This window comes from Lichenostomus cassidix, chromosome W, assembly GCF_008360975.1.
Source record: "Lichenostomus cassidix isolate B80296 chromosome W, HeHo_3.0, whole genome shotgun sequence".
NCBI lineage: Eukaryota > Metazoa > Chordata > Aves > Passeriformes > Meliphagidae > Lichenostomus > Lichenostomus cassidix.
In genome coordinates, this window is record NC_139510.1 from 14690901 (window position 1) to 14754864 (window position 63964).

Genomic DNA, 63964 nt, shown 5'->3' on the forward strand with positions numbered 1-63964 from the left:
GTTTGAAAGACAGGTGCCTGCTAAGAGATGTGGAACCCTCCCTTAGAGTAGAAAATGTGACCAGCCTTCCCTCCGAATTATTTTAATTTGAAATCAAGGGCTTTCAGGCAAAGGTATGGGAAAAGGAATAACAGTTCTTTACTAGTATCTATAGCAGAGTAAACAAGCAATAACAAGAATAACAACAACAAACAGAACCAGAAAACCAGTGGCAGATGTCTTTTTGGGCTGCTGAGCACTTTCCCGTGTGGTGTAATCACGGTCGCAAGCTGCAGGGGCGCTGTTGAGCTCCTGGCTGGGCAGGGCAGGTGCAGTGACTCCCGAGCAGCTGCAGGTGGTGCTGTGGCACAGGGTCAGGTCAGCCTCATGCAGCTGGTAATGGCAGAAAAGGCTGGGGAGCAGGGAGTGCGCAGCAGGCAGCTCGGAGCGGCAAAACGGGGTGGCAGAGGCTGGGGCTGGTTCTCCCGGGCTAGCCAGCAAGGTGGCAGGGACTCTGCAGTCACGGCAGACGCCACGGTGTGTTCCGGCGAAAAACAGGGTGGGCTGCAGTGACAGCCGGGCTCCCCCCGCAGCTGTTGCAAAAGCACAGCCGGGGAAAAAAAAGCATGCGCTCCCGGTGGGGAAAAGGGTTGAATCAAAGCTCACCCAGCCAAGAGGAGAAAAAACAGAGCACAGCTGGATCTCCCACGGTCGCAGCCAGAAGCCAAAAGCAGTCGCTTTCCTCCGAGTGTCCCACGGACAAGTGCCGGTCCCAACAGCCAGCATGCCTCTTCCCCTTGCCCCACCCAGCCACAGACTTTGTCTCTTACAAAAGAATTGATGGTTCTGAGCACCTAGATATTTGTTGGTTAGTAACAGGGATGGAGAAAAAATTCCAACGCCCCCAACCTCCAACATGGGGCCTCGGGGAAAACCAAAAATGCCTACTTTTTGAGACTTTTAGAATTTACATTAGGCAAAAAGATGGGAATACACCAATTTTTATATCTCCCAGATTCGCCAAAACCCCTATTAGGCAGAGATCTACTAACCTGGTTAGAAGCAAAAATAAAATTCACAGAACAAGGAATGAGACTACAGGTCCCTGAGGAAAAATTAATTATGGCTTTAAGTTTAGCAAATATCCCCGAAAAAGAAGAAATACCCATAGATAGTGAAATAACAGATCAAGTGATCCCCTTAGTATGGGATGTTAAGATTCCAGGAAGATCAAAACAGGCTTCCCCAGTGGTTATTGAACTGCTGGAAGGAGTGCAGCCAGTATCAGTAAAACAATATCCACTAAGGCATGAAGCACGGGTAAGAATAGAACCAATAATTGCTAAATTTATTGATCAAGGGTTGTTGAGAGAATGTAGGTCTGCCTACAATACCCCAATTCTACCAGTGCAAAAGCCAAACAAAAGTTACAGATTAGTTCAGAACCTGAGGGCAATAAATGCAATAACAAAAACACTACATCCTGTAGTGTCTAACCTTTATACCTGGCTTACAAAGTTACAAAGTGACTGGGTGTGGTTTTCAGTTTTAGATTTAAAAGATGCTTTCTTTTGTCTGCCATTAGCTGAAAGCAGTCAGGAAATTTTTGCCTTTGAATGGGGAAACCCCAAAACAGGGAGAAAAAGCCAACTGACATGGACTGTATTGCCATAAGGATTCAAAAATAGCCCCACGATATTTGGAGATCAATTAGCTAAAGAACTGGAAGGCTGGATGCTGCCCCTTGGGGAAGGTACCATTCTGCATTATGTTGATGACCTACTAATAGCAACAAGGACTCGTGAAGACTGCAAGAATTGGACTGTAAGTCTTTTAAATTTTCTGTGACTAAGTGGATATAGGGTCTCTCCCGAGAAGGCTCAGTTGGTCCTCCAGAAAGTTACATATCTGGGATGTGAATTGGCAGGAGAGAGAGCCTTGGGAAACAACAGGAAGGAGGCAATCTGTCAAATGCCCCAGCCAACTACAATTAAAGAACTGAAAACTTTTCTGGGAATGACAAGATGGTGTAGGTTGCGGATTCCCTGTTATGGGTTGATTGTGAAACCCCTGTACCTGCTCCTAAAGGAAACCAAGGGGACCTACCTATGCTGGACACCAGAGACTAATAATGCATTTGTAACTCTGAAACGTGAGCTAATGCAAGCCCCGGCATTGGGTATACCAGATATAACTAAACCTTTTCTGTTGTTCTCACATGAGAGGCAAGGACTGGCGTTGGGAGTTTTAGCACAGAAGCTGGGACCCTACAAAAGGCCAGTGGCTTATTTCTTCAAGCAATTGGATGTGGTCAGCCAAGGATGGCCCGCCTGCCTGTGTGCAGTGGCAGCTGTGATCCTGAACATAGAAGAAGCCCGCAAGTTCACAATGGGCCAGAAGATAACTGGTTTTGTCTCTCATACAGTGTCAGCAGTGCTCATGCAGAAAGGAAATCACTGGTTAACCCCATCTCGCTTTCTCAAATATCAAGCTGTCCTAGCAGAATCAGAGGATGTGAGTATCCAGGTAACCAACATCTTAAATCCAGCAGCTTACCTCCAGGGCAGAGCTACCGAAGAACCTGTACAACATGACTGCATTGAAACCATGGAGGCAGTTTACTCCAGATGCCCAGACCTGAAGGATTCTCCGCTAGAAAATGCAGAAAACTGGTTCACTGATGGAAGCAGTTATGTCAGAGATGGTAAGCGCCTTGCTGGGTATGCAATTACAACCACGGATGCCATCATTGAGGCAGAACCGTTACCTGTGGGGACATCTGCTCAAAAGGCTGAGATAATAGCTCTAACTCGAGCCTTGGCATTAGCTGAAGGAAAACCTGTCAACATTTGGACTGATTCAAGGTATGCTTTTGAGGTGGTACACTCTCATGGGGCTATTTGGAAGGAGAGGGGTTTATTAACCTCACAGAAGAAAGAAGTCAAGCATGCTACAGAAATCTTACAGTTGCTGGAAGCAGTGCTGAAACCTTCAAAAGTGGCTGTAATTCAATGTAAAGGGCACTCCCGAGGGAACACCATCCCTGAACTGGGAAATGCTATGGCAGAGAAAACAGTAAAGGCAGTGGCTGGTGCAGTTCAAATACAAGCCCTAGCTCTAATCCCTTCTAGCATCCTTATGAGTGAGAAACCCCCACCATATGACACTGATGATTTGAACTGGATACAAAAAGAGAAGGAACTAATAGGAATAGATGGGTGGGCTAGAATAAAGGACCTCATAGTCATACCCAGAAAACTGTTAAAATTATTTATCCAAAGCAAACGTTCCAAAACACATTGGGGAGTTGATGCTTTCCATAACCATTTAAATGGCAAAGTGATAGCATCAAAATTAAAGGAGACAATCGAGGACATAACTTCCACTTGTGAAATCTGTCTTAAAAACAACCCTCATACCACTGTTAGGCAAAACACTGGAACAATCCTTAAAGGAACCTTACCAGGGGATGCGTGGCAAATTGAGTTTTCAGAATTACCCAGGAAGGGGGGATACAAGTATCTTTTAGTCCTCACAGACACTTTCTCAGGTTGGCCAGAAGCCTTCTCTTGTAGAACAAATAAAGCTAGAGAAGTTGTTAAAGCTTTAGTACAAGAAATAATTCCACGATTTGGGGTACCCAGGGAAATTAATTCTGATAGGGGATCACACTTTGTAGCCCAGGTGGTGCAGGGAGTGACTAATCTACTGAGCATACGCTGGCAACTACATACAGCATACAGGCCACAGGCAAATGGACAAGTAGAAAAGATGAATCACTTAATAAAGCAACAATTAGCCAAAATTTGTCAAGAAACCAACTTATATTGGTATCAGGCTCTGCCCATGGCTTTGCTAAGAATTAGGGTAAAACCACGGCTCAAGGAAAAACTGAGTCCCTTTGAAATTCTGTATGGAAGGCCCTATGGAACAAATGTGATTCACAATGACAGTGTGGCTCTGGTAGGGCAAAGCTATTTAATAGATTATGTAAAGCATTTAGGTCAGAAATTGCACTCAATACGCACTACCGTTGTTAATTGTCTACCCCCACCACCTGATAAACCCTTTCATAATGTGAATCCTGGGGATTGGGTTTATGTTGTCTCTTTCAGGGAATCCACTCCAGGAAAAATGGGAAGGACCTTATCAAACATGTGACTCATACAGCAATTAAAGTAAAAGGAAAATCGACTTGGATCCATTATACAAGGACCAAACCTGCGCCAAAACCAGAGTGGGAGGCAAGAAGAACAGCACCTCTGCGTCTTCGAATACAGAAAATCAATACAACATGATTTGGACCATACTAGTAACACTGGTAATTGGGGCAGGTGCGTGGGACTAAATACATACCTTCGATTGCTCAAAGGTGTTGTTGAGAATTTTAATCTAACTGATTGCTGGATATGCTCTCAGCTGCCTGAAAATTCTGCTAGAGGCTTTCCTTTGGTTGGGGCAACATTCCCTAATATGACAGAAATCCATACTGCCCTTAGTGCCACAAACCTTTCACATTATGTCAACATATCCCCAGATCAACTTCAATGGAAATCAGAGTTTGAAGAGCCAATAAGTGAGTCCTCACCAGTACTCTGCAAACAGCTGTGCTGTGAAGAATCTATACCTAAAAACTCAGGAGGAAATAAAACAGATTCCAAATGTGGAAATCTAACATTTATAGCGAATTATCCTAACTGCTCACAATTCTGGACCTATGGGGGGGCGGGGGGGGAGCTAATATGTGGAATAAGAATCAAACTAGGCAGGGACCAAAGTCCAAGGGTTGGCTAGTGCCCCCAGGGCGGGGTTGGTATTGGATATGTGGACACAGTACCTATAAAGTTTTACCCTTGGGATGGCAAGGTCACTGTGCAATAGGACCAGTATTTCCCCACATTAGTGTTGCTCCTCAACTACAAGGCTTACTCCAAACTTTTATATGAAGGACCAAAAGGACATCAAACCCCTTAACAGACAGGCCCACCGGATTTCACAGCTTTGCCAGGTGGTTTATACCCTGGCTCAGTAAGTGAACTAGAGAAATCTATAGTGAATCTTCCTGCCACTATAGAGACTGTAATGAATGCCACTGCAGATGCCATAAGAGCACAGCAAATCAAGATTAAGAGCATCTCACAATTAGCCATACAAAATAGACTTACATTAGATTTGTTGTATGCCAAAGAAGGAGGAGTATGTACAGTTATAAATACAAGCTGTTGCAGTTATGTTGATTTAAATAAACATATAGAAACAGATTTACAGACTATTTTGGACAAAATGCGAACATTGCATCAGATCACTGTAGATTACACTTCTTGGGGGTTTAAAGAGGTATGAGACAAACTAACAGCATGGTTACCCAACTTAACCTGGCTTAAACAATTGTTTGTAATAGTTATTTGTATTATTGCATTGTTACTTTCTGTCTGTATTAGTATTGTTGAATGATATTACGTACTTGGAATTGCAATGCTTACACTCAATGGCAAAAGTACAAACTTAGATATAAGATAAAGGTACTTACTTTCACAATCTACAAGATTTGTAAAGAATTACAATATGACCAAAGAAAAAAAAGGGGGAATTGAGAAAGGAGTGGTCAATAGGTAACTCAAGTTAACTATCGGGAGACAGAATATGTGAATTCTAAAACCTAGAAAAACAGGATTCCCTTAATCTTATCAAGATAAGAGGGACAAAAGAATCCATCTGAAGCCAGCACCAGAAATCGCTGACTCATCCCATGAAGGACCACGCATGCTCCAGAGAGAAAGGTGAAAAGTACATTGTGATGAAGACTTTTGTCCCCCTATTCTAATTATCCCCCCCAAGTGAGAGTATAGCCTAGTTTACAAAAGCATGTTCCAGAGAGAAGGCTCCGTCCAAGGTTGGAGCCTCCAGTTTTGACATAGTTATGAATGTTTCATCTTCCCCCCTGGAGAACCCCCAAACTAAGCTAAATATCAGACTGCAAGAATTATAAACATGTAGGGCTAAGGTACAAGGAGTGTTTGTGAAGGGTATAAGGAAAGGGAAAGGGTATAAAAATTTATAAAAAGGGTATAAAAAGAAAGGGCAAAAAAATCATCAGGCATCAGTCTGACTCCCTCTTTTCTCCAGGAAAGCCTCTGGATCCCTCTGGACACTTCTGCCTGTCTCTGTCCTGACCCCATCTCCCTCTTTCTCCAGGAAATGACCCTCGAGGGGCTCTGTCCTGATCCCAGCTCCCTCTTTTCCCCAGAAAACCTCTGGATCCCTCTGGACATTTCTGCCTAGCCCTGTTCTGATCCCAGATGCCTCTTTTCCCATGAAATGACCCTCGAGTTGCCCTGTCTGGACCCCACCTCCCCCCTTTTCCCAGGAAAGCCTCCGGAGCCCCTCTGTTTCTCATTCCTGGCAGATCCAGGCGTGCGACTGCGCCCTGCACTCCTGTGTGGAGCAGCTGGCCCGGCCTGGGGGACTGCTAGACCATGGGGCCCTGCTGCTTGCCCTGGCCCAGGAGGCCACCCTGGGCTACCTGAGCCTGGTCCCTCAGCCCCCACCCCTCTACCTGGAGAAGATCCTGTTCCACGTGCTCCAGAACACTGGGGAATGGGCCGGGAGCTGCATCTGGAGCGTGGCTGAGCTGCTCCAGACGTGGCTCCTGTGCTGCCGCTCCGACCGGGATTGGGCCATGGTCACTTCCAGCACCTTCAGCGTCCTCTGGAAATCTGCAGCCACCCTGGCCCGGGCCTGAGGGGCCTTGGGAGGAGGGAAGAGCCATGCTGACCACTCAGATCTGCTCCCTGTGCTTCCTGCTGCTGCTGGAATCGCGGGAATCCCTGCCGCCCCCACAGCTGCCCTTCTTCACCTCCCGGATCGCCCAGAAGGCTGCTGCTGCCCTCTACGAGGCTGAGTGAGCTCTGTGCCCCCTTTTCCTGGCCGGGCAGCTGTGGGAATTCCTGCTGGACATGCTTTGGGATGAGGCTCCAGACCCTCCAGGGCTCCAGAATTCCCTCTGCTTCTTGGAGCTCACCCTGGAGCACTGCCGCTGCCTCTGCTGGGCCCAGTGGCTTCATGACACTCTGGAGGCCCTGCAGGATGCCAGGGCTTTTTTGGGATCTGGGAGTTCTCTGGAAGCCCCCCCGGAGCTGCTGGAAGCTGGGATCCAGCTCAGCAAAGTCGCTGCGGACCCGTCATTTTGCCGGGCAGGAGCAACGCTGGCAGGGGAATTTTCAGGAAGGATGCTCCGGGTGCTGGCGGAAGGTGCCCAGTTCATGGTGTCCCAGCTCGGGGAGCTGCTCCAGAGGAGCTGGGAGTGGTTCCTCGGCCTCCAGGAGCTTCCTGGGATTTGTGACTTCTGCCAGGGCCACGGGCAGCTCCTGCAGCGGCTGCTGGCTGAGGTGAGCAGGAGGAGGAGGGAAATGGGAGCCGCTCCGGCCTCAGGGATCCCTGGAATCCCTCAGGGATGCTCTGTGCTGGTCCCGGCCCTGGCAGCAGCTCCTGGAGTAGGTGGAGTCCCAAATCCCACTTTTCCCCATTCCCAGCTCCATCCCCAGCAGTTCCTGCAGCTCTTGATCCCCGTTCCCATGTCCAGGTCCATTCCCAGAAGCTCCTGAATCCCTTTCCCATTCCCAGCTCTGTTCCCAGTAGCTCCTGATCCCGTTTCCATTCCAGGTCCCTCCCAACTCCGTCAGGAAGCAGGTGATGCTGAAGCAGCTGCTCTTCCACAACTTCCAGCTCTTCTCCAATGCAATCCACAAGGCCTTCCAGGGCTCCCAGGTACCCCAGGAATGGATCCCGATCCCCTCGTGGGTCTGGGAGCCTTTCCCATGGGATGTGGTGTTGGGGAAGATGAAATAGGAAAGCCTTATAGAGATGATTACCTTGCAAAAGATGCTGAATATATGGAAAGTATAAGCAAGATTAAGATGAAGACAAGTTTTCAGTTGATGAGTAACTAGGAAACAATGGTATAGCCACTGAAGGTAATCCCCCTTCTTGATAGAACAATGCCCTCTGCCTAGGCAGGTCCAAAGGTCAGAGCAGACCCTGCCTGCCTGGTAGAGATTCCAAAAAGCAGTTTCTTAAGGTTTAAAATATAACCCCTTATGGTAATGTGATGATTCTTATAGGTTGTATGTAAATGCTGTAGGGTTTGTAGCTTGTCTCAGATTGGTTCAAGAGAATTAGAATATTCAACACAGAAGATGATTTATTGTATTGTAAACAGCAAATCGCGCTCTTTATGCTCTCTCTTTTTGCCTCTCTCTCTTCCTCTCTCTCTTGCCTCTCTGGCCTGCTTTGAGCTGCGTCTTGCAGCCTAGCAGGCCTCTCACACCCCATGCTCTTTCACAATAAACTCCCATGCTCTAAAACCCAGCTTTAGAGATCTCGTTTCTATTCTATCTTCATAACCAAATCCCACAGAGTTAAATCCTACAATGTGGGGCTGGGATTTGGGGATGGAGCCACTCTGGGAGCCTTTTCCATGGGATATGGGGTTGGAATTTGGGGATTGAGGTGCCCTGAAGGGTTCTGGAGGCGCTGGGAGCTTTTTCCATAGGATGTGGGCTTGGAATCTGAGGATGGAGCCACTCTGAGAGCCTTTTCCATGGGATGTGGGGTCAGAATTTGGGAATGGAGCCACTCTGGGAGCTTTTCCCATGGGATGTGGGGTTGGAATTTGGGGATTGAGGTGCCCTGAAGGGTTCTGGAGGTGTTGGGACCTTTTCCCATGGAATATTGGGTTGGAATTTGGGGATGGAGGTGCCCTGTATGGTTCTGGAAGATTCTCTGTGGCTCTGGGGTCCTTGGCTGACCCCCCTGTCCCTCCAGCCCTCGGGGTGGCCAGGGCTGGCGCAGGTGACCCGAAGCTGTGTTCGGAGCATGGCTGCTATGCCCAAGGCTGAGAGGGCCAAGTTCCTTGATGTCACTGGTCAGTGCCACCAGGGGGTCCTTGTCCCCTTGTCCCCATCTCCAGGGGTCAGTGCTGTGATAGATAAGGATTGATTCTCTAAATCGCAACAGGAAAACAGGGCCCCCACGAGCCAAAGACCTCCTGCTGGCATAAGCAGAACTTAAGCATCCTGTTTACACAAGGCTTATACAAAACTTGCAAGGTTTAGGAAGAAAGGCAAGCTGCGAACGTGACTACGACCTTTCGGAAGGCAGCGGCGGACCCTCTAGCAACAGCAACAGACTACGCAGACACAGCCTTATCTCCAGCAAATGACACGTAACCCGGAAAAAGGGACTGCATAAAACCTCGGCACACACAAACCTCTGCGCGGTGTGTCTTAGGCAGAGCGAAGGAGCATGCCTAGCCCGCCCAGCGCTGCTTTGACCAGTATCCACTTGCTTGAATAAATTACAAATTACTGAATTGGAATTGTCTCTGATTGACTTATTGAGACCCAATTTATAACAACATGGTGCTGTGACTCGGATAGGGTCCCTCGCTGGAGACCCCTCACTGGGAGGCGCCCCGTTGTTTCAACGGCCCTGTGGGGGTACTTCTCCGACACCCTAACCGACGAACCTAAATTCGGATACTGGTCAAAGGAAAACCCCATAATCTTTGTGCACGAAGCTCCGGACAAAGACGCAGGACGCGTGAGTATGTGTTCAGATTAAGAGAACACAGGGTATCCGTTCGGTTGGGGTGGTTATCCCAGAGTGTGGTGTGTGAGACGCCAAAGGCTTGGCGAAGTGAATGTGGACTCCCTTGTAGTGCGGTTCCCACATCCCGCGAGGGACTGGGCCACGACCGGGAGGACGCGAGTGTGTGTGTGACTGAAGACACTCTGGAAGATGGGTCAGAGGAAAAGCAAGCCCTCTGAATCCATGGGGGGGGGGGGGGGAGACCCAGACAAAACTCCCGGATATCCCGCCTGATAGTCCCTTAGGGGTTTTGATTAAATATTGGGCGGATGACCCCCGTACAAGGGGTAAGAGTAAAAGTAAAATGATAAATTATTGCATAGTAGTTTGGGGAGGAAAACAGATACGGACTGATCCTTTGTACTGACCAGTATTTGGGCCGTTTGAGAATTTTATGTGTCAAGCTTTAAATTCGTATGTAAATTCCAAACAACCTTTTAATCAGGAAGAAAGTGATTATGCTGCCCTTTGGATTACCCCGATATGAGGGGCAGGACTTTTTGTGTTAAAACAAAAGATCCTAAGAAAAGGAATTCAGAGGAAATGCCCCCTCTATATGTACCTCCAGCACCAACTCCGGCGCCACCTCCGAATGCACCAACAGCCCCGTTATTACCTCAAGATGACACTAATCAGTCATCTGAGGATGAGGAGCCTGCTCAGCCTAGTAGATGCATCACACGCAGCAGGGCACGTAATGGTCTATATCCACTCAGAGAGGTTGGTATGGAGATGGTAAACCCACCAGGGGGAGGTCAGGCACCTGGTATAGGGTACATAGCAGTTCCCTTAAATTCAGGGGACGTAAGAGAATTTACAAAGGAAATGGGTCACCTTCTAGAAGATCCATTGGGAGTTGCTGAGAGAGTAGATCAATTCCTAGGTCCTAACATTTATACCTGGGATGAACTCCCTTTACGGCAGAAGAAAGAAGGATGATTAGAACAGCCGGTATGAGAATTTGGGAAAATAACCATCCTCAGGGCCCGACTGGGGATGTGAAGTGGCCATTACAGCGGCCCAGTTGGGATAATCAAGACCCAAATGATCAGGCACACATGCAGGACTTGCAGACGATCATAGTCCAAGGCATTAAAAAAAAAAAAAAAAAAATCAGTCCCTAGGGGACAAAATATGACTAAGGCCTTTAATGAACAGCAAAACAAAATGACAAATTTGACAATTACTGGGATTATTTGGCCATTGTAGACAATGGATTGAGAATTACAGCCAAAAAGTCAAATTCCTATATGAAAAATTGGCCCATGATGGACTCCTTAAAAGGTCTCCAGCAGATGAGGAAAGATTTCAGGCTCTAAAAAAAAAAAAAAAAAAAAGAATTGGTCAATGCACCCGTGTTAAGCTTGCCTGATATCCACAAGCCGTCCCATTTATTTGTGAATACCGAAGAGGGGACTGCATTTGGTATTTTAGCTCAGGACTGGGCCAGTAGTAAAAAGCCTGTGGCCTATTTATCTAAATTGTTAGACTCCCATTAGTAAGGGATGGCCTACTTGTCTCCAAGTAGTAGCTGCAGCATCACTAATGGTAGAAGAAGCCCTCAAAATAACCTTTGGAAGAGAACTGCGAGTTGTCTCCCCTCATGATATCTGGAGTATTTTATCCCAAAAGGCAGAAAAATGGATCACAGACGCCAGATTGCTTAAATACGAAGGAATTCTGGTTGCGTCTCCTAAATTAACTTTAGAAACCACCTCAGTACAAAATCCGGCCCAATTTTTGTATGGGGTACCCGACGGCAATGTGCTATTACATGATTGCCTCCAAACCATAGAAGAACAAACAAAGGTTAGGCCTGACCTAGAAGATGAAGAATTAGAAGACGGCATTAAATTATTTGTGGACGGATCCTCACGGGTAGTAGAGAGTAAACGTAAGTCCAGCTATGCCATCATTGATGGACAAACCATGGAAGTACTCCAACCAGGTCCCTTAAACCCAAGTTGGTCAGCTCAGGCATGTGAACTTTATGCTGTATTATGAGCCTTACAAATAATTGGAAAAGACATAAGAACCATCTACACGGACTCCAAATATGCATTTGGAGTGGTACATACATTTGGAAAAATTTAGGAAGAAAGGGTCCTAATAACCTCCCAGAGTAAGGGACTAGTGCATGAGAGGCTCATTAAAGAAATCTTAACGGCACTCTGACAACCAACTAAATTGGCTGTAGTACATGTTAAAGGGCACCAAAAAGGGTTAAGTTTAACTACAAGAGGCAATAACCTAGCAGATGAGGAAGCAAAACGAGCTGCTTTGCTTTCTCTCCACGAGAAACACCCACGCGAGCTTTGTGCAACATGTAAAGATGATTTAGAGAAATTCCCCTGCTTTGCTTGCTGGAAAGATTTTAGGTGCGATAGTCTGGTTTGCACATGCGATAATCCCCATAAGGAATGGTGTTATGTACATGAAAAAGAGGGTCAAACCTAGAGACCTCAGTTGTTATGCTTTTCTACGCTAGAGGAGCAAAAGCTTAGACAAACAGGGGTGACACAGAATTCAGAAAAAAAGTGAGTCCTTGCAGATGGGAGGGAAGTACTACCAAAAGCTATAGCTCTGCGGGTTTTGCGGAGATTACATGAAAAGACTCATTGGGGAATACAAGCCTTAGTAGATCACTTTGCTAATAAATATATGTGCATAAAGATATATAATCTGGCCAAACAAGTAACCATGGGATGTGTAACCTGCCAGAAAGTAAATAAACAGCAACTAAGAGAACGATTGCCTGGGAGTTGGGAATTAGCACATAGACCGTTCTCACATGTTCAAATAGACTTCACAGAATTACCTGCAGTAGGAAGACACAAATATCTACTAGTAATGGTAGACCACTTAACCCATTTTGTGAAAGCCGTTTAAACAACACGAGCTACTGCACAAACAGTTGCCAAGGTATTGTTAGAACAAATTATTCCACGATACGGTCTCATTGAAACTATGGACTCAGACCAAGGACCCCATTTCGTGTCCAAGGTAGCAAAAGCTGTGGCAGACGCTCTAGGTATCAATTGAAAATATCACACCCCTTGGCATCCACAAAGTTCGGGAAAAGTAGAACGTATAAATGGGGAAATTAAGAAACAATTGACTAAATTAAAGCTTGAAACAAAAATGAGTTGGGTTAAATGTTTACCGTTAGCTCTATTAAATATTAGGACACAACCCCGTACAGATATAAGACTTTCTCCCTGTGAAATGTTATATGGAATGCCCTTTGATTTAGAAATTCCTGGAGATCATCCCGCTGTATCAGACACTCACTTACAAACTTACATTACACACCTGGCAGGGAGATGGGACAAGCTGAGACAAAAGGGGTTAGCTGCCCAAAGACCACCTCTCTAAATGCCGATACATGCATATCAGCCTGGAGATAAAGTTTTAATAAAATCCTGGAAAGAGGCATCTTTAACCCCTCAATGGGAAGGTCCCTATGTTGTGTTACTTACCACAGAATCCGCAGTCCGGACCACCGAAAAGGGTTGGACTCACGCCAGCCAAGTAAAGAAGTTCAACAGAAACCCCTTGTAGAAAGTCGTGGAACGCCCCGAGGAATTGAAGATAAGACTTAAGAAACTGTAATTTCTAGTGCATGAACCCTGTTACTGTACACCTGAAATACCCCATTAGAGTTTTCCCTAAGTATGATTTACCCTATGATTGCTATGCTTGAAACCATGTGGTCAAATGTAATACCCCTAATTGTAATTGCTATCCCTTTGTATGTTTTGTATGCAAAGTATGTAGAGAAAAGTGGTAGACCCATTGCACCAGGGGAAGGCCTCCTATGGGGGTCTGCCCAACCTGCTCTAAGGCAGAACATAAGCAAACCAAACATTTGTTACGATTAGCTGTTAAATTGGGGAAATTACGACAGGGGATGCCCGAATGGTGGGATATTTACCTCCATGGGATTTGCCCTGAATTTTATTGTTACCACTCCAATGAATCTAGGCCGATGGTGGCAGAAATCATTGGAGGAGACTGTAAAAAAAAAAAAAAAATGTGGCTCACTTACCCTGCCATGGTCCAGTGGTTAAACATAAAAACTAAGACAGTTATAAAAACAGATCATTTACCCCGGAGCCCCCCCGAGGAATATCCTTGCTGCTGAGAAGATGGTGACCCCCGTGGCTCGCGGCAACCGAGTCGACAGGCGAAGCAGAAGGATCGAACCTAGGAGAGTAAAGACAGTCCATAGGACTATGAAAAGATCTAGACTGAGCTGCCCCAAGTCTTGAAAGGACTTTAAAAGGGTTCAAGAGCCCAAGCAGCAAAGTGGGTATCAAATACAAGTAAGAAGTACACGTTCAGCCATGGGACCATCACTTACATAATGTATATATATGTGTAGCTTAATTTTGTTAAAATGTATCATGAGTAGTGCTAGCCATCATCCTCATGAACCATTTAAATAGTCTCTGATCCGATGAGAAGATCAACACATCATACAAACACAAACTACTGTGGAAAACCCATCTTTTCAGATCCCAGTCGGGTCATTAGGACCATACTAGTATCCGAATCGTACTACAGATTACTATATGTGCCCAAGTTCAAATCCTGGTCTTAGGTACTGTAATCAACCAACAGCTTATTATTGTGCACATTGAGAGTGTGTAACTGTAGCAAGAAGTTAGACTCCTAGGAACAGTGACAAACATATTTCCACAGGATGGTATCCTTAAGGGTGTACATCACCTACTAAGTACAATTATATTGACACTGAGAACTCAAACCATAGCAACATTGCTAGCTTTAAGAGCTACTAGAGCCAGTACAAGTATAGCATCTCTTGTAAACAAAAAATTTACTGCTCTGCGGGTAGTATGCTGACCACACAAGAGTAGTGAGAGATGCTATGTCTGAACTCCGTAAAGGATTAAAAAAAAAAAACGCAAAAGAGAAAGAGAAAACACCTGGAATTGGTATGAAAGCTGGTTCAATACATGCCCGTGGCTTACAACCATGTTATCTACCCTAGCGGGACCTCTGGTTGTACTAATATTGACACTTACATTTAGACCATGTATATTCAATCAACTTTTAAGTATAGTTAAAGGAAGATTGGAAGCAGCACACCTAATGCTAGCTAAGGCTAAACTAGAGATAATACCCGATCAGCAAGAATATGATATGGCCGAAGGACTGATCCTTAGCACAGAGGCCTTAAAGCAATTTAGCGAACAAAATGGTATTAAAGAAAGGGGAGATTGTGATAGATAAGGATTGATTCTCTAAATCGCAACAGGAAAACAGGGCCCCCACGAGCCAAAGACCTCCTGCTGGCATAAGCAGAACTTAAGCGTCCTGTTTACACAAGGCTTATACAAAACTTGCAAGGTTTAGGAAGAAAGGCAAGCTGCGAACGTGACTACGACCTCTCGGAAGGCAGCGGCGGACCCTCTAGCAACAGCAACAGACTACGCAGACACAGCCTTATCTCCAGCAAATGACACATAACCCGGAAAAAGGAACTGCATAAAACCTCGGCACACACAAACCTCTGCGCGGTGTGTCTTAGGCAGAGCGAAGGAGCATGCCTAGCCCGCCCAGCGCTGCTTTGACCAGTATCCACTTGCTTGAATAAATTACAAATTACTGAATTGGAATTGTCTCTGATTGACTTATTGAGACCCAATTTATAACAAGTGCCGCCAGGGGGTCCTTGTCCCCTTGTCCCCATCTCCAGGGGTCAGTGCCACCAGGGGGTCCTTGTCCCCATTCTGGCTGTCCATGGAGGGGTCATTCTATGTCCGAGGTTCAGGATAGCTCTGGGAGCAGAGGTGACTCCGGGGTCCCCTCCCCACCCCGTTGGTGACCCCTCCCCACCCCACCCCATTGCTGACCCCGACCCCTCCCCATCCTGCAGCTGCTGCCATGTTCCATCTGGGTCATGTCTTCCAGAGCCGGAACCTTCCAGAAGCGGCCAGAGCCGTGTGCAAGCCCTTCTGCCAGGCAATGGTGACCATGGATGGCTACGGCTGCACCGGCGTCCCCCCGGAGGGGGTACTAGGATATACTGGCAATACTGGGATCCCTTCTGCCAGGCAATGGCAGCCATGGGCAGCTATGGCATTCCCCTGGAGCAGGTACAGGATACTGGGGATACTGGGATCAACTGGGAGGGCTGGGGGTACTGGGGATAATGGGATCCCTTCTGCTGGGGAATGGCGGCCACGGGCAGCTCCGGCATCCCTGCAGAGTGGGTACTGGGGATACTGGGATCAGCTGGGGATAGTGGGAATACTGGGATCCACTGGGGTTACTGGGATCCACTGGAGATAGTGGGGATACTGAGATCTGCTGGGGATACTGGGATCAGATGGGACCAATCAGGATCCTCTGGAAATACTGGGATCAACTGGGAGGGCTGGGGTCTGCTGGGAATACTGGGATTAACTGGGACCAACCAGCATCCAATGGGATTACTGGGATCCAGTGGGGATACTTGGATCAGCTGGGAGAGCTGGAGTCAAGGAGGGAGAGATGGGAAGGGTGGGATTGGGGTTGGTCCCAATTTTCAGCTCCAGGAATTTCCCCAGGTGGGAAAAGGGACAAGGATGGTCCCAGGGAGGGAGGAATGGAGTGTTTGGGATTGGGGGAAATCCTGGAAAAGCCCCAATTCCCTTTGTCCAGGTGGGAAAGGGGACGGGGATGGTCCCAGGGAGTGAGGAATGGGGAGTTTGGGATTGGGATTGGTTCTGGATCAACTCCAATTCCCAACTTTGAACAATTCCTTTATAACACCTTGGGAAAGGGGATGTGGGATGGTCCCAGGAGGGGAGGAATGGTGTCTCGGATTAGAGACAAGTCTAGGAGGAAAGTGCTCTGAATAAATGCCTCCCCCAAAGCAAAGGGCTTCCGGCACCCCCTCCCCCACCACAACAGAATTTCTTGGATGAAAGTGAAAAAAACCCCCTGTTTATTTAACAAAACACACAGAGTGTCCTGCAAGGCACGGGAAAAGGGGAAGAGAAATTATTAAACCTGAGTAATCAACTGATGAACTTTAGTGTCCTTTTTCCTCGGGCATAGCTTCCCCTCTCCAGGGGGTCCCAGGGAGCTGGGCGGAGTTGCTCCGGTGGCTCCCTGGAGGATTCTCATCTACCGTCCCCCCGGGGCTCCTCTGATTCTCGGGCAAGAAAGCAAGTCGAAAAAGTCCAAAAAGGAGACGATGAAGAAGCAGTCCCAGGAAAAAAAACTAGCAGCAGCCAGATGAAAGGAATGTCCCTTCCCCCATCTCCCACACTCCCAGGCTGAGAAGCCTGGGGGAGAGTTTCAAAACAAACCGTGCCGACGGAGCTTCCTTCCGGGTGCTGAACGCAGTTAAAGCTACAGGACCACATTTCTGGGCATAAAAGCAGACAATAGGGAATACAGGATTATCATAACATCACCCCAAGACATTCCACGCCTTATTCCATATCGTTGGCTTAATGCCCAAACTAATATATTTCAACTCTAAACACACACATTTATACATATATACATATAGCTATATACAAATAGTGACAGTGACATTCAGCAAGCAGTGGTAAATAGGCATCCCAACATTACACGTGGTTCTCACCCCAAAATCAAATCTCCCTGAGGCACACATCGTGTTTCTCCATATTCCTGCATTACCCACCAGGTGCACCCTGGTTCCTCAGCAAAGACAACCCCATGGATGGGTTTGTCTTTACCTGAGGAAGAATTAATCCAAACAGTCTTTCCCAATAAGCCTTTGATGTACCACTTGGACCTTGTCTCCGTCTACTGGATGCAGGGGCTCAGATTGGGCAGGGCCTGCTCAGTTGGTGGAGCCTCGGGTTTTAACTAACCAGGTGGCCTTTGCTAAATGTCGCTCCCAATTTTTGAAAGTCCCCCCACGCAATGCCTTCAAAGTGGTTTTTAACAATCCATTGTACCGTTCCACTTTGCCAGCGTCTGGTGCATGATAAGGGATATGGTATACCCACTCAATGCCATGGTCTCTAGTCCAGGTGTTTATAAGTCTATTCTTGAAATGAGTTCCATTGTCAGACTCAATTCTCTCGGGGGTACCATGCCTCCAGAGGACTTGCTTTTGAAGCCCCAGGACAGTGTTACGGGCCATAGTGTGGGGCACAGGGTAGGTCTCCAGCCATCCAGTGGTGGTTTCTACCATTGTGGACATGTAGCACTTGCCTCGATGGGTCTGGGGCGTTGTGATGTAGTCAACCTGCCAGGCCTCACCATACTTTTGCTAGGACCACCTTCCCCCATACCACAGGGGCTTCACCTGCTTGGCTTGCTTGATCTCAGCACACGTCTCACAGTTATGGATAACCTGGGAGATACAGTCCATGGTTAAATCCACCCCTCGGTCTCGTGCCCACTTATAGGTGGAATCTCTGCCTTGATGGCCTGAGGCATCATGGGCCTATGGAGCTAGGAACAAGTCTCCCTTATGCTGCCAACCCAAGTCTACCTGGAACACCTTTATCTTTACAGCCTGATCTACAGCACGTTGTTTCAGTGCTCCTCATTAGCTCGGCTCTTGGGGACATAGACGTCTACATGGCGGACCTTCACATGTAGCTTCTCTGCCTTGGCAGCGATGTCTTTCCACTCTTGAGCAGCCCAGATTGGTTTTCCTCTATGCTGCCAATCAGCCTCTTTCCACTTTTCCAGCCAACCCCACAGAGCATTGGCTACCATCCATGAATCAGTGTAGAGGTAGAGGTTTGGCCACTTCTTTCTTTCAGCAATGTCCAGGGCCAGCTGGACAGCTTTGAGCTCAGTGAGTTGACTCGATCCACCTTCTCCTTCAGTAGTTTCTGCAACCCATCATGTGGGGCTCCATACAGCTGCTTTCCATTTTCGCTTTGTCCTTACAAGATGACAGGAACCGTCAGTGAAAAGAGCATAGCGTGTTTCTTCTGCTGGCAGTTGGTTGTATGGTAGACCTTCCTCAGCTCATGTCACCTGTTCCTGCTCCTCTTCATCAGTGAGACCAAAGTTTTCACCTTCAGGCCAATTTGTAATTATTTCCAAGATTCCAGGGTGATTCGGGTTTCCCATACAGGTGCGCTGTGTGATGAGGGCAATCCATTTACTCCATGTGGCATTGGTGGTATGGTGAGTAGAAGGAACCTCTGCTTTGAAAGTCCACCCCAGCACTGGCAGTAGGGGTGCCAGGAGGAGTTGTGCTTCTGTGCCGATTACCTCTGAGGTGGCTTGGACTCCTTCATAGGCTGCCAAGATTTCTTTCTCTGTTGGGGTGTAGTTGGCTTCGGACCCTCTGTAACTTCGGCTCCAGAATTCCAGTGGTCGCCCTCAAGTCTCACCAGGCACCTTCTGCCAAAAGCTTCAGGACAGACCATTGCTCACGGCAGCAGAGTAGAGCACATTCTTTACTTCTGGTCCTGTCCTGACTGGGCCAAGGGCTACTGCATGAGTGATCTCCTGCTTGATCTGGGCAAGGGCTTGTTGCTGTTTGGGGCCCCAGTGGAAATCATTCTTTTTTTGGGTAACTAGGTAGAGAAGGCTCACAATCTGGCTATACTCAGAAATGTGCATTCTCCAAAAGCCTATGGCACCTAGGAAAGCTTGTGTCTCCTTCTTGTTGGTTGGTGGAGACATTGCGGTGATCTTATTGATGAGCTTGGTGGGAATCTGACATTGTTCACCTTACCACTTCACTTCCAGAAACTGGATCTCTTTGGCTGGTCCCTTGACTTTGCTCTTTTTAATGGCGAAGCCAGCCTCCAGGAGAATCTGGATGATTTTCTCACTCTTCTCAAATACTTCTTCTGCTGTGCTCCTCCACACAATGATGTCATCGATGTACTGCAGATGTTCCAGAGCCTCACCCTTTTCCAGTGCATCCTGGATCAGTCCATGGCAGATAGTGGGACTGTGGTTCCACCCCTGGAGCAGTCGGTTCCATGTGTACTGCACACCCCTCCGGGTGAAAGCAAACTGAGGTCTGCACTCTGCTGCCAGAGGAATGGAGAAAAATGCATTTGCAATGTCAATAGGGGCATACCACTTTGCTGCCTTGGACTCCAGCTCATACTGGAGCTCCAACATGTCTGGCACAGCAGTGCTCAATGGTGGGGTCACTTCATTCAAGAAATGATACTCCACAGTCAATCCTCCATTCTCCTTCAGATTTACGCACAGGCCAAATGGGGCTGATGAAGGATAAGTGGGTCCTGCTGACCACCCCTTGGCTCTCCAGCTCACAGATCAGCTTGTGAATGGGAATCACAGCATCTCGTTTTTTCCAGTACTGCCGGCGGTGCACTGTCAAGGTGGCAAAAATCCCCTTTGTTGAAGGGTAGGATTTGTTCCTTTTGTTTTCTTTCTCTTCGGGAATTTTTGTCCTATCTGTTACTATGACACCTTAACTCTCGGTACTTAAGAGAGACAAAATAAGTTTCCAAGCTCAGGAAAGGAGGGCACCTGACTGCACTCCTCCTGTCCCAGGCTTTCTCTGGGGGGAAGAGAAATATCATGAGGAACTGGGCTAAAAAAAGAGAGTTGGGGGCAGCCCCTGCCTCTCTTGCTTCTGGGGCACCGGAGGAGACAGCAGAGTTTCCGTAGCTAGGAGAGAGTTCACTGTGACCGCCAGAGCCCAGCATCTGCATTTCTTCCTTACTGGGCAAGCTTTCGTGTGTAAGAGCAGCCATTTGAACTGGGACCTTTTTATTAACACCAAATTTGACTAGGGAGGACCTTTACCATCCACCCAGGTTCCTCAGGGGAAACCCAGGGGCCATTCCCCCAATGGAGGAGTCTGGCTGCGGCTCCCTAGCCCTGCAACTTTCCTGCCGCTGACTCGGGTTGCTTTTCTTCTACACTGTGGCCCCACATCCCCCGCCTGCCTGGACACACCACAGCTTCTGCCACAGCTGCAGAGTATCTGCCACCTCTTGCTTGCGGTCCTGGATGAGCCAGACCTGCTGTTCCAGCCTGATGCTCTGAGGTTTCCTACTGCAGCTTGCCATCCAGCTGGCCCGCCATTACTGCCTGAGGGAAGCTCACCTGACCTTGCGCCACAACGCCCCTTGCAGCTGCCCATGAGTCATTGCACCTGCCCTGCCTGGCTGGGAGCTCAACAGCGCCTCTGCCGGTTGTGACCATGTGGCAGGACAAACACCCCCCCCTTCTCTCTCTCCCTGACTGCTGGCCGAGATCGATGGCTCAGATTAAGTCAATGGCTTAATCCGGACTATCAATGCTGGCATCTGGAACTCAGAGCGAGACACTGAGAGAATGTGAATAATTTTCAAGTGACCGCAAATACACACTCTTTTCCCTATAAAACACCACGAAAATCTCAGCAAAAGTAGAAGCTTTCTACATGGACATTGGAGCGTGAAAAGCCTCTCCCCTGAGTTTGGACGCAAGCTCTGTGGTTACTTCCCCGAGGGATTGAGAGAGGATCTGGTGCATCCCCAGCTCCAAAATTGGATTTGGTAAGAAGCATTCAGTTTCCTAAATTGTATTCTTCTTTGCTAGCTACAATAATATTAATAGGTACCTTTTTCATTTTTAGCGCTGTATTGTTTTTAATCTCCCCATTTTGGGCACATATATATATATGTTTGTTTTAGCTATGAATAGCTTTTCATGTTTTGTGTAGTAAAATTTGTCTAGTTCTTTGTTCTGTTCTCACCTGTGTCTAATAAACCATAATCTATTTTACATTAGACATAAATCGGCTGTCTTTATAAGGACTTATGAGTGAAACTGGGTTTTAGGGTGCTGGTCACTCTGAGTAGGTTTGGTCATCAGTTGTCATAGGCCTAGGCAACTGGTAAAATCTATATACCCTCTGTTTCCACTCGTGACATTTATTTGGCATAGTCGGCAGGATAGATGGCTAACGATTTGAGAACTGAGAGTAAGGAACTTACACAATATTTACGGAGGCACAATATTCACATTGATACCGATGATCCCTGGCCCACAAGTAACTGGTTTCAGTGGGAAAACATAAAGGAAAAATTAGATGAAAAACGGGGATCATTAAAAGATACCAAAGGAAAGGGCATTATTTGTCATGTATTCGCCCTATGTTTAAACTCTGCTTGGAGATGGAGAGAACAAATAATAAAAGAAAATGAAAAATTGATGAATGAAATACAAAGATTAAAATTGGCACAATTATCCCTGCAAAGCCAATATAACCAGGCAAAACAGGGGCTGAAAGAATCCAAAAAACATGCAAAAATGGTGGAGGAAAAATTGGAATTAACATTATTGCATATTCCCAAATCTATGGATGTCAGAAAAATTAAAAAATTAATAACATCTCCTGAAAATTGGGATGGTGACATCTGGGAAAGCTCTGATGAAAATTATAATGACATCTTTGAGTTAGATTCAGATGAAAACACGGAACTTCCACCGTCTGAGGGGGAAGAAATTCCAGAATTTAAAATGAAACCCATAATAAAAACTGAAATATCTCAGGGCCCGCAAAGGCGAGGCCAGCAAACTACCACCAAAACAACCCCGTATGATGCCTTACAAATGGCAAACATTAAAGAAAAATATTCAAGAAAGGCGGGGGAAAGTGAAACAGAATATTTATGGAGAGTTTGCCTCACAGGAGGAGATAATGTATTATTAGATGGCTCAGAGAGCTATGGCTTCTGGGGTCCAGGAGTATTTTTACACCTTGGACCACAACCCCCTGACGAGCCACACTCCATCACTAGCAGAGTGGCTTACTGGGCAGGAGGAACAAACCAGATGGTGAGACTCTGAGCTTTTTGCCCCCTTCCACCAGCACAGGCGCCTGTCTGTGGCCGCCAGGGCTGAAGGCTGAACTCTTAATTCAAATTCAAATTGTAGGTAACAGCTCTGGCCTGATGGCTTATCAGCTAAGCATGCATTTGAAACCAGCACAGAAACCGCTGAATCATCCCATGAAGGACTGTCACCTTGGAGGAGGCTTTGGGGGTCTCCAAAGACCACCAGGACATACGGAGCATGCGTTGTGCACATGCTAATGATATTAATGACTTCCGAGAAATGATTTGTATAACCACTCCTATCCTGAAGAATGTAATTAATATTCATGATTTTACCTATAACTCTGTGTCTTTGGGGTACTGAGGTGTGTGTGTTTGGTGGAAACAATCCCCACACATCCGGTGCACCGAATAAAGCAAATACCCACTTCTCTGACTTGGTCTCTGAAGTGTCACTGAGCTCGATTGGGGCGAATCAATGGACAGAGGGGAACCAACTGTACTCCCTATTCATACTGCAGACGAGGTTACAGTTGCAATAGCGAAAGCTGCTTGTATTCAAGCGATGCATGAAAGAGGGGGCAGAAACATCCCAATCTCTGCGGAGGTAGATCCTGAAAGGATGCACCCCTTAATACGGGGAGCCCCATCAGACATAAAAAATCACTTGGTACATGTGGTGGTTTTGATTGGCCCAAAACATCAGCGAAGTATTTTTAACATCTAGGAGAAATTTGGGCCCCTCAGAAGCTGTTCTAGTAGGCCTAGGGAGGTGTCTGAGGGGTGGGGTGTGGCACAAAGATGGCTCCTGTGTGTCCTGAGTGCAAGTTCTGGAAGTTTTTACATCAAGTCCAGCAGAGCCAATCTCTGATGGCTCTGAAGGTGATGGACATGCTGCCGGCCAAGTTTGGGCCAATTGGAGGTGCTGGTTACGCCTCTGTGAAAACATATTTAAGAAAAAGTCAAAACAAAGCAGGCGCGCACTTCTTTCACTTTGTAGTTGGAGGAGGAGGAGGTGCAGGTGAAAATATGTGAGGGAGAACAGCATGGAGAGTGCCAAGGTCAGTGAAGAAGGGGGGAGAAAGAGGTGCTCCAGTGCTTCCGGCACCAGAGCTGAAACTTTCTGCTAGCCGTGGTGGAAGCTATGGGGGAGCCAGAAATTCCTCCTGCAGCCCATGGAGTCCATAAGGATGCAGAAATACACCCACAGCCTCTCTCCAGAGGAGGAGGTGGATGCCTGGAAAAGACTGTGAACCAGTGGGAGTCTCATCTAAGAGTTAAAACTGCAAAAGGCCTTGACTGAGAGAGATAGGCCTTGCTCCTGGCATGGAAGCAGCCTGGCCTCAGCTCGGGAGAGTCTGCACAGCACCTTATGGACAAAAGACTCATGTTGCAGCAAAAATTCGGGCGGGATGTTGCTCATGAGATTGGACCCACGCCAAAGAAGTTCCTAGAGGACTGTCTCTCGTGGGAAGGACCCCTGGCTAAGTAGAGAACCTCTTTTCCTGATTGGACTGACCAGAAGACCCCTCAACCTGCCCCCTGTCTGTGTTGCTAGTTTGCAAAGAGGGAAAAGGGGGGGGGTGAGTGCAGAGACTGCTTCTTAAGAGGGTGGGGGTGAGAGCAGAAAACTGTCTGAAGAGAGAGAGAAACAAGTAGAGATAAAGAGTATTTGTGGTAGAAGAATTGTGGTGATGAGTAAATTTGAGAATCTGCTCTGTGGACTGAAAAGAGACCCCACACCCTGCCCCCCCCCACCTGGCTTGTGGATTGTAGAGGAGGAAAGGGGGTGAATACTATAGGTTCGTAAGAGGGAGGGGGGGAGTGAAAAAAATAATGTATGAAAAGTATATTTTTGCCTTGCATTTATCCTCCAATTCTGTTAGGTAATTAAACACTTTTTGCAACTTTAAGCTTGAAGCCTGTTTGCCCTTTTTCGTGCGTCCTCCTGGCAAGGGTCCTGTCTCAAACCCACGACAGTACAAAAACGAGATGAAATCAAAAACAATATAACATTCAACAGACAAAACCCACACGCACCACAGAGACCTATCCCTACATGGGCAGATCTCTCACACCATGTAACCTCCCATGCAAAAGAAATTGGGTGGAATTTAGAGTCAGTAATCGAACCCAAAAGAATTCCTGAACGGCGGGTGAAAGTAGTAAAACATAACACCTCCGAGAAAAGGAATTATTATCAATCAGACTCTAATAAAGAAAAAAGAAACGAGTTATAGAGAAAAGCCCTCTCCCTGGGTATTCCAAAAGATTTAATAAGAGGGAGGCCAAATAGTTCCATTGCAAGCTTGATCCAATTCACAGAACAGATGAAATCACCACCACTCAGCAATCCAAACACCACACAAGAGGCAGAAACTGCACCTACACCCAACCCATTTGCAACTCAAAAAAAAACTGACAAGCGCTGGAACGCCAGGGCAGCCGAGCCAGCGCTCAGACACACCCAAAAAACCTAGCCCACATGTGTATTTGCCCGTAGGGCCAAAGAGACAGCCTCTGAAATTCCTTATTGATACTAGAGCCCAAATCTCTTTAATCTCTCTAGCAGACGCTGCAAAATTAAACTTAAGTTTTAAAACGAGGAAAAAGATACTTTTAACTGGTTTTAATGGAGACAGTACCACAGCTTACTTAGCAAAAATCCGGTTGTGGTTACCTGGAAAAAAAAGAATGACAGCTCATATTTTTGCTATTGCTGATCATGAAGAGAGCATTTTAAGATATGATATCCTTCAAGGAAAAAAGTGGCAATTACAAGACGGTACTATCTGGTCTTTTGGTTCTGCAGAAACCTCACGCAGTAACCTTTTTGGAAAAAATAGAAAAATAAAACTTCTAAAAATGGCTCAAATATTACCTGTGTCTGCTGTAACTAATGTCAAACAATATCCCATACCTCTAGCAGCCAAAAAGGGAATTGATGCGGTAATCACAAACTTAGAACAAAGAAATATCATATATAGAACACAGTCTCCTTTTAATTCCCCTGTCTGGCCAGTAAAAAAGCCAGATGGGAACTGGAGATTAACTGTTGATTATCGAAGATTAAATTCTAACACGGGACCCCTAGCAGCGGCTGTTCCCAACATTGCAAACTTAACTTCCACACTGCAGGCTTCTGCTCACGAGTGGATGGCTGTGCTAGATATAAAAGACATGTTTTTCATGGTACCAATTCGTGAGGAAGATAAACCTAAGTTTGCGTTCACTTGGGACGGAGTACAATACATGTTCAATCGACTGCCTCAAGGTTATAAACACTCCCCCACTATAGCACACAATGCTTTAGCTGAGTTACTCCAACAAGTACAAATACCAGAAAGAGTGCAAATGTATCAATACATCGATGATGTATTGGTGGGTGGTAAAGAAGAAACAGCAGTAAGGGTTGCTGCAGAAAACATATGGAATAAATTGAGCGAAGAGGGAATAGAAGTACCTATAACCAAATGTCAGGGACCTTCTAAAGAAGTAAAGTTTTTAGGAGTCTGGTGGGTTTCAGGCAGAGCTGTAATTCCGGAGGAAACTGTTACAAAATTAGACACCATACCTACCCCCACAACTAAAAAGGAACTGCAGCAGATAATGGGTACCTTGGGGTACTGGAGAAAGCATGTTCCTGGGTTTTCCATAATAGCAAGACCCTTATACACACTAATGAGAAAAAATCAAGCATGGGAATGGGATGATGTTCACCAACAAGCTCTGCAAACATTAATAGAAGAATTAAAAACCTACCAATCCCTTGGTCCAGTTCATCCCAGTGATCCCATAGTAGTTGAGTGGGGTTTTGCTGAACATGGAACTTACTGTAATTTATTTCAAAAAGGACCTGAAGGACCCAAACGTCCACTGGGATTCAACTCCACATCATTTAAAGACACTGAAAAAAGATATTCCAACTGGGAAAAAGGACTTTTATCACTTACTAGAGCTCTCAAGCAAGTAGAGAGATTTCAGCAGCTGCAGCCTGTTAAAATTCAAGGACCTTTCAGCTTGCTTAGTAGTGTAACAAAAGGCTCTGCTCCGCCTGAGGGAATTGCACAAAGACCCACAGTACACAAATGGTTTGCATACCTCACAGGTATCACAGACCAAATGGTTATCACTGAAGGGCCGATAAAACCTACTAAATTACAAATGGACATTCCCCCAGACACTCTGGCTCTGCAACAGCCGTTCAAAAGCAGCCCAATAACCGACGCCCCTGCGTTTTCCCCAGGTTCTGAAGTAGAAGGTGTATGGTTTACTGACGCCTCAGCTAAGCGAATTGATGGAATATGGAAGTACAGAGCAGTAGCTCTGAATGTTGAAACGGGAGAGGAAGTGATAGAAGAAGGTTTAGGAAGTGCACAAGTAGGAGAATTGAAAGCAGTGTTACTGGCAGTAAAGAGAAAGGCAGAGAAAGTATATGTGGATTCTTACGCCGTCTGGGCTGGAGCCACACAATGGTTGCGTCAGTGGGAAGCGTTGAATTGGCAGGTAAATGGGAAGACAGTTTGGCAAAAAGAGGATTGGCAGTGGTTGTTAACAGAAGCTCAGAATCGAAAAATCCAAATAGGCTGGGTTAAAGCACATTCAAATGACCACACATTGCAATCGTTTTGGAACAACAAAGTAGATAATCTAACAAAAATAAAAAAGATAAAAAGTGATGAATTAGAAGACTCACAACACTGGTACAGATTAGCAGAATTTTTACATTGTAAATTAGAACACATGGGTGAAAGTGCTCTCTTTTTTGCAGCACAAAGTAGAGGATGGCCCATAACCAGACAAATGTGCAAAAATATTCTCACACAGTGTCCACAATGTCAGCTGAGACTCAAACAAAATCATCCAGATCAAGCACCACCCTTACACATCAAAGATAATAAAGCACTGAGGTCAACCTGGCAAATAGATTATATTGGACCTTTAAAACCATCTAATGGTTATAAATACATATTAACAGGAGTTGAAGTTGTATCTGGACTAATAAAGGCCACAAAAACCAGACAAGCTAACACAGAAGCCACTATCTCAGGACTTAGTGAGTGGTTTTCTAGCCTTCCTATTCCAGACTCCATACAGAGTGACAATGGATCACATTTTACCAGTACAGCAGTACAAGATTGGGCCAGGAAGGAAGGTATCAAGTGGATTTTTCACACACCTTATTATCCACAGGCAAACGGAATGGTGGAACGGGCCAATGGTTTACTGAAACCCTACCTTAAACCACAGAATTCTAACTGGGACAAACGGTTATCTTATGCTCTTTATCAGTTAAATAATAGATATGGAGTGATGTGTAGTCCAATCTCACGAGCTTTCTTAAGCCCTGTGTCTTTTCAGACAACTCCACATAAGAAGATTGAAACTTTTCAAAATAATCTAACAGTGGGCCAACAAGTTATGGTAAAATTACCCCAAATTGGAATTGTACCAATGATGCTGACAAGTGCTCGAGGGCCCATGGCTTGGGTAGCTACTGATTCTAATGGGCACCAGCATAGAATCAGCTCTCGATGGGTATATCCCACATTTTAAACGGTAACAAAGCTGGTTTCGCTTAGGGCAAGACCCTCTGGCCACTGAAAACTCATAAAACCGTCCCTACACTGCCCCCATGTGACAGCAGTGAAAATAGCGACCTGTTTCCAACTACAGGCCAATAGAGGGAATGACAACTCTCAAAGAAAATGTTAATCACTATTTAAATTCTGTTGTCTTGGTTTGAAAACAAACCAGTGGGAGATCACAAGTCAAGATTGAAATTAAAAATAAGTGAAATAATACAAGGAAAAGCACTGACAAAGTCAGATACAACCTAACACCCTGTTAGGGTGGTAGTAGCAGTCCAACTGAAGTAGTCCAGCTGAAGCGGTGATCCTGTGAAGGTCTAGTCTCCAGCTGAAGATCCAGTGGTAGCTCTGGTCCTCTCAGGGAACCCAGTAGACAGGGCTAGCTCAGGCATTTCCAAGGCCAGGTTATATCCAGGTGGGAACACCTGGCTCCTCCCTCCTCGGCAGAGCATCTCACAATGGGATGAGATAAGTCCATGAGTCACACGGTGGGTCCCTGATGGCCCATTGCCTGTCATGCGGGGTGGGTCATTAGCAAGTGATAATAGCTAACGGATGGCCCATTGCCTGTCATCCGGAGTGGGTGATATCAGCTAATGGCCCACAGCTGGTGGTAATAGAATACTTAACTACATCAATATTGCAACCTAGGACATTATCCACCCCTTATTCTATTACCATCTACACAGTTCTCACTTAAGATAAGGTCTCCTTGTGGGACACAACGGGTTTCTCCATCTGCCTGCATCACCCACCAAGTATAACCAGGTCCTTGGGCAAAAACCACTCCACGGATGGGTTTGCCTTTCCCTGAGGTGGGACTAATCCAAACAGTCTTTCCTAAAAAACCTCTTACGTGTACCACAGGGACTTTATCTCCATCCACTGTGTGCAAAGGTTCGGACTCGGCAGGACCGGCTCGATTGATAGAACCCCTTGTGTTAACCATCCAGGTGGCCTTTGCTAAGTTCAGTTCCCAGTTTTTGAAGGTTCCCCCGCCAAGTGCCTTCAAAGTTGTTTTAAGTAGTCCGTTGCACCGTTCAACTTTCCCGGCAGCTGGTGCATGATAGGGGATATGGTATATCCATTCAATTCCGTGTTCTCTAGCCCAGGTGCTTATGAGGCCATTCTTGAAATGGGTTCCATTGTCAGACTCGATTCTCTTAGGGGTACCATGTCTCCACAGGACTTGCTTTTCCAGACCCAAGATGGTGTTCCGGGCAGTAGCATGAGGCACAGGGTAGGTCTCTAACCATCCCGTGGTTGCTTCCACCATGGTCAACACGTAGCGCTTTCCTTGGCGGGTTTGGGGAAGTGTGATGTAGTCAACTTGCCATACTTCCCCATACCTGTATTTTGACCATCGTCCACCATACCACAGAGGCTTCACCCGCTTGGCCTGTTTGATTGCAGCGCAAGTCTCACAGCTGTGGATGACCTGTGAGATGTTGTCCATGGTCAAGTCCACCCCTCGGTCACGAGCCCACCTGTATGTCGCATCCCTCCCTTGATGACCAGAGGCATCATGGGCCCAACGAGCTAGAAATAATTCTCCTTTGTGCTGCCAGTCCAGATCCACCTGTGACACTTCCACCTTGGCAGCTCGGTCCACCTGCTCGTTGTTACGATGCTCTTCATTAGCCCGACTCTTAGGTATATGTGCATCCACATGTCGAACTTTCACAGTCAGCTTTTCTCCCCGGGCGGCGATGTCCTGCCAAATCTCAGCGGCCCAGATGGGTTTTCCTCTGCGCTGCCAGTTAGCCTTTCTCCAGCGATCTAACCATCCCCATAGCGCGTTGGCTACCATCCAGGAGTCGGTGTAGAGATAGAGCCTTGGCCATTTCTCTCGTTCGGCAATATCCAAAGCCAGTTGGATGGCTTTGAGCTCTGCGACCTGACTCGATCCACCTTGTCCCTCGGTAGCCTGTACAGCTTGTCGTGTGGGGCTCCATACTGCAGCTTTCCATTTCCGATCTGCGCCTACAATTCGGCAGGACCCATCGGTGAAGAGGGCATAGTGTCTTTCACTCTCCGGCAGCTCGTTATATGGGGGTGCTTCCTTGGCACGTGCTACTTTCTCCTCTGCTTCTTCTGAAGATAATTTAAAAGTCTCACCTTCAGGCCAGTTTGTTATAATTTCCAGAATCCCAGGGCGATTCGGGTTTCCAATACGGGCGCGCTGTGTGATGAGGGCAATCCATTTGCTCCACGTGGCATCAGTGGCATGGTGGGTAGAGGGAACTCTTCCCTTGAACATCCACCCCAGCACTGGCAGTCGGGGTGCAAGGAGAAGTTGTGTTTCTGTGCCGATCACCTCTGAGGCAGCTTGGACTCCTTCGTAAGCTGCCAAGATTTCTTTCTCGGTGGGAGTGTAGTTGACTTCAGACCCTCTGTAACTTCGACTCCAGAATCCCAGTGGTCGACCTCGGGTCTCACCAGGCACTTTCTGCCAAAGGCTCCAGGACAGACCATGGCTCCCGGCTGCAGAGTAAAGCACATTCTTTACCTCTGGTCCTGTCCTGACTGGGCCAAGGGCTACCGCATGAGCAATCTCCTGTTTGATCTGGGTGAAAGCTTGCTGCTGTTCAGGGCCCCAGTGGAAATCGTTCTTCTTGCGGGTTATGAGGTAGAGAGGACTCACGATCTGGCTGTACTCAGGGATGTGCATTCTCCAAAAGCCTATGGCGCCTAGGAAAGCTTGCGTCTCCTTCTTGTTGGTTGCTGGAGACATCGCGATGATCTTATTGATGACCTCAGAAGGAATCTGACGCCGTCCGTCTTGCCACTTTACTCCCAGGAACTGGATCTCTCGGGCAGGTCCCTTGACTTTACTTTTCTTGATGGCAAAACCGGCTTCCAGGAGAATTCTGATGATTTTCTCTCCTTTCCCAAATACTTCCGTTGCTGTGTCCCCCCACACAATGATGTCATCAATATACTGCAGATGTTCTGGAGCCTCACCCTTCTCCAGTGCAGCCTGGATCAGTCCATGGCAGATGGTGGGACTGTGCTTCCACCCCTGGGGCAGTCGGTTCAACGTGTACTGCACACCTCTCCAGGTGAAAGCAAACTGAGGCCTGCACTCTGCTGCCAGAGGAATGGAGAAAAAGGCATTGGCAATATCAATGGTCGCATCCCACTTTGCTGCCTTGGATTCCAGCTCATACTGAAGTTCCAACATGTCCGGTACAGCAGCACTCAGTGGTGGTGTGACTTCATTCAGGCCACGGTAATCCACCGTCAGTCTCCATTCTTCACTGGACTTACGCACCGGCCATATAGGGCTGTTAAAGGGTGAGTGAGCCTTGCTGACCACCCCTTGGCTCTCCAGATCCCGAATCATCTTATGGATGGGGGCCACAGAGTCTCTGTCAGTGCGGTATTGCCGGCGATGCACTGTTGCTGTAGCAATTGGTACCCGCTGTTCTTCAATTCTCAGTAGTCCTACAGCAGACGGGTTATCTGAGAGACCAGGCAGGCTATTCAGTTGTCTTATGTCTTCTGTCTCTACGGCTGCTATCCCAAAAGCCCAGCGATGTCCCTTCGGGTCCTTGAAATATCCACTCCTGAGATAATCTATGCCGAGGATGCATGGGGCGTCTGGACCAGTCACGATGGGGTGTTTCTGCCACTCATTCCCAGTTAAACTCACTTCAGCTTCCAGTACAGTCAGCTGCTGGGATCCTCCTGTCACCCCAGAAATAGAAATGGATTCGGTCCCCACATACCTGGATGGCATCAGGGTGCACTGAGCGCCGGTATCAACCAAAGCCGTGTATCTTTGTGGGTCAGACGTGCCAGGCCATCGGATCCACACAGTCCAATAGATCCGATTATCCCTTTCCTCTACCTGGCTAGAGGCAGGGCTCCTCTAATCCTGTTTTTGGTGCACGATGTTCTTCTGTAAATGTGTTCCTGAGGTCCCTTCAAGAGGATCAGTCATATTATCACTTCCATTCTGTCTGGAGTTCTGGCCACAAGAGACTGGGGCAGTGTTGTACCTAGGTGAGCCTCCTGAAGTGGATGTTTCTTTTTTCAATTCACGTACCCGGGCTGCTAAGGTGGAGGTGGGTTTCCTATCCCACTTCCTCATGTCTTCCCCATGCTCCTGAAGGAAAAACCAGAGGTCACGTCGTGGAGTTTGTTTTCTTTCCCTGACTGGAGTACGTCTGCTCCTGATGGCAGAGACTCTGGTTGGTTTCGGTGTGGCATGAAAAAATCCTTCTTTGAGCTCTTTCTTTAGTTTCTGGTGGCTCTCTTTAATTAAGCTCCGGACTTGCTCGGCCAGGTTTGTTTCCTCCGATGAGACCTGGGTCCGTAGTGGAGCGGTGACAGTGTCCTCGTAAATTCTCAGTTTGTTTGTTAACACACCTACCTGGTCTTCGCCTTCCCTCCACTGCAATGTTGCCAGGTAACGAGAGTATATCTCTGGTCCGAGCCGCGCGAATCTTAGCCACATTTGTGAAGTGCACCGGACATTATCTGGGCTCTTGGGGAATCTCTCGTTGTCCGAGAAAATGATCTCTAGCACGGCCAATTCCCTCAGGCATCGGATACCTTGTTCTATTGTGTTCCATTTTCTTTGGTGCATCTGGAGGTCTTCTTTGCAGAGATATCTGTCCCGTACACTTGCCAGCAATCGCCGCCAGAGGCTGAGAGTTTCCTGGATTTTCCCAATCCCCTGGTCAATGACCACATCCTGGGACAGGGATCCCAGTTGCCTGGCCTCACTTCCATCTAGAATGGTGTTGTTAGCTGCGGCGTCCCAGATGCGGAGCAGCCAGGTCAAGATGGACTCATTCGTCTGCCGGGTGAATTCCCTCCGTAGGTCACGCAGCTCCCCCAGGGATAGAGAGCGAGTGATTATCTCTGGCTCTGTCTCTTCTGCTTGGTGAGATGGTCCTGCCGCATCCTCATCAGTCACTGTGCGGACTGACTTGCTCTTGGATTTCTTTTTCTGGACGGGGGCAACCGCTACTGGCTTTGGCTGCTCTGATTCAGCAATGGTCTGTGTTGAGACATTGACTGCTTGTTTAGTTCCTTTCCTCTTGGTAGCAGCTTGCGTGGACATGGTGCCTGCTGACTTGTTTCTTTTCTCCTCCTCTTCGAGAAGACGCTGTACAACACCAAGTATTGTTCTGTTTCTCAGCATGAGGTACACAGTGCTGGTCAAAGAGAATAGAACTGACAAAAACATTATGCCATCCCTAGCATCCAGAGAGAACTCAATGTTGTCAAAGATGGCTGTGCCTGGCCTGAAATGCTGGAAGAAACCACTCTCTCCTCCTAGCCCCAGAGGGTGGGTGCGATTGCTGAGGAGGTCCCAGACGAAGCAGCTCAGGTTAGGCCAGGCAGACAAAGTCGAGTATATATTCCGAATGGTATTCATTGCCTCACAGGTTACCATGCAATAGGCATAATAAACCAATACAGCAATTTTCATGCCATGCCCTGATCGTAACAAGAGCAATACGACGGGCAGATAGTTTCCCATTTGAGGAAAGATATAGAGAGCGAGATAAAGCACCCATACAGATAAGCTGAGCATCATGGTGATAGGATTTCTGAGTTTCCCCAGGTTGAGCCCCACGTTGGGCGCCAAAATATGTCTTGGTTTGAAAACAAACCAGTGGGAGATCACAAGTCAAGATTGAAATTAAAAAATAAGTGAAATAATACAAGGAAAAGCACTGACAAAGTCAGATACAACCTAACACCCTGTTAGGGTGGTGGTAGCAGTCCAACTGAAGTAGTCCAGTTGAAGCAGTGATCCTGTGAAGGTCTAGTCTCCAGCTGAAGATCCAGTGGTAGCTCTGGTCCTCTGGGAACCCAGTAGACAGGGCTAGCTCAGGCATTTCCAAGGCCAGGTTATATCCAGGTGGGAACACCTGGCTCCTCCCTCCTCGGCAGAGCATCTCACAATGGGATGAGATAAGTCCATGAGTCACACGGTGGGTCCCTGATGGCCCATTGCCTGTCATGCGGGGTGGGTCATTAGCAAGTGATAATAGCTAACGGATGGCCCATTGCCTGTCATCCGGAGTGGGTGATATCAGCTAATGGCCCACAGCTGGTGGTAATAGAATACTTAACTACATCAATATTGCAACCTAGGACATCTGTTGTTTTAGTTTCTCTAATAACCTTAAATATTTAAGAATATCCCCACCAGATCAAAGGCTAAGCGTGTGTTCCGGATGTGAGACAAGAAACGTGAGAAGCAAAATCAGAAAGAACTGCTTGCTACACGGCTGTGAAAACTTCAAAAAGTCCTGGACTCTTAAAGACAAACAACATCCATTCCACATAAACGGAAAACCGCATGGAACTGCACACCAACCAGTAAATGTGTTGTAATCAAAATGTTAATGATAATGTTACTTGTGTTTTTATGCCTGCAAGTGACTGTTTTTAGCAATGCTAAATGGCACACCAGCCACCCTGACAAAACTTTGCAATTAGTCATTGTGAAAGGGAAACCAGAGAAAAATGTTAATACTTCCATGGCTCACTCTAACCTAACACAAATAGAGCAAATGCTATCTGACCCATGGAAAAGAAACACCCATCTCAAATTAGTACAAGCTGTAACTCTGATAGCCAATCGAAGTGATTGTTGGATCTGTTCTCAATTTCCTACTCACTCAGATGAAGGTACTCGAATGATGGGAATTCCCACACCAGGTATATTTTTCAATAGTATCCCTCCTGCCAAAATAATGTTCTTTCTGGGGGGAACAACAAGTCACACCATTATAGACCAACAAATCCTAACAATAGACATTGTAACTGTGGGAACTTCCTGTATTCACAGATATCTAGAGGGACCAGGAGTAACTTCACACCAAAAAATGAAATTACCTGAATGTAACCATGGTGTCAAAGTAGGAATTTATCCCGAGTGCCATTCATATCTGGACGTAACTAAAAAAGGCATTTTAACCACGCAATGGTAGCCTATTCCAGACAGCATGGGATACTATTGGCTTTGTGGAAACCAAGCTAGAAAAGCTCTACCCCCTATGTGGGAAGGAATATGCACCATCGGTACAGTTGTCCCAGAAATAGACATTATTGACAAATCAGAATTTCCCCGAGGACACCTAAGATCTTTTATAACAAGACACAAACGAAATTTAAACCCCTTGGTTGAGAGGCCTACTGGATTTCATAAATTTGTAAGAGGGTTCTTACCATGGATAGGAATACCTGAATTAGAAAAGGCAATAGTAAATATATCTGGAGTTATTGAACAAATAGAAAACCGAACAAATGATGCAATCAGTGCCTTACAACAAGAAGTCACCAGCCTCTCAAAGGTAGTTAAGCAGAACCGAATGGCTTTAGACTTGATATTAGCCTCTAAAGGTGGAGTATGCACAGTCATCAACACTAGCTGCTGTGTATATGTAGATCAAACCCTCAGAATACAAACTGATCTAGAGGAAATTAGGAAAAACACTAAAATTTTACACGAAATCCAGAAAGATCAAGGAACATATTTATTTGACTGGATAACTTCGTGGATCCCAAATTTAAGTGCAATCATGAGAAAACTAATTGGTGCAATAATTGTAGTTGTAACATTAATGATTGGAATCTGGATCATACTTCAAATTTGCAAAATTGGAATCAACAAAATAAGTAAATCCAATAATAATCGACATCTCTAAAAAGGAAGAAATCCCAAATTTAGCTTTGTTCACTCAGTACTATTGAAGTACTAAATGATTTGACAGATCTAAGTGATGTTTATGTATATACTTTATAATTTTTCCACATGTATGACTTTATGTCTTTACCTTGATTGTCACAGTAGGAAAAGGAGATTGTATCCTAAATATAACCTAATCAATTTAAATTACATAGCTACCTTTTTAAGTAAAATTAATTGTATCCCCTAGGATAATCAAACTTATATATATATATTTCTGTATCTACCTCTCTATGTGTATTTGTTTACATTATTATAGAATTGTCTAACATTTTATATACTAACACTAAACTCCACTGAGAAAAGAAGACTGAACTGGAGAGCACAAAAAGAGTGAAAGACTCACCAACCATTCATGGGACTAATTCAGCTGCTACAACCAAGAAGCTATCTTCACAGACTCTTTGTTCCTGATTTTCCCAAAATCTCAAGACTCAAGGGGTGGAAAACAACCTACCCTACATGGGCTAATACTTGTTAAATTGCCTCCAAATACTATGGACATTCTGAAGTTAATGTCATATTTACTAATCCCTTAGTTGTTACTACTAATGTTCCTTTTATATATATTTTGCTACATAATCTACTACATGAGCCCATAAACTGAAGCAACAGCAAATGCTTCCTATTAACATAGTTAAAGTTCCATTAGAGAATAATACAATTTTGGAAACACAATGTATACCAAAAATTTAACAATAGTACCTAAATTAAAAAACGTGAGTGCATTTTATAGCGTGAAGGCAAGAGACACCTGCACCGTCACTTCATGACGTAAGAGTTGTGTCTTTGGGTCACAGGGGTGGATTGTGGCAGGACAAATACCCCCCCCTTCTCTCTCTCCCTGATTGCTGGCCGAGATCGATGGCTCAGATTAAGTCAATGGCTTAATCCGGACTATCAATGCTGGCATCTGGAACTCAGAGCGAGACACTGAGAGAATGTGAATAATTTTCAAGTGACCACAAATACACACTCTTTTCCCTATAAAACACCACGAAAAACTCAGCAAAAGTAGAAGCTTTCTACATGGACATTGGAGTGTGAAAAGCCTCTCCCCTGAGTTTGGACGCAAGCTCTGTGGTTACTTCCCCGAGGGATTGAGAGAGGATCTGGTGCATCCCCAGCTCCAAAATTGGATTTGGTAAGAAGCATTCAGTTTCCTAAATTGTATTCTTCTTTGCTAGCTACAATAATATTAATAGGTACCTTTTTCATTTTTAGCGCTGTATTGTTTTTAATCTCCCCATTTTGGGCAACATATATATATGCTTGCTTTAGCTATGAATAGCTTTTCATGTTTTGTGTAGTAAAATTTGTCTAGTTCTTTGTTCCGTTCTCACCTGTGTCTAATAAACCATAATCTATTTTACATTAGACATAAATCGGCTGTCTTTATAAGGACTTATGAGTGAAACTGGGTTTTAGGGTGCTGGTCACTCTGAGTAGGTTTGGTCATTAGTTGTCATAGGCCTAGGCAACTGGTAAAATCTATATACCCTCTGTTTCCACTCGTGACAGACTGTAACTGCACAAAAGGGGAGGGTGCCTGGCAGCTTAGAGCAGGCTGCCACCAGGTTTCTGGTTTTGTTTGTTGTTGCTACTGTTGTTGTTGCTTGTTTGCCCTGTTATAGATACTAGTAAAGAACTGATATTCCTTTTCCCATATCTTTGCCTGAAAGCCCTTGATTTCAAAGTTATAATAATTCGGAGGGAAGGGGGGGTCACATACTCTATTCTAAGGGAGGTTCCCACCTGCCTTAACAGACACTTGTCTTTCAAACCAAGACACCCTTTCAGGAGTCCTACTGCAGATGGGTTCTCTGATAGTCCAGGCAAGGTGTTCAATTGCTTAATGCCCTCTGTCTCTACAGCAGCTATTCCAAATGCCCACTTGAGTCCCTTTGGGTCTTTGAAATACCCATTTCGGAGCAAGTCTCTGCCTAGAATGCATGGGACCTCTGGACCAGTCACAATGGGATATTTCTTCCACTCTTTTCCAGTCAGGCTCAACTCAGCTTCCACCAGAGTCAAGTCTTGCGATCCTTGTGTCATGCCGGCAATAGAAACAGATTCTGCCCCCACATGTCGCAATGGGATTAGTGTGCACTGCATACCAGTGTCAACCAAAGCCTCATATTTTTGTGGTTCTGCTGTGCCAGGCCACCGAATCCACACAGTCCAAAAAACACAGTTTTCCCTGGCCTCTACCCGGCTAGAGGCAGGGTCCCTCTAGCCCTGGTGAGCTTGCATGTTGAAGGTTCCTTCAAGGGGATTGGACACGTTGACTGGAGCTGCTTCCTTTCTGGTGGAGCTTCCTCTCTGAGCCTTGCCCTCCTTCAATTCATGCACTCGTTGTGCCAGAACATCCGTGAGTTGTCTATCCCAACTCCTCTTGTCTTCTCCACTTTCCCACAGGAAATACCACAGCTCACATCAAGGGGTATACCCGTTCCCCCTAGCTGAGGAACGTCTGCGTCCGGTAACAGAACCTCTGATCTGTACTGCCGAGATTTGAAGAAGGCCCTCTTTAATCTCCTTACTGAGTTTCTCGTGATTGTCCTCTATCTGATCTTCTAGTTTCTGCAGACGTGTTTCCAGAGCTGAGATTCTTGCATTCATTGGGCTATGCACGGCATCTGCATATGTTCGGAGCTTCCTTGCCATATCAAGCACGGTCTCATGCCTGTCATCTCACTTCATCATTGCTAAATGCCTTGGTTTGAAAGACAAGTGCCTGCTAAGAGAGGTGGAACCCTCCCTTAGAACAGAGGATGTGATCTTCCTTCCCTCCGAATTATTTTAATTTGAAATCAAGGGCTTTCAGGCAGAGGTATGGGAAAAGGAATAACAGTTCTTTACTAGTATCTATAGCAGAGTAAACAAACAATAACAAGAATAACAACAACAAACAAAACCAGAAAACCAATAGCAGATGTCTTTTTGAGCTGCTGAGTACTTTCCCGCATGGTGTAATCACGGTCACAAGCAGCAGGGGTGCTGTTGAGCTCCCGGCTGGGAAGGGCAGGTGCAGTGACTCCCAAGCAGCTGCAGGTGGTGCTGTGGCACAGGGTCAGGTCAGCCTCACGCAGCTGGTAATGGCAGAAAAGGCTGAGAAGCAGGCATTGCGTGGCAGGCAGCTCGGAGCGGCAAAGCGGGGCGGCAGGGGCAGGGGCTGGCTCTCCCGGGCTAGCCAGCGAGGTAGCAGGGACTCTGCAGTCACGGCAGACACCGCGGTCTCGTGCGGCGAAAAACGGGGCGGGCTGCAGGGACAGCCAGACTCCCCCGCAGCTGCTGTGAAAATGCAGCCAGGAAAACGTGCACTCCTGGTGGGGAAAGGAGGTTGGATCCAATGCCTTTTCCCCAGCAAAAGCTCACCCAGCCAGAAGGAGAAGGCAGAGCACAGTTGGATCTCCCACAGTCGCAGCCAGAAGCCAAAAGCAGTTGCTTTCCTCCCCGTCTGAGAACGTCCGGCTGGGAGAGCTTCCTCCTCACACCACACCCAGCCCAGAGTCTTTGTCTCTTACAAAAGACTTAGTAGCTCTGAGCACACAGCCATTTGTCTCCTAGTAACAAGATGGAGGAAAATTCCAACTTCCCCAACCTCCAACACTAAATCAGAAGCATATTCTGGTGGCCCAAGTTTTCGCCACATCACAGGTGTACATTCTACCACATCAGGATCCGTAAGTGGGGCTGGGTTTGCTATGTCCTCTGGGAAGACAATCTCTACCACTGCCATTTCTCTCAAGCGTTGAATCCCTTGTTCTACGGTCTTCCATGGGGATTGTTGTATGTAGAGATCCTTGGGGCATAGGTATCTTTCCCTCACACCTTTGATAACTCACCTCCAGAGGCTGAAAGGGTCACCCCCACTCCATGCCGCTCGGTTGATAGCTGGGTCAGGTAACCCGGTCCCCAAATGCCTCACCTCGGTACCATCTAGAAGTGTAATATCACCTGCAGCATCCCAAAGACGGATTAACCAACTAATTATAGATTCATCATCTTGTTGGACATAATCTTTTCTTAGGCTGTGAAGGTCCTTCACGGTCACGGACTCAACAATGATTTCTGACTCAGTTGCTGACTTTGAGGATCCCTCCCCCCTGTCGCCATCTGCTTTGTGATCAGTCTTGAACTGGTGTTTCATGCTTCTTGTTACAGGAGTAACTGCCACTGGCTTAGGCTCCCCGTCTTCCTGTTCTATGGTATCTGACAATGTATGATAAACATTTGCCAGGGCCCAACATACTGCACTACAGCTGTCATTGCACTTCTCTTTCAGATACTTCCCCACCACAGCTGGTCTTGGAATTTGTCCAGGGGGGAAGTCCCAATCTATTGGTTCAGAGAATTTCTTTAAAGTTTGGCCTATGTCCTCCCATACTCCACACCATTCAAATTTTCCCACATCTGGATCAGGTGTCTGCTCCTGCTCAGCCCCTCTGGACCTCTCAGCTCTCATTCTGGGCAAACTGAACTCTATATAAATGAAACCTACCAGGTAAAACACCTGGAATACCAGGATAGTGGTCACTTTAACATCCAAAGGAAACTGAACATTCTGAAAAGGTGATGTACCAGATTGTTGGGGTTTGACCCTGGCTAAATGCCAGGCACCTCTGCTCTCTCCTGCCACAGACATGCAGGAGAGGGAAGGAAAAAAACCTGTTAAACACACACACACTGGACTCATGAGTGGAGATAGGACACTGGTGGCAGGACGCACCAAAGGAAAATACAGGCTTTAAACTTAAAGTTGCAAAGTGATTTATTAACCTAGCAGAGTGGGAGGATAAATGAAAAGTAAAACTAAACTCTTCTGACACCGTTCCTTCACTCACCCCCCTCCCTCCTTCCAACCAACAGCTCAGGTAGGGGGCAGAGTATGGGGTTTTCTCTTAGTCCATAAATCCATTCATCACCACAATTCTTCTACTACAAACATTCTTTCTCTGCTCAATCCCCTCCCTCTTTCCAAACAGCAGCATGGGCAGGGAGCAGGGTAAGGATTTTTTTCTCTGGTCACTCCATCAGGGAGAGGGGTCCTCTACTTAGCCATGGGGTCTCTCCCATGAGAGACAGTCCTCTGTGAACTTCTTTGGCCTGGGTCCAATCTGACGAGCAATACTCTCCCGAATTTGTTGCAATGCTGAGTTTTTGTCCATAGGGTGTCGCTGTTGAACCGCTAGCAGAGAGAAGTCCAGTCTTCAGTGTGGCAAAAATGTCTCCTTTTATTAATTAATTTCAACTTATATAGACTTTCAAAGGTCACTCAGATTGGTCGGTTCAAAACCTCCCCCCAGGCCAATTGGCCAGGCTTGAATTGTTCATATCTTGAGACACTTTCAACAACATCCAAACTTTATCTTTGTTTATAAAACACAGGAAGAAGAGAGAAAAATTTCTCACTAGAAATGTCTGTGCTCGCCACAGTTCCCCCCTTTTATTTAGGAACAGAAGGCATTGCTTGTGAGCCCCAGTGGGTCAGCATGAAGGATCTGCTTGGTAATAGCCAGTTACCAAACAGAGCCTGGTTGAAACACAAGAAGGGGTCTGTCCGGCAGTGGCCAGCCACCGAACAGAGCCCGAACCAGATGCTGATTAAGATGGTCAAAGAGACTCCTTGCAATACCCTAGACAGAGCATATATGAAACCTAATTCTACATATAAATCTATAATTCAACAAAACATGCATTCAAAGTCCTTGCTTTCTGTCTCCATAAAATAAATTTCAGCCTCTGCTTGTGGAAGGACCGGCTTCTTGGTCATCATCAAAAGGATCACTTGGTTGGTGTTCTACATTCTGGTTGTCATCTTGAGGTTGCTGGTTCTGTCTCTGGAGCCGCAGGTCAGGGCGGACGCATTTTGCAGGCAGCCATCGTACCCCAATATCTGTGGAGACGCAAGCATACCCGTGACCCCAATCAATAAGCTCATGCGGGCCTTCCCAGGTATTAGTAAGTAGGTTCCGTACCCATACCTTCGCCGGGGGCAAACACAACTCGCCTGACAACTGCAATGAGAGAAAATGGCTCAAAATCACCGGATTATTCGAATTCAGTGGCACTGTAAGGTGATGGTGTACAAAGCTTTTTCCAATCGACTCTGTGGTGTTTCCCCATGCATTCCCCCTCTTTGCCTTTCCAAAACACGCTTCCGAGTACCATGAGCGCGTTCAACAATGGCTTGGCCAGTAGGAGAATGCGGAATACCGAATGTGTGGTCTACACCCCATAGGTGTAAGAACTGCCTTCTGCGAGGCGTAGGCAGGACCATTGTTGGTTTTCACAGTGGCTGGCACCCCCAGGACCAAATAGGCTAATTTCCAATGGGCAATGGCATCATGACTTTTTTCTCCAGTATGAGCAGTTGCCCACATAGCTGAGGAGAAAGTGTCAATAGACACATGCACATACTTGACTCGGCCAAATTCAGGGATGTGTGTCACATCTGTCTGCCACAACTGCAAGGCCTTCAGACCTCTGGAGTTTACCCCTGGTGGAAGAGGTGCAGCGAGTCCGTGGCAGTCAGCACAAGCACTGACAATGTCACGAGCTTCAGTTGGCGTCAACTGAAACTGCTTCTGCAGGGTATGTGCACTGTGATGAAAGAAATTTGGAGATGCCTTGGCTTGTGCAATTTTGTCAGGCTGAGGTGCCACCCATGTAGGGTTGGCTAGCATGTCAGCCCTGGCATTGCCTTCTGTTATAAAACCTGGTAGATTGGTGTGGCTTCGAATGTGCAGAATATAATATGGATGCACTCGAGCCTGAATCGCCTTCCACAGGGTTCGCAATAGCGAGAATAGAGTCGCATTACTGACTTCTTTCAGAAGTGAACAATCCAAACGTTTGGTTATGTCTGCTACATAAGCAGAATCAGTGACCAGATTCAAAGGCACCTGAGAGAACTGCGGAAAAGGCATGGCAACTGCTTTCAATTCAACCAGTTGAGCAGAGCCTGTCTCGTGGCCTTTCAGCACTTGCCACTCAGATCCTTCCTTCCAGGTAACAATGACCTTTCCTGTTTTCCCAGAACCGTCCGTGAAGACAGTGGGTCCGTGAACTAGCACCCGGCTGTTCTTTGGCCACAACATAAGATTGACTGAATTTGCCAGCTGCAGCAATTTGTGACTGGGCAGATGATAAGCAATCTGCCCTGAAAAATTTTGCAGTGCACTTTGCAAAAGAGCGCTATTAGCAAGACACCATTCAAAATTGTCCCGTGATACCGGAACAACAATCGTTGCAGGACCAGCTGCCATCAATTGTAAACACCGATATCAGAATTCAGTTATCAGGCAGGCTATCAATTCAAACAATGTGGGCACTGTCTTTTTCGGCTGATGGGGCAAAAAGACCCATTCCAGGATGTGCAAATGATCATCCCATTGTTTGTAACACTGGCCAATGATACCTGTAGGATGGAGGTCTGGAGCAGTAATGAAAACAGTGATATCAGTAGAGGGATCTACTCAATAAACCTGATGAGCAGAAACAGCTTGCTGCACTTCATTCAGCACCCGTCGCGCCTCAGGAGTCAATTGCCGAGGTGAGTTTAGATCAGAGTCCCCCTTTAAAATATTAAAAAGTGGGGAAAGTTGTGCATTTGTCAGTCCCAAATACGGATGTAACCAGTTGATGATGCCTAGCAATTTTTGGGCATCATTCAGAGTCTTAATAGTGTCTGAAAACTGCACCTCTTGATGCTGTATGGTCCGATCCAAAATTTTGACTCCCCACTATTTCCAAGGAGGCTGTTGTTGAACCTTTTCTGGAGCAACTTGCAACCCATAGGAATGCAAGGCATCGAGCAGTCGAGGCTGTAACCTCTGCAACTCATCCTGGGTGGATGCTGCCACCAGGATATCATCCATATAATGGTAGCAGAGTGCCTCAGGAAACTGCTCACGGATTCCGGACAAGGCCTGAGCGACATACCATTGACAGATAGTCGGGCTAATCTTCAAGCCCTGAGGTAACACTTTCCACTGAAATCGCATTGTTAATTGCAGGCACAGTGAAGGCAAATTTTGGCCTGTCATTGGGGTGCAAAGGGATGGTAAAAAAACAATCCTTCAAATCAACAATCAAGATTTCCCACTCTATGGGAATCATCGTGGGTGAAGGCATGCCAGGCTGTATGCTCCCCATACTTTCCATCACTGCGTTAATTTTTCAGAGATCTTGCAACAGTCTCCATTTCTCCTATTTTTTCTTAATCACGAAAAATGGGGTGTTCCAGGGACTGGTAGAAGGTTCTATGTGTCCCTGTTTCAGTTGCTCCTGAACCAGATGACAAAGGGCGACTAACTTGTCTTCTGGAAGGGGCCACTGTGGTTCCCATATAGGTGTTTTGGTCAGCCATCGCAAAGATAGCGTGGAATATGGTGCGCCCTTGCACACAGTGACTCCTATTAAAAATTTGTCGTGATTCGCATCCCCCAAGCTGCCAACACGCCCCGTCCCCAGAGGTTCACTGGAGCTGGAGTGACATAAGGCCAAATGGAGGCCGTGCGTCCCTCTGGATCCTTCACCAACACAGGTCGCTTACTCAATCGACTCTGCGTTGTTCCTCCCAACCCCGTGATATTCAGTCCCACTGGGCACAAAGGCCACGTAGGAGGCCACGACGCAGCAAAAAGAATCGTTGCATCAGCACCTGTATCGATCAAACCTCGGACTCGAATTCGATGCGGACGTGCTTTCGGCATGATGAGGGTACATGTCATCTGTGGCGACTCATTGGAGATAGATGCAGCCCAGTAGAACTGCGGAAGTCCTGGCGGTTCAGTGCTGTCACCTCCGCCAACTCGCTGGTCTACCCTGGGAGCAGAAGGTTCACAAGGCAATAAGTGAGCAAGGCAAGTGTTTGCAGGAATGGTGACAGGGGGATCAGGTGTGGAAACCCTAGCATGAAGTTGGCCCTTGAAATCAGCATTTATGAACTCTGGAAGAACAAGGATCCCTTGGCTGGTGGCCTCAGGCCCTGCCATAAGCAGTGCACTGGCCCCCTGATCCAGGGAACCACCCACTTTCAAGGGAACCCTGTGGGCATCGTCCGATTCTAAGACGACTGTTGCTGCGGTGTAGGCATTGATTCGCCCCAATCGAGCTCAGAGACACTTCAGAGACTAAGTCAGAGAAGTGGGTATTTGCTTTATTCGGTGCACCGGATGTGTGGGGATTGTTTCCACCAAACACACACACCTCAGTACCCCAAAGACACAGAGTTATAGGTAAAATCATGAATATTAATTACATTTTTCAGGATAGGAGTGGTTATACAAATCATTTCTCGGAAGTCATTAATATCATTAGCATGTGCACAACGCATGCTCTGTATATCCTGGTGGTCTTTGGAGACCCCCAAAGCCTCCTCCAAGGTGACAGTCTTTCATGGGATGATTCAGCGGTTTCTGTGCTGGTTTCAAATGCATGCTTAGCTGATAAGCTATCAGGCCAGAGCTGTTACCTACAATTTGAATTTGAATTAAGAGTTCAGCCTTCAGCCCTGGCGGCCACAGACAGGCGCCTGTGCTGGTGGAAGGGGGCAAAAAGCTCAGAGTCTCAGCATTGACTCAGGCTGAGCCTTTGGTGCCTCCTCCACATTGACCAGGTAAGCCTGGGTCATCACCCTGTTCTGGGGGAACTGACGTGACAGGGGGCAAATCCCCCTTTTTGCACCCCTCTTCACGTTTCCCGACAGAGGTCAACCATCTGCATGGTACTGCGACCTGCAATAGTCTGAAGTGTGACCTGGCCTACCACACCTCTTACATTGAGGAGTCTCGGTCCCTGAATCTCCCTTTTTTCCTGAATTTTCTTTCTGTTTTGATTTGACTCGTTTTTGTTTTTTCCCAGATTTGGGCTGTTTTTGTCCCTGATCAGTGGGTCCCTGATCCGAGGACAGAAATGCAGCCAAAACGGATTTCCCCTGATTTTCTGACTGCACTCTGGCACAAGCTTGCATCATTTCCTGGACAGAAGGATCCCCCAGTAGGGCATTGATGATCCTTCTACACTCGTCATTGGCATTGTCCCTTGCCAAATGTTTCATCAAGATCTGTCTCGTGGACTGATCATCAACCTGCTTTTCCAAAGCTGCTGCCAGCCTCTCAATAAATGTCAGGAAAAGCTCAGATTGTCCCTGCTGTATCTTTGTGTACCATGTTTGTGGGGCGACCATCTCTATAGTTTTTAAAATCGCTCCCATACCGAGCTGTTGGGCTTGCTCCAGGATCTGAGGATCCCAAGCAGCTTGAATGTTGGGGTTAGTGAAAGGTCCCTTACCCATGAGGACATCAGCCCCAACCATGCGCCTAGGGTCCTCGGCAGGCAAGGACGCATTTTTCTTCAGCTGATCCTCAACCAGCGCTTTCCAATTGTCCTCAAAGGCGCTGTATTGCATGGGGTGAAACAGCACCTGAGCCAGATACATAATATCAAATGGAGCAAGCAAATCACTATTTATCATTCTAAGAATTTGCATCACGGCTGAAGAAGACACGCCAAACGTGGCTACCTTGGTCGCTAAATCATTTGTCATGCGCCATGCGATGGTGGAGTGGCTGTTCCTTGTGTCCATGGCATCTGGGTCAGACACATACACTGGAAAAGCCTGAGCGCCCCCTTGTGGGAAGCCACCACCATCCGAACCTGCCGCAGCAGATTCGCATCCCTCCTGCTCTTTGGGCAATCCAATCTTTTCTATAACGTCCCAGTGCCCTGTCTCCAGCGCACCCTGCTTGACTGATTCCCAGAACTGCAGGGAGTCACGCGGGCGAAAAATCCCCATGCCATTGCAGCGTCTTCAAGGGTTGGTCAGAGCCCAATGCCGCTTCTTTTTCGTTGCCTGCATGAGCCTCCTCCCAGGAGGAAGAAAACCCTCCTCATCACTGTCTGAGCCGTCTGAGTAGGGCTTGCAACCAGCGCTTCCCATCACAAAGGACGGTGACTGGCCGGAGGTAGTGCCCGTGCTAAGAAACTGTGCGGTGACTGGGATGGGGGAGGGGCAAGGAGACGGCGGCGCCACCAGCGCGCCACCGGGCGCGTTTACCAAGACTGCCGGCACAGCGCCAGTACACTGTGCCAGGGCTGCATTCGCCACAGAACCCGGCAGGGGAACCGGCATCTGCCCAGGGCCGAAATTCCCCTGTGCCGCGGGCACCAAGCCGGCTGCCAGGCCACCAGGAAGTCCAGACCCCATCTGGGGTCCTGGGGGATGGACTCCCGGCCCAGCCACACACGGACAGGAGGGCCTACACTGTGGCAGGACACTCCCCCCTCCCCCTTCTCTCTCTTCCTGATTGCTGGCCGGAGATGGATGGCTCAGATTAGGTTGATTGCTTAATCCTGGCTATCTAATACTGGCGCCTAGAAATCAAGGTGAGACACTGAGATACTGTGAAGAATTTTTAAGTGACCGCAAATCCACTCTTTTCCCTAGAAAACACCACGAAAATCTCAGCAAAAGTAGAAGCTTTTCTACGTGGACACTGGAGCGTGAAGTAAAGTCTTCTCCCCTGGGCTTGGACGCAGGATCTGTGGTTACTTCCCGAGGGATTGGGAGAGGGCCTGATGCATCCCCAGCTCCAGAAATTGGATTTGGTAAGAAGCATCAGTTTCCTAAATTGTATTCTTCTTTGCTAGCTACAATAATATTAATAGGTACCTTTTTACATTTTTTAGCGCTATATTGTTTTTAATCTCCCCATTTTGGGCAACATATATATATATGTTTGTTTTAGCTATGAATAGCTTTTCATGTTTTGTGTAGTAAAAATTGTTTAGTTCTTTGTTCTGTTCTCACCTGTGTCTAATAAACCATAATCTATTTTACATTAGACATAAATAGTCTGTCTTTATAAGGACTTGTGAGTGAGACTGGGTTTTGGGGTGCTGGTCACTCTGAGTAGGTTTGGTCATTAGTTGTCATAGGCCTAGGCAACTGGTAAAATCTATCCACCCTCTCTCTCCACTCGTGATATACACAAAAGGACCTCCATCCGCTGCCGAATTCCAGCCACCTCGGCCAGTAAATCATGAAAGACCGCAAGCAGAGGAATCTCCGCCGTGCCTGGCACGGACGCCGTGTCCGCCGAGCTGTGGGGGAGTCGGGTCGGCCCCACTCCCACGGGAGTGCCAATCAAAGCTCCCGCAGTGGAAGCACCGCCCGCCGGCGGCTTCCCTTCTGGCCCCCGTGCCGCCAGAATGGCGGCCGGGTCAGGAAGTGGCCCCACGACTGCCCCGGGAAGCCGCCCTGACTGCCAGGCACCAGCCACAGCCAGCGGCTGAGCTGGCGCCTGCTCACACGGCCCCGGCGCCACACCGGCCCCGCCCGCACTGGCCGCAGCCGGCCATAAACCGGCCGCCGCTACCCCGGAGTCGAACGGGGCGCCAAGCCCCCCGTCAGGGGCACCTCTTCCGGTCCCTGCACAGCCAGAATGGCGGCAGGTCCCGGAAGCCTCCGCGGCAGTCGCAGCTCGGGGCTGCACCTCCACCGTGCCGTCCAGACTCGGGAAAACGCTTGGGTCCCCTGAACCAGCCGCCGCGCACACGTGGGAACCCCCGCGGCTGCCGAAACCGCCGGGAGATCCGGAACCGGAACCCCCGCAGCCTCAAGCTGCTGGCACGCAGCCAAGGCGAGCAGCAGCCCCCACGTCTGCCCGACCAGCCCCCGCCGCACACCCTGGCTGCCCACAGGGGAGGGGCACTCCGGCGCCATCCTGCGGGGGAGGGGGGGTTTCTGAGGCTGCGCATTTCATGGAGGCAGAGGCAGGGGGACCCTCGCGGTGGCCACGTCAGAGCCGATCTGCGGTCCTTCTTTCTTCATCATCCTGGCTGGCTGTTCTGTCAGATGGACATAAGAGTGCCTCGGGAGGTCAGTTGGAGAAACATACAGAGGTTTCGTGGCAGCATCCGCTGCCAGAGATGGGACCTCAGCATCTGTCTGGGTCGGTGCATCCTTCACGCACCGCCCCACGACCGAGAGCAGGGGTTCCACGCCCACGCAACCCGCGAGCTGCGACTCATAAAATGCTTGCCCCTTCAAAGCGTCCCAAATGTCTCTCCAAACCCCATGGAAGCGGACCGTAGTCCTGTCTCCAAGCATCATCTCCGTGGCCAGGGTGCGACCGACATTGAACCAAAATTCACAGCTCAGTGCCACGTCCCAAATGTCCCGGGCCACGTGGCCCTCGACCCATTGCAACAAGGCCAGAGCGACCCGCGGCGTCTGATTGGCCGCAGGGTCATCCCCAGAGTCCACCAGAAAAGCCCGCAAGAGTTCATCCGCAGGAACAGGGGGGTCCATGTCCGCATCAGAATCAGCCATGCCTGAGGGCAGACAGGGGGGTTGGGCCCGGGGCAAACCGCGTACCTGGAGTTGCACGCAGTATACATCGGTGGTCACCAGATGTCGCTGTTGAACCGCTAGCAGAGAGACAGAAACTGAGGCTCGAATGTGTGGTGAATTGTCCAATTTATTAATTAATTCCAACTTATATAGACTTTCAAAGATCACTCGGATTGGGCCAATTCAAAACCTCCCCCCAGGTTGATTGGCCAGCTTGAATCATTCATATCTTGAGACACTGTTCCAACAACATCCAAACTTTATCTTTGTTTATAAAACACAGGAAGAAGAGAGAAAGATTTCTCACGGGAAAGGTCTGTGCTCGCCACATATATTGTCTAATATTGTTCTTTTGTGTCCTCTTTGTCTGGAGTTTCACATTAGAGAGGAGTCTCTGGCCGTAGATCTCACAGTCGTGAGGGAAGTCAGCAGTTCTTTTTGCTTCTGTAGCTTGAGTGGCTCCTTGTCTCACATCTGGACACAGCTTTTTATTTGATGAGGACACACTGAAGGATGTTAAAACAAACTTGCACAATTATAACACATGTTAGAGTGGGGAGAAGGATGAATCCTTGCCTCTTTCAACTCCCCATTGGAAATTCTTATACAAATCAAGTTTCTAATAAGTGAGAAATTAAGATTTAATGAACTAATGTTTTACACTTCACAGGATTTTACAAGCACTTACAGCTCTGCTGCTTGAGCTGACCATGTGAGAGGCAATGTCTCACTTATTTTAACTTTCTTTCATTAATGATAGTGTATTTTTCAAATTGTTACTCTTCTAGTACTTTTGAAGACTCACTACTAAATACATTCTCTCCCCAGACTAGGGAGTGCTTCGCGAATCTTCCCTAGCCGGGATCTGAAGATTTATCACCTGAAAGCTGTGCAGTCATGGGTTCTCCTCAACCCCTTAAGGGAGGCTGAGTCAAACCCCCTCATTTTTCAATTCTAAATCCTCTTGTTTTATTAAACAAGATTCACAGTACAATAACTGCACCGGTCATTTACTCAGATGCTCCTTGAGTCAATAAACTTTCAACTTGGTGTGAGACTTATCAGATATGTTTCTATTGTCAGCCCTCGGGCCTCATTTACTATCAGAGCTCTGGCTGCACAAATTTGCAGATAACACGGCCAGCCTCTGGCTACATTCTGAGACAATGAATAGCCTCCAGCCACTGGATCTGGCAGCTTACAAAATTAGCATCAGGCCACCATGTTCTCCAAAAGTGGCTGCCAAATTTTCAAAGCATGGGGAACAACACTTTTTGCAAAAGTTACTTGCCATGACAACAAACCATACAGAGAGGACTGAACCCCCTTGGGGACTTGAATTAAGCACACATTGTCACGTTCTTGGCTGCCTGAACAGCCTGCACAGTGGCTCAGAGACACACCGTGTCCACACCTTCCCCTCAGCAGTTATAATTTTTTTTCTCTGCAGCAGTTAATTTGCATTTTTTCTAAGGCAATTTGGCTGCTTGAAGGCTAAAGAACTTAAAAGCACTTGAGCAAACTTTTGTTCAAAAAAACCCCCAACAACTCAGAGTAACTCAGGCAGGAGACTTTAACTCTGAAATAGTTAATTACAAAATTTGGTATATCCTTTATACAAATTAATTTTCTGAGCGTTTTTTACACATGGAATTTTAGGGTTTTTTGTTTTGTTTTGTTTTTTTTTAACTAATCTCTAAATCTTCGTGTACATCAAAAGAATTTTAAATTTACCATGCACTTGTATTTTAAGCACAATAACATTTTGGTAGTTATTTCAAATAGAGACTAGCCAATTATACTTTTACTATTGATTTATTTTCATTATCTATTATACCATTTTCCTTGAGGCTGCCCACACTTTTGGGTTTATTTCAGCACGACCTTTCAGGCAAAGCTACTACGGTGTTAGCTTTTGTAGTTCTTCACAATATTAATGTGCATTCCCACTTTAGTCATCAAATTTCTTTCTAGTAAATTACAATTACAATAAAGAACAAACAGAAATTTATGCATTTCAAACTTATTCCTCACATTTACTAATACTGGCTGAATAAGGAGCACACTTCATCTTTTCCACTTGCTCCTTGAATATTTGACCATTTTCTCTTTTGGGGATAAAATTCAAAGTGAATTAAGAGCTTTGACATCTCTTTTCGATTTAGACCCACCTTAAAAGTTATTAAGGGCTTCTGTGTGGGGCATCCCTGGTATAATGGGAGCTCTTGACATTCTTAACAATTCATTTTTATTAATTGCTGGACTTTTTCCCCCTGAGGATTCAGTTGTTTCTACAGACATTCCTGCTTTTAGTGACTCTGCCTTGCAGAGAGCAGTCTGACCTCTTATCAGCCGCTGCTCTGATCGGCTTTCTCTTGCTGAGGAGGGAATGCCTTTGCCACGTCTTGGTGGCTGGCCCTGTCTCCTTTGCCCCAGGGGCTTCACAGTTTATTCTTTTGGGGCTGTAATACCTTTGGCAATCACCTTTGCCTTTGCCTTTTCTTTATCTTTTCTTACATACATTTGCAGTATCTTTCTAACTAGTTCATTCAGGGGCTTATTCTGCCCTTCTTCTAGCCCCCACCCGCACTACTGCCTAGGGGTGCTCATTGTCCCACAAAGTCATTCTGGTGACCAAGACAGAACTCTTAACAGACAATCCACATTTTCTAGACATTCCTTCCGCAGTATCCAAACGCAGCCCTTCCCCCTTCTACGCTCTCAGCAGGCACGGCCAGCAGCACAAGTGACCAGGGTGTCCCGCAGCCTCACGGAGGCTGGGAGGCCACAGCTGCCCTGCCCCAGGGGGCGGCAGGGTCAGGGACTGCCCGGTGCTGAGCCTGCAGCTGTCCCACAGCTCTAGCTCGGCTCCGCACCTCCCCACAGGCCCCCAGCCTGTGCATCCAGCCCCGCACCTCTGTGCTCGCTCCTGCCACTCCAAAAGCAGAGGATACAGGGCGCTGCAGCTCGCCCTGGGTCAGCTGCCAAAATTTTAGGCAAGATGGGGGAGGGTGCTGAAAAACTTCTCCTCTCTTCCTTCTTTTTCCTTCTTTCTTTTACTCTATTTACTTGTATGCTCTTTCTGCTACAACATTCTATACAACCATATTTCAGCAGCTACACACAGGAGTTCCAAAGAGGTACTTATAAGATTCAACTAGTTATTTTTATCTCGCGGGCGTCCCTGCATAAATTTATATGCCGGCAAAAATACAAATTAACACAGGTAAAATTTTGCACACACAGTACACGCACACACATTCAAAAAAAAATTTCAAAAGCACTTGAGCAAATAGACAATATCACTTCCTCTCACAATTAATACAAGTGCACTAAGTCTAAATTTCACAACTGTTTTGAGACTCTGAGCTTTTTGCCCCCTTCCACCAGCACAGGCGCCTGTCTGTAGCCTCCAGGGCTGAAGGCTGAACTCTTAATTCAAATTCAAATTGTAGGTAACAGCTCTGGCCCTGATGGCTTATCAGCTAAGCATGCATTTGAAACCAGCACAGAAACCGCTGAATCATCCCATGAAGGACTGTCACCTTGGAGGAGGCTTTGGGGGTCTCCAAAGACCACCAGGACATACGGAGCATGCGTGGTGCACATGCTAATGATATTAATGACTTCCGAGAAATGATTTGTATAACCACTCCTATCCTGGGGAATGTAATTAATATTCATGATTTTACCTATAACTCTGTGTCTTTGGGGTACTGAGGTGTGTGTGTTTGGTGGAAACAATCCCCACACATCCGGTGCACCGAATAAAGCAAATACCCACTTGTCTGACTTGGTCTCTGAAGTGTCTCTGAGCTCGATTGGGGCGAATCAAACTGGCACCCCAGATGGGACCCTGACTCTGCTCGGCTGCCTGATCCTGGGGTAAGCAGACCTTCCAGTCGCGACCCTGAATTTTCAGGGGAAGCTCAGCTGTCCTCTGGCTCACGGCGGGAGTAGACTAAGGACCATCTGCACCAAATTAAGGTATTTGCTACTTTTAAAATAAATGCCTACAGGTCCGGGGTGATAGTCCCCGAGGGTGGGTTGAGACTGGGTCTCCCGACATTAGTCCCGGGCAAGGGGTTGGACCCCGCTGTCAGGAAAAGGTACTTCTAAAGGGTTGGACCCCGGGGTTGGACCCCGCTATAGTGAACGGTACCTTTAAGGGGGTTGGACCTCACTGTATTACACCATACTGTGATTTTGTTCTGTCTGTTGTTATTTTGTTACCGTATTACTGTGTCAATATTTTGTTGCCGTATTACTGTGTCAATATTTTGTTGCTGTGTGAGTGTGAATGAATGAGACGTGTCTCCGACACGAAGTGATAGCGGAGCTCTATTTGCGTTTCCGTTCTCTGGCGACAGAAACGGCCAGAGAAAAGCAAAGCGAGTGATAAAGAGTGAATGAGTATAAATAATATATAAACTGTTGGTTTGGAGTATCTGGAGGGGGGCAGATTGTATTATTAGAGGGGAAAGACTGAATTGAGAACACCCAGACCCTCTACACCTTTCTAATACAGCTCCTTGTGATTTCCTTTTAAAATCCTGTGTTTGGTGTGGAAACTGGACTTTTGTGTGCTTGTAATTGAAGGAATAGATTAGGGAAGAAGTGGCAGAGAGTAGTGTGACTTTGTGGCTGGTTCCCCAGATCTGAGGGGTTTTGAGAGGAAAAGTCAGAGGAGACGTGCAGGAAAGTGTACAAGGAAGAAGAGAGGGAGAATAAACAAAAGGAGGCAATGGGATCATCAGAAAGCAAGGAAATACCCAAAAAAAGTCCCTTGGCATGTGTGTTAGCATATTGGAAACAATTAGGAGCATTCTCTGGGGGGACTATGAAAAAGAGCACCCTGATTAAATATTGTAATCAGTGGTGGCCACTGTACAAATTAGATGATGGTGAAAAGTGGCCAGAAAATGGGACTTTAAACTATAACACCCTGCTACAACTAATGTTATTTTTAAGGAGGGCAAACAAATGGGATGAGACCGCTTACGCTGATTGCTTTTTCACTTTAAGACGTAAACCAGAATGGCAGAAACAATGTGGTATTAATTTAGCACCTCAGGACTCGATGGTCCTTGTATTGGAAAAAGAGGCAAAAGGGAAAAGCCGCATGATAAGGTGCTGTTCATCTTGCAGCATTGGACAGCGGTGTTTAAAGCTCAAAGCTGAGAGAGACCAGGATCCCCTAGAAACTCAGGAGTTGATGAACCCCAGTGGTGACACCCTAACATCAGGGGCAACATCCCGCAGGTCCTCAGTATCCCTGGAGGATAATGAGGATGAAGGGACAAGTGAAGCTAGCTCAGGAATATCATCCAGAACTAGAAGCAAGGCCCTTGTAAAAGAAAAACTAATAGCACCACTCAGACAAGTGGTAGGGCCAGACGGGGGAATAACAAAAGTTAAAACACCATTCACAGCTTTGGATTTAGATACCTGGAGGGAAGCAGCCAGGTTGTATAGAGAAGACCCTGAAAAGGTAGCAAAAAGGTTTGAATTAATTGTTAGAAATCAAGATATTGATTGGGAGGACATAGATTTAATGCTGTCAGAATTAACTGAAACAGAAAAGGCAGCAGTAATATCTGCAGCAAGAACACATGTGCAGGGACAGATAGCTACTGGAATATTACATGGGAATGTAGATAACATCTTTCCCATTTCAAATCCGCAGTGGGATGCGAACGATACACAAATGTATCCATTTTTGGTTAGATACAGGAAATTAGTACATTGGGGACTGCTAAATGCCATTCCTAAAACCATCGATTGGTCCTTATGATTCAATATTCACCAGGAAACCACTGAGTCCCCAGGCTCATTTATAGAAAGACTGAGAAATAATATGAGAAAACACACTACACTGGACCCAGCCTCTGAAGCCGGGCAACAACAGTTAATATCTTTGTTGATGGGTCAGTCAGCACCAGATATACGCAGAAAGTTGCAAAAGATTAAGGGACCAGATAGCCGGGACTTAGAAAAACTCTTAGCAGAAGCATGGGAAGTGTATAAGAACAGAAAACAAGCCGTCATGGTGGCAGTGGCACAGGCTGAGGAGCCAAACACCCCCAGGGGCGGGAGAAGGCCCCCACCTAGGGGGCAAAGACGGCAACGCCCAGGCCGTGACCAGTGCCTGTGCTGTGGGGGGTTTGGGCATTGGAAGCGGAATTGCCCTAACCGTGCTGCGATTATGCAGATGCAATCACCAGCGCCGCCAGAACCAGTGACTGTAGCACAGCTGCATACGGAATGACGGGGACCGGCAGGTCCCTCCCTAGCAGACCCGCTGGTTAAAATTAAGCTAGGGGAACGGGAGGTGGAGTTTTTGGTGGATACTGGAGCCACATTCTCAGTCCTGAATCAAACTTTGAGTCCTATAAGCAATAATTACATCCGAGTTATCGGGGCCACGGGAAAAAGTGAAAATGCCTACTTTTTGAGACCTTTAAAATTTACATTAGGCAAGAAAATGGGAATACACCAATTTTTATATCTTCCAAATTCACCAAAACCCCTATTAGGCAGAGATCTACTAACCTGGTTAGAAGCAAAAATAGAATTCACAGAACAAGGAATGAGACTACAGGTCCCTGAGGAAAAATTGATTATGGCTTTAAGCCTAGCAAATATCCCTGAAAAAGAGGAAATACCCATAGATAGTGAAATAACAGATCAAGTGTTCCCCTTGGTATGGGATGTCAAAATTCCAGGAAGATCAAAACAGGCTTCCCCAGTGGTTATTGAACTGCTGGAAGGAGTGCAGCCAGTATCAGTAAAACAATATCCACTAAGGCATGAAGCACGGGTAGGAATAGAACCAATAATTGCTAAATTTATTGATCAAGGGTTGCTGAGAGAATGTAGGTCTGCCTACAATACCCCAATTCTACCAGTGCAAAAGCCAAACGGGAGTTACAGATTAGTTCAGAACCTGAGGGCAATAAATGCCATAACAAAAACACTACATCCTGTAGTGTCTAACCCTTACACCTTGCTTACAAAATTGCAAAATGACTGGGTGTGGTTTTCAGTTTTAGATTTAAAAGATGCTTTCTTTTGTCTGCCATTAGCTGAAAGCAGTCAGGAAATTTTTGCATTTGAGTGGGAAAACCCCAAAACAGGGAGAAAAAGCCAACTTACATGGACTGTATTGCCACAAGGATTCAAAAATAGCCCCACGATATTTGGAGATCAATTAGCTAAAGAACTGGAAGGCTGGACGCCGCCCCTTGGGGAAGGTACACTTCTGCAGTATGTTGATGACCTACTAATAGCAACAAGGACTCGTGAAGACTGCAAGAACTGGACTGTAAGCCTTTTAAATTTTCTGGGACTAAATGGATATAGAGTCTCTCCTGAGAAGGCTCAGTTGGTCCTCCAAAAAGTCACATATCTGGGATATGAATTGGCAGGAGGAGAGAGAGCCTTGGGAAACAACAGGAAGGAGGCAATCTGTCAAATGCCCCAGCCAACTACAATCAAAGAACTGAAAACCTTTCTGGGCATGACAGGATGGTGTAGATTGTGGATCCCTCGTTATGGGCTGATTGTGAAACCCCTGTACCTACTCCTAAAGGAAACCAAGGGGACCTACCTATGCTGGACACCAGAGACTAATAATGCATTTGTAACCCTGAAACGTGAACTAATGCAAGCCCCAGCATTGGGTATACCAGATATCACTAAACCTTTTCTGTTGTTCTCACATGAGAGGCAAGGACTGGCATTGGGACTTTTGGCACAGAAGCTGGGACCCTACAAAAGGCCAGTGGCTTACTTCTCCAAGCAATTGGATGTGGTCAGCCAAGGATGGCCCGCCTGCCTGCGTGCAGTGGCAGCTGTGATCCTGAACATAGAAGAAGCCCGCAAGTTCACAATGGGCCAGAAGATAACTGTTTTTGTCTCTCATACAGTGTCAGCAGTGCTCACGCAGAAAGGAAATCACTGGTTAACACCATCTCGCTTTCTCAAATATCAAGCTGTCCTAGCAGAATCGGAGGATGTGAGTATCCAGGTAACCAACATTTTAAATCCAGCAGCTTACCTCCAGGGCAGAGCTACTGAAGAGCCTGTACAACATGACTGCATTGAAACCATGGAGGCAGTTTACTCCAGCCGCCCAGACCTGAAGGACTCTCCGCTGGAGGATGCGGAAAACTGGTTCACTGATGGAAGCAGTTATGTCAGAGATGGTAAGCGCCTTGCTGAGTATGCAGTTACAACCACAGATGCCGTCATTGAAGCAAAACCGTTACCTGTGGGGACATCTGCTCAAAAGGCTGAGATAATAGCTCTAACTCGAGCCTTGACATTAGCCAAAGGAAAGCCTGTCAACATTTGGACTGATTCAAGGTATGCCTTTGGGGTGGTACATGCTCACGGGGCTATCTGGAAGGAGAGAGGTTTATTAACCTCGCAGAAGAAAGAAGTCAAGCATGCCACTGAAATCTTACAATTGCTAGAAGCAGTGCTGAACCCTTCAAAAGTGGCTATAATGCATTGCAAAGGGCACTCCCAGGGGAACACCATCCCTGAACTGGGAAATGCAATGGCAGACAAAACAGCAAAGGCAGTGGCTGGTACAGTTCAAATACAAGCCCTAGCTCTAATCCCTTCTAGCATCCTTATGGGTGAGAAACCCCCACCATATGACACTGATGATTTGAATTGGATACAAAAAGAGAAAGGACAAATAGGAGCAGATGGGTGGGCTAGAATAGAAGATCTCCTGGTCATACCCAGAAAATTGTTAAAGTTATTTATCCAAAGCAAACATTCCAAAACACATTGGGGAGTTGATGCCTTACATAACTATTTAAAGAGCAAAGTGATAGCAACAAAGTTAAAGGAGACAATTGAGGACATAACTTCCACTTGTGAAATCTGTCTTAGAAACAACCCTAATACCACTGTTAGGCAAAACACTGGAACAATCCTCAAAGGAGCCTTACCAGGGGACGTATGGCAAATTGACTTTTCTGAATTACCTAGAAAAGGGGGATACAAGTACCTTTTAGTCCTCACAGACACTTTCTCCGGTTGGCCGGAAGCCTTCCCTTGTAGAACAAATAAAGCTAGAGAAGTTGTTAAAGCCTTAGTACAAGAGATAATTCCACGATTTGGGGTACCCAGGGAGATTAATTCTGATAGGGGATCACACTTTGTAGCTCAGGTGGTTCAGGGAGTAAGTAATCTACTAGGCATACGCTGGCAACTACATACACCATACAGGCCACAGGCAAATGGACAAGTCGAAAAGATGAATCACTTAATAAAGCAACAATTAGCCAAAATTTGTCAAGAAACCAACTTATATTGGTATCAGGCTCTGCCCATGGCTTTGCTGAGAATTAGGGTAAAACCACGGCTCAAGGAAAAACTGAGTCCCTTTGAAATTTTGTATGGAAGGCCCTATGGAACAAACATGATTCACAATGACAGTGTGGCTCTGGTAGGGCAAAGCTATCTAATAGATTATGTAAAACATTTAGGTCAAAAGTTACAATCAATACACACTACTGTTGTTAATTGTAAACCCCCACCACCTGATAAACCCTTTCATAATGTGAATCCGGGGGACTGGGTTTATGTTAAGTCTCTTTCAGGAAATCCACTCCAGGAAAAGTGGGAAGGACCTTATCAAACGTTGCTGGTGACTCATACAGCAATTAAAGTACAGGGAAAATCGACTTGGATCCATTATACCAGGACCAAACTTGCACCAAGACCAGAGTGGGAGACAAGAAGAACAGGACCTCTGCGCCTTCAAATACGAAAAATCAATACCACATGATCTAGACTATGCTAGTGATGCTGGTAATTGGGGCAGGTGCATGGGACCAAATGCATACTTTCAATTAATGGACAGTTATAAATACAAGGTGCTGCAGTTACAAAATACAAATGCTGCATCAGATCACTTTAGATAATACTTCTTGAGGGTTTAAAGAGGTTTAATGGGACAAACTTATAGCATGGTTAAACAATTGTTTGTAATAGTTATTTGTATTTTGTATTTTCACTTGCTGTTTGTATTAGTAGTTACTGTTGTATAATATTATGTACTTAGAACTGTGATGCTTATATTCAATGGCAAAAGTATAAACTTAGATATGAAATAGAGAAAGGTATTTACTTTCATAGCATACAAGATTTGTAAAGAATTACAAATTACAAAAGAAAAGGGGGGGATTGAGACTCTGAGCTTTTTGCCCCCTTCCACCAGCACAGGCGCCTGTCTGTAGCCTCCAGGGCTGAAGGCTGAACTCTTAATTCAAATTCAAATTGTAGGTAACAGCTCTGGCCTGATGGCTTATCAGCTAAGCATGCATTTGAAACCAGCACAGAAACCGCTGAATCATCCCATGAAGGACTGTCACCTTGGAGGAGGATTTGGGGGTCTCCAAAGACCACCAGGATATACAGAGCATGCGTTGTGCACATGCTAATGATATTAATGACTTCCGAGAAATGATTTGTATAACCACTCCTATCCTGAAGAATGTAATTAATATTCATGATTTTACCTATAACTCTGTGTCTTTGGGGTACTGAGGTGTGTGTGTTTGGTGGAAACAATCCCCACACATCCGGTGCACCGAATAAAGCAAATACCCACTTGTCTGACTTGGTCTCTGAAGTGTCTCTGAGCTCGATTGGGGCGAATCAGTTTTCACACACAAAACACAGGATTTCAAAAGCAAAATCAAATGGAGCAATATTAGAAAGGTGTTGGGGTCTGGGTGTTCTCAATTCAGTAGCTAAAATCTTTCTCTTCAATAATACAATCTGCCCCCCTCCAGATACTCCAAATCAACGGTTTATAATGACAGACAGAACAAAAATAGCAGTATGATGGTGCAGTACAGCGGGGTCCAACCCCGGGGATCCAACCCCTTAAAGGTACCTTTTCCTGACAGTGGGGTCCAACCCTGGGGGTCCAACCCCTTGCCCGGGACTAATTTCGGGAGACCCAGTCTCAACCCACCCTCAGGGACTAGCACCCCGGACCTGCAGGCATTTCGGTTTTTGTAAAAGTAGCAAATACCTTAATTTGGTGCAGATGGTCCTTGGTCTACCCCCGCCGTGAGCCAAAAGACAGCTGAGCTCCCCCTGAAAATTCAGGGTCGCGACTGGGAGGTCTGCTTACCCCTGGATCCGGCAGCCGAGCAGAGTTAGGGTCCCATCTGGAGGTGCCAATTTGATTCGCCCCAATCGAGCCCAGAGACGCTTCAGAGACCAAGTCAGAGAAGTGGGTGTTTGCTTTATTCGGTGCACCGGATGTGTGGGGAATTGTCTCCACCAAACACACACATCAGTACCTCTAAAGGCACAGTGTTATAGGTAAAATTCATGAATATTCATTATATTCTCCAGGATAGGAGCGGTTATACAAATTACTTCTCATAAGTCATTAATATTACTAGCGATTTCTTGTGCTCAATGGCAAAAGGATTCCTTTTGCCCCCTTTTATTTTGATAAGATTAAGAGAATCCAGAAGGCCAGAACTGATGGACGCCGTGCTGGTGGAAGGGGCAAAAGCTCAAAGAAACAAGAATGGTTGAAGTGCAAATAGATTTGGGTTTTCTATTTGACCACTCCTTTCTCACTCCTCAATGGGAAGGTCCATTCCAGGTGTTTCTGACAACCAAGGCAGTGATCCGAACCAAGGCGCGAGGGTGGATCCACGCCAACAGAATCAAAGGACCCGTGGAAGAACCAAAGGAGTGGACTGTAATATCTACGCCAGGTGATACAAAATTAACCCTTAAGTGTGGACGGAGGGGTAATGAACTGGGAGGACTCAAATAATCAACAGAGAAACCTAAGAGTTGTAAATAATGAAGAAATAAAACCAAGCCTGTATCAGTGGTTCCAAATACCATCAGGACAAATCCTAAAACCCCTTCGTCACCCCCCTTGGAGAGGGACAGTTCCACCCCAAACCGGGGGATCAAGACTGTATCAAACAGAAGGTCCTAATGTGTATGCATTAGCTTGTGACTTGTATAAAGAAAAAATCACACTGCATCCTGACCTCAAAGTATTATTACAACCCCCACCTGAACCAGCTCACATACCTTGTTTAGTTCATCCAAATAGGAGACACTGTAGCTGGGTCGAGTATAAGTGTACAAGCTGAGAACAAAATTGGTATTGTATAACCCATAAACGACAACCCTGGTGCCCGCGGTGCCGCCGTAATTCCAACTACCTGAGTGCATCCCGCAATCGCTGACACCTAACTGAGATTGTAACCCTGATTTGTGGGTGGGAATTAGCAATCTCTGCTGGGTGGGAAATAGCTAAAGCAGAGTGGGAAACCACAATATCCTGGGAAAAAAAAAAAAACCGGCCTGACAGCTGGCTAGATACTTGGCACTATTAGCATAAGAATAATGCAACCTCTCAAGAGGCCGGAGGAGATCATTATCAACCAAAAACCACAACGTATGTGGCTTCCTTGTCTAAAACACCCCCACCTAAATCATCAAGCATGGGTATTATGCAAATGTATTGAATGCTTGAATAAATGGTATTGCTCTTCAAGGAGGAGGCATCCCCGCTCTCTGAACTGCCGAAAGCATAAAGAACAAAGAGACCAAGAAAATACTGCGGTAGAGCAAATTCTGTGTGGTGGGAGTTACTCGTACCTGAAATTTGGGAAATTCCTGAGGAAAAATAGGAGCAAAAATTATGCTTGTGTGCAGTACAATTTGCATGGAAATGGAGCAAGCAGTGTAAGGAGGGCAAGCCCGGGTTAGCCTCTGCACCTGCCTCAGGTATAGTCTGGCCACGAGCAGCAACCTCGGGGGACATAAGACGAGGGAGTGTACGCCATACCGGACCTCCAATTACAACTGTGGCGATCATAATTATCGCATGTATCCTCGCATGGGTAACCCCAAGCAATGCAAATCCAACAAACCCCTGCACCAAGCGTAACTCCCTTATGCGATGGGGCAGTCGTGCTTCTTATCTAACCTGGCACACAATAATAAATAACGTGTGCTATTATGAAGTGTCCCTGGAAACTTGTAATTATGGAAAACACTCACTATGGGTAGCCAAATTAAAATCCTCAGGGGGACATCAGCTTGGGCTACCTTGTCTGAAAGGACAGTATGTTTGTTTTGCCAAAGCAGGAATGTGGGGCATTTCAGATAGTGGGGGTGTACAAGACAGAACTAAAAAAGAACTAATAGAATAGTGAATACAGCCTCTCGAAAGCATCCCGAAACAGACCCAGACACCCTTAACTTCCTCAGACTCCCTCTATAAAAAAGTTAAAGAGCAGCTACAAGAAACACTTCCTATTCCACCTCAGGGCGAAAATCTATTTATAGATTTAATGGAACAAATAGCACAAGCTCTAAATATCAGCGACTGCTGGATATTCGGAGGTGCATTGAAAACTGAGCTGTGGCCCTGGAGGGGAATTAGCCTAAGTGTTCCCGAAATTTTGTTGTGGAATAAAACCAGAATATCCAGAGAACACCGCCCTGAAGGGTGGATGCTAAATTCAGGAGTAATGGGCGAGGAATGCATTGGGAGAGAGAGTCGAGCAAAATATAAAACCTGGGTAGGAATAACCCCGTGTAAAAAATCCCTATTCACAAATGTGACCCACCATTGGTGGTCACCAGAAACCCCTAAGGGCTATTGGAAACTGAGTAATCAGCAGAGCAAAAATTGTAGCACCCGAAAAAACACTACCTTATTCTGGTGTAACAGTAGCAATGATGACTTTATCAGTCCTTTTGCAGGCATGACAGAATTACATAATTACTGGAACCATAACCGTTGTTATTATGCTGTGGGATGCCCCCGATGGACTGTATTGGATTTGCGGAAGAAAAGCTTATACTAGGCTCCCCAAAGATTGGAGAGGAGTCTGTACAATTGGAACCATTCAGGCGGGATTTTTTTTTTATTGCCAAAGGCAGTAGGAAAAATCTAGGCGTTCCAGTTTATGAGGACTTCCAAAGACAAAAGCAAAGTTCAATAGAAAGTACCTGAAAATTGAGTGACAATGTAGGAGGCATTCAAAGGTGGAAAAATGATGAGTGGTCACCTGAAAGAATAATAGAATATTATGGTCCAGCCACCTAGGCTCAAGATGGATCCTGGGGATACAGAACCCCCATTTATATGCTAAATAGGATAATAAGACTCCAAGTGGTGTTCAAAATTATTAGCAACAAAACGGCCTCGGCTTTAGAATTAGTTACTGAGCAGTTATCCCAAACCAGTCCCATGACTTACCAAAAGTGTTTAGCCCTTGACTATCTATTAGCAGAAGAAGGAGAAGTATGTGAGAAATTTAATTCCTCTAATTGTTGCCTGCAAGTAACTGATAACGGTCAAGCTATACTTGATATTGCCACAGACATACAAAAGATTGCTCATGTACCAGTTCAAAAATGGGAAACAATACTAGAAGTTAATTGGTGTGATAAATTCTTAGGAACAACTTGGTGGAAGAAACTAGGTCCTTTCCTTTTGTATGCAATTGCTGGGTTAGTATTCCTTCCTTGTTTAATTCCCTGTTTTATCCGGCTAATCACAAGTGTCATCCAAGGTATGCAGTTAGTCACCGTGCCCACAGACCCGAGACAAGCTACTTCTGGACCTGCACAAAGGATAATGATCCTGAAGAAACAAAACAGCATGGGAGACCCTCTTGAAGAAGCCCAGTTAATTTGTAAAAAATTCGAGCATAACAACAAAGTTTGAATAAAAATTATGGTTCAAGCCAACAAAAAAAAAAAAGAGGGGGAATGAGTGTATAGTGAATGTTGGTGTGTTGGTTTGAAAACAAACCAGTGGAAGATCACAAGTCAAGATTGAAATTAAAAATAAGTGAAATAATACAAGGAAAAGCAC

General features: G+C 46.5%; 1 protein-coding gene across 1 annotated transcript; it reads left to right on the forward strand.

Moving 5' to 3' along the window:
* Positions 1-34633: 34633 nt before the first annotated feature.
* On the forward strand, positions 34634-36559 carry LOC146425560 (endogenous retrovirus group V member 2 Env polyprotein-like). Its single transcript, XM_085041480.1, has 2 exons — positions 34634-34639; positions 34942-36559. Exons 1-2 carry the CDS (start codon positions 34634-34636, stop codon positions 35656-35658), a joined length of 723 nt encoding a protein of 240 aa, XP_084897606.1. The 3' UTR covers positions 35659-36559.
* The last annotated feature ends 27405 nt before the right edge of the window (positions 36560-63964 follow it).